Source organism: Saccopteryx bilineata, chromosome 12 (assembly GCF_036850765.1).
Source record: "Saccopteryx bilineata isolate mSacBil1 chromosome 12, mSacBil1_pri_phased_curated, whole genome shotgun sequence".
NCBI classification, from domain to species: Eukaryota; Metazoa; Chordata; class Mammalia; order Chiroptera; family Emballonuridae; genus Saccopteryx; species Saccopteryx bilineata.
Genome location: NC_089501.1, coordinates 5,054,413 through 5,126,501, shown reverse-complemented (window position 1 = coordinate 5,126,501; position 72,089 = coordinate 5,054,413). Strand labels below are relative to the sequence as shown.

Here is a 72,089-nt window from a genome sequence, read left to right as displayed (position 1 = left end):
CCCATTTTAGTATGTGGATTGTTTTGAACTGAAGGCAATTGTAACCCTGAGGGCTCGTGAGAAATTTTGGCCTCTTTCTTAAAGAATTTAAATTAAAGATCTTGTCCACAACAGGAGTTATCACCAGAGATAACTTTTTATGACTTATATGTAGGGCAGGGCAAACTCCTAATTACTGAACATCTGTGCTTCTTATTGTCCTGTGAATGACCCTTCTCCCCTCCGAGGCCCCAGGTGCCTTTCCTCATTCCTTAGCTCACAAAGTTATTAACTCATTTTTCCTTTTGCTTCTCAGAACCCCTCACATATGTAATTAAATTTGGTCATTTCTTCTTCTTAATCTGTCTCGTGTCTATCTGATTATTAGATCTGCTGAAAGAACCTAGAAGGGAAGATAGAGGACAGTTTCTTCCTCCCAAAACTTTATCTGCTCGGGCCCCTCACTGACTCAGACCCCTTTGCCCACTTACTAAACGTTCTCCAGTTCTAACTCTCTCCCATTGCCCCAACTATCACCTAAATAGTCTTTGTAACCACATTTCTGCCTCGGGACATGGTCCTTTGTCCATAAGTATGAGACTGCTGATTAATTTAATATCTATAAATTTTGGTTTCTTCACCTATAAATGTGATATTACCTAGCTCAGATATGGTTATGACAAATATTAAGTGGAATAATATACATGTATGTTCTTTTTAAAATGTAAATCACTTTGATTGATATGTTTGATATACATTGTTATAATAGCAAAGCTCTCAAATGGCAACTTTAAGAAATTAACATATATAAAATAAATGAAAATTCAAGACACAAATTTTGAGGGTGCATAAATGTTCTTCTAGTAATTCAGAAGGCTCCCCAGACCTTGCAGGATCCCTGGGTCATCACTGGGAGGGCCGGTCACTGCTTGGCTGGGCCACAGTGCACTTGGGCAATCTGTGCTACTTGGTTAATTGAAACTGAACAAAAACATCCTCTATCTCACAGCAGTAGAGAATACCACCTCCAGCAGGAGGCCCTTGAAGAGACAGAATAGCTTGGCTCTAGGTTGGAGACTTAGTCTTGACCAAGAGCCCAATTACACCTTCTGCCTCCAACTTCTCTGTATTCTTGCAATACAGTCTCTTTTTGGTTTAATTAGTGTGACAGGATAGAGCAGAGGACATTTGCCTTCAGGGGACATTTGGCAATGTCTGGAGACATTTTTGATTGTCACATATGGGAAGAAGAGGTAGTACTAGCATCAGGTAGGTAGTGGTCATGGGTGCTGCTAACAAGCACAGACCCTACAGGAAAGAGTCACCAGCCCCAAATTTTAATAGTGTCAAGATTGAGAAATTCTGGGATACTGTATTCTGTCATCCTAACCCCTCCGTTCTAACCCATGCTCTTTTTGGGGAAGATGAGTTCTTTAACATATTAATATATCCAAGTTATATTTTGAGCAGTGACCCACATCAGCAAAACAAAGGTGATTTTCCCTCCTTGGAGTCATCGTTGTCTTCCTTAGGGTGGGTGGGATCAGAAATCTCCAAGGATAGAGCTAGGACCATCAGGAGAAGGGCAGAATAGGAGGGAAGGGCAGACGAGGGAGACAGAAGTTTCTTCACAGCACACATCAAAGGCTGCCTTCACGAGGGGGAAAAGATTCCTTTCCCTGATTGGGTAGTTTTATAATCTATTCTCCAGGTAAGAGCATTTTCCTTCTGCCAATGGGCTGACCTTGTAGGGCATACAACATAAGTTTCACTGGTTCAAGTCAGTGACTTCTGTTACTGACCAACAAAAGAACCTGGCTAAGGTGTTGCCATACATGTTAGATTCATACACTGTGTTAGAATTTCGAGGAAACAGTGCTCAAAAAACTTGACTGACTTCCTCCTGGTCCCAGGGAAAGTGAGAGAAGGGGCCTGGACTTCTGATCCACGGTTCTATCCCCATGAGACCAATCCTCACACCCTTTTCTACCCAGAGGCAGCATAGTCAGACTGGAGTAGCTGCCTGGGCCAGCGATCCCATCTCCTTTAAACTCTGATCTGATTCTTCCATTTCTCAGTTACTTAATATTTTTAAACCCAATTATTCCCCTTGATTGAGATCTTATTTTCCCCTTTTATTAAACAAAATAAAGAAAAGAAAAAAGAAATGCCATTATGGCAGATAGACTATCAGGAAATGACTTTAGAAATATAATTGCACTTGGCCTGACCAGGCGGTGGCGCAGTGGATAAAGCATCGTACTGGGATGCGGAGGACCCAGGTTTGAGACCCCGAGGTCGCCAGCTTGAGCGCGAGCTCATCTGGTTTGAGCAAAGCTCACCAGCTTGGACCCAAGATCGCTGGCTCAAGCAAGAGGTCACTGGGTCTACTGAAGGCCCGCGGTCAAGGCACATATGAGAAAGCAATCAATGAACAACTAAGGTATCACAATAAAAAACTGGTGATTGATGCTTCTCATCTCTCTCCGTTCCTGTCTGTCTGTCCCTATCTATTCCTCTCTCTGACTCTCTCTCTGTCTCTGTAAAAAAAAAAAGAAAGAAAAAAAAAGAAAAAAAATATATAATTGCACTTGCATGGCCAGTGGTGGCAGAAATTATTTTTCACTGGTCATTCCTTCCACCATTACATTATTTGTACGTTGACCCTCTGGAGGCTCACCTGTCCTGCAGCAGGTTGATAAAGCGGTGGATGATTCACCTTGTCCTTGTATGATGCAAATTCAAAGTGAACAGACCTCAGAAACAAACGAAACTCTGCACACCATTTCCCATCAATGAAACCCATCTCTCACACCATTTCCTTATAGAGACTAGAAGAAAGGGGGAAAAAAAGAACAGCATTTACTAGTATTTTCCCTTAAAAGGAAGTAAGCAGTAAGACAACCAAAACACCAGAATAAGCACAAAAGCAAAAGGCACAAGAGTAAGCCAAGCAGGGTAGGAAGTGAGTCACAAAGGTCTTGTGTCTGCCCTGTGCTGTGACAGCTAAAAATAATAGAAGAGTAGGATATGTGCTTGGGCACTTCCTCAGCTCTCACTTCCTGCCTGGTGGCTTCTGTCCTCAGAGCCATGATCAAGTCACCAATATTGCCCTCAATACAAGGTTCTCCTGGAACTCTTCTTGGCTGGCCTCTGTCCCCTCTGTAAGGAACATCTTCGTCCTCCTGGATCCGGGATGTCTATGTCCCTGCCTCGTGAACACTCTCGCTCAGTCTTTGTTGGTTTCTCATTCTCTTTATTTTCAAATCCTGGTGTTTCCTGAGGGTTCCAAACCCACTCCACTTCTCATTTTCTGTATCCCTTCCTTGGTGCGTCCACCTTCCAACCCCACGTGCCACCAATCCTCTCTAGTATAGGAACCTGTGACCCCGTCTCTGTCCTGCCTCAGCTCTGAGCTCCCCACACACATTTCCACAACTTGCAGTGAGGCTCCACGCAGCCATCCCCTGGTACCTCGGCCTATGTGTCTAGAATGCCTGCTCCTCCTCTCTCCTCTCCATCTTGAGAAACTGGTGCTTTAAGGCTGAGTTCAAATAGCATCTATTGTATATTAGTTTGTTAGGTTGCTGTAGCAAAGAACCATAAACTGTGTGGCGCACACAACAGACATCTGTTTCACAGTCTGGAGGATGGAAGTCTGAGGTCAAGGTGTCAGCAGGGTTGGTTCCTTCTGAGGCAGTGAGGGGAAGGGGCTGTTCTAGGCCTTTCTCTTTGGCTTGTAGTTGGCCATCTTCTCCTTCTGTTTTCACATCATCTTCCCTTTGTGGGTATCTGTCTCCAAATTTCCTCTTCTTGTAAGGACACCAGTCATATTGGATTAGGGCCCACCTCAATAACTTCATTTTAACTTAATAACTTCTTCCTATTTTTTTTTTTTAGAAGGGAGGTAGGGGACAGGGACAGATAGATAGGAAGGGAGAGAGATGAGAAGCATCAATTCTTTGTTCATTGACTGTTTTCTTATATGTGCCTTGACTGGGGGCCTCCAGCTGAGTTAGTGACTGCTTGCTCAAGCCAGTGACCTTGGGCTCAAGCCAGCAACCATGGAATCATGTCTATGATCCCATGCTCAAGCCAGCAACACTGTGCTCAAGCTGGTGAGCCAATGTGCAAGCTGGATGAGTCTGCGCTCAAGCCAGAAACCTTGGGGTTTCAAACTTGGGTTCTTAGATCCCAGGCTGATTCCCTATCTATTGTGCCACTGCCTGGTCAGGCTAACTTGATTATTTCTGTAAAGACCTTACCTCCAAAAAAGTCACATGCTGAGGTACTGGGAGTTAGGATCTGAACACATGGAATTTGGTGGGGGAACATAATTCATCCCATAACAGTCCTTCTATGAATCTTTCCCTGATCCACTTAAAAAGAAGGAAATACTCCATTTTTTGTGCTTCTATAGTACATTGTTCACATGACTAAAATATCATATTGAACTATATTAGAAGTAACTTTTACATTGTGAGCTCCCTAAGATCAAGAATCAGAAATTATGGGGAGGTAGTATCATAGAGGTTAATAATATCTTGACTCATGATTTAAATTTGTATATTCTCCTGAATATACTTCTTAGTTATGTAATCATAGAAAAATTACTTAACTTTTCTGAGCCTCTATCTCCTCTGCCAGGTACCTCGTAAGGATATTCTGAGAATTAAATGAACTAATACACATAAAGTCCCCAGTAAAGACCCAAGCCACACAGACCCTCAAAAATAGTTGATGGTAGATGATTGGACCCTTTGTGTGTACAGGGCCTCTCATGGGGATCAGAACATAATAGAACTCACATATGTTTGCAACAAACCCTCTAGGTCCATATTTTTTCTGTTTATGAAACATGTCCACCTGGATATCTTACTATTACCTCACAGTCATACCCAAAACCTAACTCATTAATTTTTCCCTCCCCCTACCTGCTGAACCTTCCATACTTCTCTCAGGGTGAGTGCTGTCACGGCCTCAGCCTCCCCTTTGTCTAGGCCCTCTACCACTTCTGCTCTGCTCTTCAACTTCATTACATTCAAGAGAAAAGTCCAATATTCACTGAGTGTCTGGTGTAGCTCAGGACTGACCCCAGGTGATGGAATACCATGGGAAACAACATGCACAGGGATTGTGCATTCAGGGACCTTCCACTAGCAGGAAAAACAATAAACTAATATTAATTATCTTATTATAAGGCAATGTGCTGAACGGAGGGAAAGGCCAGGTGCTGGGATCTAGCCTAGCTAAGTGGCCAGAGAGGTACGCAGGAAGGCCTGGGTGAGAGAAAGGCCAGCTGATCATTTCAGCAATTTAGAAAGTTGACTCTGGCTGTTCTGGGGCCACAGCGGGGACGAGGCTTGTAGGCAGAAGACCCACTGTCTGTTATCCCCCATGTGGATCTTCAGTTCCTCTCCTGCCCAAGCTAGGGGTAGATTCTCCAGATGCATTTCTATCAGCTGGTGATGGACGGTCACAAGTTCCAGAAGTTTGGGAAACATCTCCAGGAGCAGCACGTGAGAACCTTGGCCTTGGCTCTGTCCTTCAGCTGCTGCAGACTTGAGTGCAAGCAGCTCTATCTCCCCACAGGAAAGGGAGTTCCCATTACTTTAGTTGAAAGCAAGCAAAGTACATTTTAAAATATAAAAAATATATATCACATATTAAGAAAAATACTATTAGAAGCACAATTCTGGATCCAGATGTTCTGGGCTCAAATCCTGGCTATAGTCTTGAGATCTGGGGCAATTTACTCAATTTTGCTGTCTCTTAGTTTCCTCCTCTGTAAAGTGGGGATAAAAACAGTACAAAATAGGTACTAATAGATAATAATTACCTACTAAGGTCATTAAAAAGGTTAACTGAACCCTGGCCGGTTGGCTCAGCAGTAGAGCGTCGGCCTGGTGTGTGAGGAACCCGGGTTCGATTCCCGGCCAGGGCACATAGGAGAAGCGCCCATTTGCTTCTCTACCCCCACCTCCTCCTTCCTCTCTGTCTTTCTCTTCCCCTCCCGCAGCCGGGGTTCCATTGGAGCAAAGATGGCCCGGGCGCTGGGGATGGCTCCTTGGCCTCTGCCCCAGGCGCTAAAGTGGCTCTGGTCGCGGCAGAGCGACACCCCGGAGGGGCAGAGCATCGCCCCCTGATGGGCAGAGCGTCGCCCCTGGTGGGCATGCCGGGTGGATCCCGATGGTCGGGCGCATGCGGGAGTCTGTCTGACTGTCTCTCCCCGTTTCCAGCTTCAGGAAAAAAAAAAAGAATAAAAGAAGGTTAACTGAGTTAATAGCTGCAAAAATGCCTGATACATAATATGTGTTATTATCATTATTATATAAGTTTTAAGCTAAAGTAAAAAATGAAAAGAGGACCTGAACAGACACTTCTCCCAAGAGGACATACAAATGGCCAACAGGTATATGAAAAGATGCTCATCTTCACTAGCTAGAGAAATGCAAATCAAAACTACAATGAGATATCACCTCACACCTGTTAGACTGGCTAATATCAACAGAGAGATAATAACAAGTGTTGGAGAGGCCGTGGAAAAAAAGGAACTCTCATTCACTGCTGGTGGGAATGCAAATTAGTACAACCATTATGAAAGAAAGTATGGTTGTTCTTCAAAAAAATTAAGAATAGAACTACCATATGACCCAGAAATACCTCTACTGGGTACCTATCCCAAAAACTTGAAAACATTGGTACCTAAAGACACATGCACTCCCATGTTTATCACAGTATTATTCACAGTGGTTAAGACATGGAAACAACCAAAGTGTCCCTCTATAGAGGACCAGATAAAGAAGATATGGTACATATATACAATGGAATACTACTTAACCATAAGAAACAATGACATAGTGACATTTATGACAACATGAATGGACCTTGAGAACATTATACTGAGTGAAATAAATAAATCAGAAAAAGCTAAGAACTGTATGATTTCACACATAGGTGGGATATAAAATTGAGACTTATGGACAGATAAAAGTGAAGTGGGCCCTGGCCGGTTGGCTCAGTGGTAGAGCATCGGCCTGGCGTGCGGAAGTCCTGGGTTCGATTCCCGGCCAGGGCACACAGGAGAAGCGCCCATCTGCTTCTCCACCCCTCCCCCTCTCCTTCCTCTCTGTCTCTCTCTTCCTCTTCCGCAGCGGAGGCTCCATTGGAGCAAAGTTGGCCCGGTCGTTGGGGATGGCTCTGTGGCCTCTGCCTCAGGCGCTAGAGTGGTTCTGGTCGCAATAGAGCGACGCCCCGGATGGGCAAGAGCATCGCCCCCTGGTGGGCGTGCTGAGTGGATCCCGGTCGGGCGCATGCGGCAGTCTGACTGCCTCCCAGTTTCCAGCTTCAGAAAAATACAAAAAAATAATAATAATAATAATAAAAAAAGTGAAGTGGTTATCAGGGGAAAGGGAATGTAGGGAGGGGGAAGGGGACTTGAGTGAATGAGGAGAGGAGAGGTGGTGGGGGGAAGGGTATAAAGAGGAACAAATATAAGGTAACAGAAAATTATTTGACTTTGGATGATGGGTATACAACATAATCAATGGTTCAAATGCTATAGAAATGTTCACCTGAAGACTATATATTCTTTTTATTATTATTATTATTATTATTAATTTTAATGGGGTCACATTGATAAATCAGGGTGAATATGTTCAGAGAAAACATCTCCAGGTTATTTTGACATTTGATTATGTTGCATTCCCATCACCCAAAGTCAAATTGTCTTCCGTCACCTTCTATCTGGTTTTCTTTGTGCCCTTCCGCACCCCTGCCCCGCCCTCTTCCACCCCCCATAACTACCACACTCTTGTCCATGTCTCTGAGTCTCATTTTCATGTCCCATCTATGTATGGAATCATATAGTTCTTAGTTTTTTCTGATTAACTTATTTCACTCCTTATAATGTTATCAAAGTCCATCATGTTATTGTAAATGATCCGATGTCATAATTTCTTATGGCTGAGTAGTATTACATTGTATATAAATATGTACCAAAGCTTTTTTTTTTGGATTTTTTTTCTGAAGCTGGAAACCGGGAGAGACAGTCAGACAGACTCCCTCATGCACCCGAACGGGATCCACCTGGCATGCCCACCAGGGGCGACGCTCTGCCCACCAGGGGGTGATGCTCTGCCCCTCCGGGGCGTCACTCTGCTGTGACCAGAGCGACTCTAGCACCTGGGGCAGAGGCCAAGGAGCCATCCCCAGTGCCCGGGCCATCTTTGCTCCAATGGAGCCTCGGCTGCGGGAGGGGAAGAGAGAGACAGAGAGGAAGGGGGGCTGGAGAAGCAAATGGGCGCTTCTCCTATGTGCCCTGGCCAGGAATCGAACCCGGGTCCCCCGCATGCCAGGCCGACGCTCTACTGCTGAGCCAACCGGCCAGGGCGTACCAAAGCTTTTTAATCCACTTGTCCACTGATGGACACTTGGGCTGTTTCCAGATCTTTGCTATTGTAAACAATACTGCCATAAACATGGGGGTGCATTTCTCCTTTTGGAACAGTGCTATGGTGTTCTTAGGGTATAATCCTAAAAGTGGGATAGCTTGGTCAAAAGGCAGTTCAAGTTTTAATTTTTTGAGGAATCTCCATACTGTTTTCTACAGTGGCTGCACCAGTCTGCATTCCCATCAGCAGTGCAGAAGGGTTCCCTTTTCTCCACATCCTCGCCAGCACTTATTCTGTGTTGTTTTGTTGATGAGCGCAATTCTGACTGGTGTGAGGTGATATCTCACTGTGGATTTAATTTGCATTTCTCTAATGATTAGTGATGTTGAGCATTTTTTCATATGCCTATTGGCCATCTGTATGTACTCTTTGGAGAAGAGTACATTCTTTTGCCCAATTTTTGATTGGATTGTTTGTCTTCCTGGTGTTGAGTTTTACAAGTTTTTTATAAATTTTGGTTATTAACCCCTTATCAGACGTATTGTCAAATATGTTCTCCCATTGTGTGGTTTGTCTTTTTATTCTCTTCATATTGTCTTTAGCTGTGCAATTAGTTTGATATAGTTCCATTTGTTTATCCTATATTTTATTTCACTTGCCTGTGGAGATAACTCAGCAAATATATTGCTGCGAGAGATGTCAGAGAGCTTACTGCCTATGTTTTCTTCTAAGATGCTTATGGTTTCACAGCTACATTTAAGTCTTTTATCCATTTTGAGTTTATTTTTGTAAATGGTGTAAGTTGGTGGTCTAGTTTAATTTTTTTGCAGGTAGATGTTCAATTTTCCCAACACCATTTGTTAAAGAGGCTGTTTTTACTCCATTGTTTGCTTTTACCTCCTTTGTCAAATATCAGTTATCTATAAAGGTGTGGGTTTATTTCTGGGTCCTCTGTTCTGTTCCATTGATCTATATGCCTGTTCTTATGCCAGTACCAAGCTGTTTTGAGTACAATGGCCTTGTAGTATAACTTGATATCAGGAAGTGTAATACCTCCCACTTTAATCTTCCTTTTCAAGATTTCTGAGGTATTAGTGTTCTTTTTTGGTTTTATATAAATTTTTGGAATATGTGTTATATATCTTTGAAGTATGTCATTGGTATATTTTAATTGATATTGCATTGAATTTATAAATTGCTTTGGGTAATATAGACATTTTAATGATGGTTATTCTTCCTAACCATGAGCACGGTATATGCTTCCACTTGTTTATATCTTCCTTGATTTCTTTCATCAATGTTTTATAATTTTCTGAGTACAAGTCTTTAATCTCCCTGGTTAAATTTACTTCTAGGTACTTTTTTTTTGTTGTTGCAATAGTGAAGGGGATTGTTTTCTTAATTTCTCTTTCAGAAAATTAATTGTTGGTGTATAAAAATGCCTCTGATTTCTGAGTATTAATTTTATATCCTGCCACCTTGCTGAATTCATTTATCAGGTCCAGTAGTTTTTTAACTGAGACTTGAGGGTTTTCTATATACAATATCATATCATCTGCAAATAATGATAGTTTTACTTCTTCTTTTCCAATTTGGATGCTTTTTATTTCTTCTTCTTGTCTGATTGCTGTGGCTAGGACTTCCAGAACCATGTTGAATAAGAGTGGTGAAAGGGGGCACCCTGCCTTGTTCCTGATCTTAAGGGATTGCTTTTAATTTTTGCCCATTGAGTATGATGTTGGCTGTGGGTTTGTCATAGATGGCCTTTATCATGTTGAGGTATGTTCCCTGTATTCCCACTTTGCTGAGAGTTTTGATCATGAATGGGTGATGGATTTTATCAAATGCTTTTTCTGCGTCTATTGAAATTATCATGTGGCTTTTCTCCTTCCTTTTGTTTATGTGATAAATCACATTGATTGATTTGTGAATATTGTACCAGCCTTGCCTCCGCAGAATAAATCCCACTTGATCATGGTGTATGATTTTTTTTCATATATTGCTGGATCCGGTTTGCTAATATTTTGTTGAGGATTTTAGAATCTATATTCATCAGGGATATTGGCCTATAATTTTCTTTTTTTGTGTTGTCTTTTTCTAATTTTGGAATCAGAATTATGCTCACCTCATAAAAGGAGCTTGGAAGTCCTCCTTTCTCTTGAATTTTTTGAAATAGCTTGAGAAGGATAGGAGTTAGTTCTACTTTGAATATTTGGTAGAATTCACTTGTGAAGCCATCAGGCCCAAGACTTTTCTTTGTTGGGAGTTTTTTTTATAACAGTTTCAATCTCATTTGTTGTGATCGGTCTGTTTAGGTTTTCTGATTCTTCTGGATTGACTTGGAAGATTGTATGTTTCAAGGAATTTGTCCATTTTATCTAGGTTGTCAAGTTTTTTGGCATACAGTTTCTTTATAGTATTTTCTTACAATATTTTGTATTTCTTTTGTGTCAGTTGTTATTTCACCACTCTCATTTCTAATTTTATTTATTTGAGTCCTCTCTCTTTTTTTCTTGGTGAGTCTAGTTAAAGGTTCATCGATCTTGTTTACCTTTTCAAAGAACCAGCTTCTGGTTTCATTGATTCTCTATATTTTTTCTTTAGCCTCTATGTCATTTATTGCCTCTCTGATCTTTATTATTTCCTTCCTTCTACTACCCCTGTGCTTTACTTGCTGTTCTTTTTCTAGTTCTTTTAGATGCAGGGTCAAGTTATTTATTTGAGCTTTTTCTAGCTTCTTAAGGTATGCCTGTAATGCTATAAACTTCCCTCTCAGTACTGCTTTTGCTGTGTCCCATAAATTTGGAGTTGATGTATGTTCATTATTATTTATTTCTAGAAATTTTTTAATTTCTTCTTTGATCTCATTATTAACCCATTTGTTATTTAATAACATGCTATTTAGTTTCCAAGTGTTTCAGTATTTTTCAGTTTTTCTGTTGTGGTTGATTTCTAGTTTCATGTCATTGTGATCAAAGAAAGTGCTCAATATGATTTCAGTCTTCTTATATTTGTTGAGACCGCTTTTGTGCCCTAACATGTGGTCTGTCCTAGAAAATGTACCATGAGCACTTGAAAAGAATGTATATTCTGCTGCTTTGGGGTGAAAGTTCTGAAGATATCTATTAAATCAAGTTGATCTAGTATGTCCTTTAAGTCTGCTGTTTCTTTGTTAATTTTCTTTCTTGAGGATCTATCTAGTGATGTTAGTGGGGTATTAAAATTCCCTACTATTATAGTACTGCTGTTGATCTCACCCTTTATATTCATCAAAGTCTGCTTTATATATTTAGGTGCTCCTATATTAGGTGCATAGATATTTATAATGGTTATATCTTCCTGTTGGATTGCTCCCTTTATCATTATGTAGTGTCCTTCTTTATCTCTTACTATAGCCTTTATTTTAAAGTCCATTTTGTCTGATATAAGTATTGCTACCCCAGCTTTTTATTCATTTCCATTTGCAAGAAATATTTTTTCCATCCTTTTACCTTTAGTCTATGTGCATCTTTTGTTTTAAGGTGTGTCTCTTGTAGACAGCATATGTATGGGTCCTTTTTTCTTATCCACGCAGCTACCCTTTGTCTTTTGATTGGATCTTTTAATCCCTTTACATTTAAGGTTATTATTGATATGTAGTTGTTTATTGCCACTTTATTCTTTAAAGCTGTATTCCTCTTTTGCTATATTCTTTTCCCAATTTGATCTGTTTACAACAGGCCCCTTAACATTTCCTGCAGCATTGGTTTGGTTGTAGTGAATTCTTTGAGTTGTTTTTTTTTTTTGGTCTGGGAAGCTTTTTATTTCTCCTTCAATTTTAAACAATCGCCTTGCTGGATAAAGTAGTCTTGGTTATAGGTGCTTGTTCTGCACTACTTTGAATATTTCTTGCCATTCCCTTCTGGCCTCAAGTGTTTCTGTTGAGAAGTTGGATGTCATCCTTATGGGGGCTCCTTTGAGGATGATAGCCTTTTTTTCTCTAGCAGCTTTTAATATTTTCTCTTTATCACTTAGCTTTGGTATTTTAATTATGATGTGTCTTGGTGTAGATTTCTTTGGGTTTCTCTTTAATGGAGTTCTCTGTGGTTCTTGAATGTGTGAGACTTTTTCCTGCCTCAATTTAGGGGAAGTTTTCAGCTATGATTTGATTGAACAAAGTCTCTATGCCTTGTTCTTTCTCTTCTTCAGGAACCCCTATGATGCGGATGTTATTTCTCTTCATGTTGTCACAGAGCTTTCTTAGAATTTCCTCAGACTTTTTGAGTCTTTTTTCTGCTCTGCTTCTGTGCCTTTATCTTGTCCTCTAACTTGCTGATTTGATCCTCAGCTTCATCTATCCTGCTTTTAATTCCTTCCATTGTGGTCTTCAATTCTGATATTGTATTTGTCATTTCTGACTGATTCTTTTTTATTATTTCAATGTCCTTTTTTATATTTGCCATCTCTTTATTTAGGTGTTCATAATGACCATCTATTGTTCTAAGGTGTTTGAACATCCTAACAATCATTATTTTAAACTCTGCACCCGGTAATTTGGCTATATCTGACTCATTCAGGTTTTTCTCTGGGGATTTCTCTTGTTTCATTTGGGTTTCATTTCTCTGACTGCCCATTTTGTCTGTGTATAAGAAGCGTTTGAGGCCCTGGCCAGTTGGCTCAGTGGTAGAGTGTTGGCCTGGCATGTGGAAGTCCCGAGTTCGATTCCCGGCCAGGGCACACGGGAGAGGCGCCCATCTACTTCTCCACTCCTCCCCCTCTCCTTTCTCTCTGTCTCTCTCTTCCCCTCCCACAGCCGAGGCTCCATTGGAGCAAAAAAGATGGCCCGGGCGCTGGGGATGGCTCCTTGGCCTCTGCCCCAAGCGCTAGAGTGGCTCTGGTCATGACAGAGCGATGCCCCTATGGGCAGAGCATCGCCCCCTGGTGGGCATGCCGGGTGGATCCTGGTCAGGCTCATGCGGGAGTCTGTCTGACTGCCTCCCCATTTCCAGCTTCAGAAAAATGCCAAAAAAAAAAAAAAAAATAGAAGGGTTTGGCCACTGGAGTCCAATGAGTGTGGCCTCTGTGTTCCCTAGACGTGGTCTGTCTGGAGGCCCGCCACCCCCTTTGCTGCTGCCTAGGGCATTCCGGTATAGGTGTTGCCAGCACAGGCCTGCTGCAGCTGTCACTGCGGTTTCCACCTTCCCTCCATGGAGGGGCTGTGTTCATGTGCCCGGCTCTACAAGCCTCAGCCCGTCTCTGCCTTTTCCCCGGGCCCACTGGTGGGGTTACGTGCCCTGCACGGGCCACAAGCCTTGGCACCAAGGGCGAGGGTGAGCACCTTTGCTCAGCTGCGGGTCTCCGCCTGTGGGTTTCCACCCCACCTCCGCAGTCAGAGCCGTCTCACACGTCCCACAGGCAAGGTTGCGGGTTTGAACTCAGCTGCAGATCTCTGCCTTTTCCTGGGCTTTCACCCCACCCCCGTGGGTGGAGCCAGCTTGCCTGTACGGCTCCACAGGTCAGGCTGCATGCCCCAGTGCCCTTGCTCAGCAGAGGATCTCCGCCCATTCCCAGGCTCTCACCCTTCCCCCGCAGGTGAGGTTGCAGGCAGGCCCGCAGCCAGCAACTGGGCTAGACCTCTTTTGCGCATCCCTTCTGCCCCCATGGGGCTAGACTGAGCTCACACGGGGCCTCATGCATGGCTGGCCTGGCTTCCGCCCCCTGCCAATGTAACTGCACTTCCTTGTCCCACTGCCTCCCACCCTCCAGCAAGCCCTGAGCAATGTGGGTGGGGGCGCTGCAGCTCAGACCCTAAGACTCACTACTGTAGTCCCCAAAGCTCCCTCCTTCTAAGCAACTCTGCTCTGAGTGCCGCGGGAGAGCTTGTTTGGCTGGTGTCCTGCTTCCCTTTGCTGGTATTGCTGTTTCCAGGGGAAATATTCATTTCAGATTTGGGGAGTGACTCAGCCCAGGGGTCAGGGTGGCTGTCTCTCAAAGTGTTTCTCTCTGTGCCTCATACATTACTGTCTCTTACTGATACTATGGTCCTCTCCTCTCTTCCCGTCCCCTGGATCCCCTGGTGGGTAGTTCTGAAAGAAGTTTTCTGCGTAGTCCCTTTAAGGAGAATCTTGGGTCTGAGAAAACTGTCTCTTTCTCACAAACAGTATCCTGACTTGTTTAGCAGATAAATACTGTCCATACTCCTCTTCTAGGCTCTGGGTCTGCAGGCTGTGGCTTTGTTCCTGGGGCCCAGGACCCTTCCCTCTCTGCTAAACTCGCTTCCCACCATGTGAGTCCCTCTGGGCTGCTGTTCACTCTGGGAAGCTGGGCAACCCTCTCCATGTTTCCGCTTTTCCTACCAGTCTCCATGTGGCCTCTTCAGTGTTCCTTGGTTGAAGAGTCCTCTTGGTTTAGTTCAAAGTTGGTTTTTCCAGATGATGGTTCTTAAAGTTAAGTTGTAATCCACTTTGGTTCTGGGAGTTGGAAGTTGGTACGTCCGCCCACTCCATCGCCATCTTGCCGCCTTCAGGTAACCTTTCTGAATGAAACCTATATATTCTAAGTGATCAATGTCACCCTGTTAAAGTTAATTTTCTAAATAAAATTTAAAAATAATAAAAAAAAGAATAGAAACAACAAAGATGATCTAAATAGATAGAAATAGAAGTCTCTGGTATTTTTCAAGTATTTTAGTGGCCAATAATCATAATAATTTCTTATAAGCTCTTCTAATTGCATTTTCAAAAATTCAAAGTATTTTTCCATACTCACATTTATTTTCACAAGAGCCTCACAAAGTAGGCATCACAGATACCATTGTTTCTATTTGATCTGTGAGAGGTCTGAAGTAACACTGAACCATTCTAAGTGTCACATAGTAGCCCCAAGAGTAAATGTAGGCTTCCTAATTCCTAGTTCAGTAGTGTTACAGGACACAACACTGCCTATACAATGCTCCTCTACTCAGTGCCAGCCCTTGGTGACTTGTGAAACAACCACATTGCTTGCTAGTGCCCTCTATGTAGTTGGCTCCTCTGCTCTGACATCTGTGCTACCCTCTACTATGTTCCTCCCAGCAAAGACCCAGTTGGGGGTTCCCCTAATCTGCCCTTCCTGGTTTGGCTCCCTAAGCACACACAAACTCCCTTATCTATCCATTTATCTACCGAAAGCTTTGTCTGTGCAAAGGATGCGATTTCTAGACTCTTGAAATCTTCCAAAGTGATAAAAAAAATTTTTATTAAATTAATTCCTGCATGTCTTTTGAGGGTAATACATGCCCTCTTTTCTGGTCTAATAAAAGTTTAATTAAAGTATTTATAATTTCTGAATCCAAATTTGAACACATTTCAAAAGTGATAATTATTAAAACTGTGTGGTATCAATGGGGGAGCCTCGATAAATATCTCAGATATTTACTATGATTTATAAGAGAATTTAAGATATATTTTAAAAATCTAGTACTATGAGAGATGTGAAGCATCTAGGGGAAGATTTGCTTTCTGGATTTAGGAAGATAGAAGAAATCACAGAGGAAAAATCAACAGAATTTACTATATGAAAAAAATTTTCTGTTAAAAATAAAAAGACATCAGATCATTTACAATAACATGGATGGACTTTGATAACATTATACGGAGTGAAATAAGTAAATCAGAAAAAAAACTAAGAACTATATGAATCCATACATAGAAGGGACATAAAAATGAGACTCAGAGACATGAACAAGAATGTGATGGCAACAGGGATGGGAGGTGGGGGTGGGGGGAGGGGGGATGGGGTGAAGAAGGAGAGAGGGGTTGGGGGAGGGGAGGGGCACAAAGAAAACCAGATAGAAGGTGACAGAAGACAATTTAACTTTGGGGGAGGGGTATACAGCACAATCAAATGTCAAAATAATCTAGAGATGTTTTCTCTCAACATATGTACCCTGATTTATCAATGTCACTGCATTAAATTTAATAAATAAATTAAAAAAAATAAAAAGACAAATTGGAGGACATATTTACAGAAAATATGATGGATTAAAAGATTGAAGTTTTTACTTAAGGAGAGTTCATTGAGTGGATAAAAATAACAGGATCCTAAGATACACAAACAAAAGAAAGAACAGAAAATTCACGAAAAATACAGCTGTACCAAGACATTTGGAAGAATATTTAATCTCAACAAATAGCAAGAAAATAAAAATGAATAATTCCACCTTTTCTATATTTGTATATATGGGCACAGTCTATGCTTACACCTAATACTGCACAGTGTAGCAGAACTAGTGGTCTTAGGCATTACTGGTGGTATCATAATTTGACACAATTCTTTTAAAAAAAATTTTATTGAATTTATTGGTTAATAAAATTATACAGGTTTTAGGTGTGCAGTTCTATAATGCATCATCTGTATATTATGAGTTCATCACCCCAATTGGTACAACTCTTGACAAGCAATCTGCCATGTTACCCAAAGACTTAGATTTTATTTCAGTAATTTCACTTCTAAGATTTTATCAAAAGAAATTGATTCAAAATACGGGAAAATCTATCAGCAAGGAGATGTACCTTATACCATTTTTAATAATAATGGAAAATTAAAAACTTACTTGAATGCTCATCAATAGAGAAATGGTTAAACAAGTTATGATTTATTGCTTAAGAAGATTATGCATTTAGCCCCGGCCGGTTGGCTCAGTGGTAGAGTGTCGGCCTGGCGTGCAGAAGTCCCGGGTTCGATTCCCAGCCAGGGCACACAGGAGAAGCACCCATCTGCTTCTCCACCCCTCCCCTTCTCCTTCCTCTCTGTCTCTCTCTTCCCCTCCCGCAGCCAAGGCTCCATGGAGCAAAGATGGCCTGGGCGCTGGGGATGGCTCCTTGGCCTCTGCACCAGGTGCTAGAGTGGCTCTAGTCGCAACAGAGTGACGCCCCGGAGGGGCAGAGCGTCGCCCCCTGGTGGGTGTGCCGGGTGGATCCTGGTCGGGCGCATGCGGGAGTCTGACTGTCTCTCCCCATTTCCAGCTTCGAAAAAATACAAAAAAAAAAAAGATTATGCATTTATAAAAGCGAGCATAGAGAGGCTGGTGAAAAAGGTGAAGGGATTAAGCAAAGAAAAAACTTACAGACACAGACAACAGTGTGGGGCTTGCAGGAGGGAAATGGAGTAGGGGATGTGAGGAGTGCAGAGGGGGATAGATGGTGATGGAGGGAGACTTGACTTGGGGTGGTGAACACACAGTGCAGTGTGAAGATGATGCACTGTAGAATTATGCGCCCGAAACCTGTATAATTTTATAACCAATGTCACCCCAATAAATTCAGTAGAAAAATTTTTAAAAAGTAAAAGTGAGTAAAGGATTAGTTAGTAATACAGAAAAATACATAAAATACTAAGAAGAACAGGAGATAGCATTGAATGAAGTGTATGATTATAACTGTGTAAAACATGCGCTGGAAGATGCTTTAATTCAGAAAAATGATTATGATGCATACAAATAGTCATATTTAGAAAAATTTTTTGCTTTCCCCTTTATTAAAATTCTGTATTACATTATTTTTGACCAGTTTAAAATGAACTTAAAATAAAATGAAATTTTAGTTTGGGCAGGAGAGGAAAGAGGGTTGAGCCAGATGCATGAGGCAGGTATTTTTGTCAGCTGGGGCTCTTGAGAATTTCTTCACATACAGAAAATACCCACACAGAGTTAGGTCAAATTGAAAACCCAGGCTGAACTGGATTAGCCTTAACCTAAAAATAAAATAATTAAAATCCAACTACAAACACCATGTTAATCATCAGGCCACAGTTTGAACCATAGATCATTACAGTTGGAAGGGCCTTTAGAGATCATCAAGTTCACCTACCACTACTCCCCTTCATATACACAGACATAATGTTACACAATAGGAAAGTGAGGCTCAGAGAGGCGAAGAGACGTGCTGAGAGTCACACAGCAAGTTCATGGCAGGGCTCAACATAAGTCTGAGTCCCTCACTTCACATTCAGTCCTCTCTCTCTTTTACCAGGTCTCAGCTCAGGACAAAAGGAGTAAATTTTAGAAAGAGTCTTAGTGGAAAGAAACAATATAATTTTTTATTAAAAATATATATTGTTAAAAGATAAATAATAAACCAAAAAACATTTTCCACATACCTATGTTCATCTCCCTTTTAATTTTCATTGTAACAGCATCCTGGTAAACTAGAAACTTTGAGCAAAAACAGGGAAAAAAAAAATCACATAAAAATGTTGGCAAAGCTTAGAGCTATGATCTGTCTCTGGCCAAACGGGAGGAAGAGAGCCAAACAGAAAAACAAAGCTAAGTAGTAACATCTGGGAGGGAACATTCTCCTTGCCAAGGGCCCACCAGCCCCCTTCGGAGAACCTACATCTCCCTGGAGCTGTGCGCTGTACCAGGACTCAGCTGCAGCCACGTCTCCCCAGCAAGGCGAGGCCGCGGGGTGATGCGGTCTGTGGGTGCAGCGGGCCTCCTGGAAGACAGGCTCAGGGTTCAGGGAAGGGTGGACTCCAGCACACACATGCTTTACAAAGCTTCAAAAAAGGGAGCAACTGATGACAATTTTACACAAGAACTTAATCTGTTTCCAAAGATATTTGAATTTTGTATTTTTAAAGACCAATAAAACAGCTCCTTTAAACCAGGGCATTATTAAAAAACCCAGGAACTGGAAGGGGCCTTATAGGCCATCATATTATACAACATGCTTTTTGCTTTTATATGAACCCTTTTAAAATCGGAAGATATAAGAGTTTATTCTAAAAGTGCAATAAGAGTAAGAGTCTTCAACTGTGTATAGCAAGCCTGTCAACATTCCAGTAATCAATATTTAGTTAAATATTTGAAAACAAAGTAACTTAAAAGTGACTAAATATTAAATAATTTCCAAGTAAGTTTCTATTTTCACCTGAGTCTCTATCCCCTTTCCCTAAAAATATTAATGGACAAAAACAATTTTTAAATTTTGTATACAACTTGGATCATTCATGTTTGCCATAAGGATGTCATTCTTAATAAATTAATGAGGTTAGAAATGATAAAAATGCTTGTCTATCGGTATTCCTTTGTAAATGGAGCATACTACACAAGTCAAGGGCCTTTCTATACCTACATGGAACCAAAGAATACAAGTACTTCTTAAATCTGTGCAAATGGGATTCCTTTTAGTCCTAGATATTAAAGAAATGCAATCCTCAGGCTGGAAGAAATCTTATCAAGCAAATAGCATTTGCTTTGAGACTCTATCGACAGGACTTAGAATCCACATCAGCCTAACATGTTCTGCCAAAAACCATTCTCTGAACAGTGGATTCTTGCCACAGCCAGTTGCACAGACACAGCTGGTGTCTCAAGCTTATTATAGTGAAGAAATCAGTCCTGAGAATTGCCTGTGGAGGAAATGTGGTCTAGCGCCTGGGACTCCAAGGGCTCTTTCTCAAGAGACAAGGTTAGAACCTCAGCTGTGAAAGCTCATGGCACTTGCTGGTTCCCAGAGGACCATAGCCATCGCGGTAGTTTCCCACTGAAAATCTGCCTGTGCTGTTCTGTATGCTTTCCAGGAGCATGGGGCCATGCCTTTGTCATCCACATTTGTGAGCAACCATGCACTCCTAGCACACTGCCTAGTACACGTCAGTGCTACAAGTATTTGCTAGGTGTCCAAAGGAGCTAGACAATTTTTTCACCCATTTGAAGGCAATAGGGAAATCACAATCTTGTGCCACACTGACCAATTCAGGGCTTGTCACCCACTTCTTGGTTTCTTCTCTACCCTCAAAGGCTGGAAGGGAATGGGGGGAAGGGAATCACACTACATATCAAGAGGGGTGACTTAAAGAATGTACCCTCTCTGAGTGGTCTCAGGAGATTTAACTTGCTCCTTCAAAGAGGTAGGGGAGCACAAGTGAGTCTGCAGAAACCTTCTTGGTGACACTTGTTAGAAAAAAGAAATTCCTTTTTGAGAAACTTTTAAGCACATCCAAGTTTCATATGTGTGAGCTTTGTGGAACCTCTGATTAAATTTTTGATGGCATTTCAAGAACAATTTTTTTTAAAGGTCTTCTCAAGGAAGTGAAGATTCTGCACCCAGTGACATGAAGTTTATACTCGAGCCTCCTAGTCTTTATTACTTAGAAAGCAAACAATGTTGGGGATACAAAGGATCCCTCTTCTGTGGCTTTTATTATCTACTTCTCTCAACTCCCCAAATACTTGAGAGATGCTTTGTAGACTAGTATTTAGACTTAACATCATACCCTTGGCTTATTTAGGAGATTAAATGTCAAATGTCTAAAGACAACACCAGCTTAGCTGCTATTGTTGATGGAAATAAGTTGTTTGCAAGTTATGTTAAGTGGAAGTCCAAGGTTATTGTTATCATCTGGATGGCCTTCTTGCCAAAGTCTCTGGACATACTCCCGCTGACGTTCTATCTAGAAAAGTAGCATAAAAGTTAAAATCAGCAGAGTTCAAGTTTCCCATGGATGTGAGTTATGAGCCGTGGCATGAGAAAAGCATAAGCCCTTTGCATCTCTTCATTATTTGACCAACTTTCCTGCAGACATCGTTTTAAAGATCCACTCATACAGGAATATGCTGGTCTTTCAGACTGAGCCAAATGTCGGCCAAGAAAAGCAAAGGCAACCAGCCCTGGCCGGTTGGCTCAGCGGTAGAGCGTCGGCCTAGTGTGCGGAGGACCCGGGTTTGATTCCCGGCCAGGGCACACAGGAGAAGCGCCCATTTGCTTCTCCACCCCTCCGCCGCACTTTCCTCTCTGTCTCTCTCTTCCCCTCCCGCAGCCAAGGCTCCATTGGAGCAAAGATGGCCCGGGCGCTGGGGATGGCTCTGTGGCCTCTGCCTCAGGCGCTAGAGTGGCTCTGGTCGCAATATGGCGACGCCCAGGATGGGCAGAGCATCGCCCCCTGGTGGGCAGAGCGTCGCCCCATGGTGGGCGTGCCGGGTGGATCCCGGTCGGGCGCATGCGGGAGTCTGTCTGACTGTCTCTCCCTGTTTCCAGCTTCAGAAAAATGAAAAAAAAAAAAAAAAAAAAAAAAAAAGCAAAGGCAACCAACTTCAGACAATCTTAAGAAGCATAAGAAAATCTTTTGTCAAATAATTGACTATAAGAAAGAATTCTAACTAGACCTAAGGTAAATGTACTGGAAAAATCTTTATATCCTGTTTACTTCCTGCCACTGGCTCTCCCCCAGAGGACATATGGTGATTGTTCCCTTTAGTATCCTAAAAATAGTCTCAACATTAAAAAAAATAATAAACATGATTGTACACATCAATGCCTTGCAAAGGGGTATGTTTAGTCCTTTCTTTACCAATAAATTCTATAATCTAATGAGAGCAGGTTTTCCATTCTTTGTGGACCATTTTTTTCTAAACTTAAGCTTAAAATTTTTTTTTATTGATTGTAGAGCGAGAGAGGAAGGGAGCAAGAGAAACTTCAATTTGCTGTTCCACTTATTTATGCATTCATTGGTTGATTCTTACATGTGCCTTGACCAGGCATTGAACCTACAATCTTGGCATATTGGGACAATGCTCTAATCAACTAAACTACTTGGCCAGAGCCCTTTGTGGACCATTACTGTAATTAGGTTTGGAAAACTGCCTTTAAGACTGTAATAATACTTGGAATTCAGCAATGCAAATAAGCTTACAAATAAACATGCTATGCATGCTGCCCTAGAAACCCAGGTTCTGGACCAGCAATGAAAGAAAAACACTATTTTCAGCTCTGGCCATGCTTTCTATCCTCTTCTCACATGTAATATATTTAAACCCAATTGTACCACCTGCTGGTTGAAGATGCCCCTCACTAGCTGCAGGTAAAGACTCCAGCAGGTACCTTCATCTCAGTGGACCTTAATGAAGTAAAAGTGGATGAGATCAAACCTTGGGCACCTGTCATGATGTCAGTGATCACTTGTGCTAAGGCAAACCTCTCCTCAGGGTCCAACACGTGCTGGTAGGCTTCAAAGGACCAGTCAAGAGGCTGCAAATAAAGTCAATAGTCAGGGAACAGTGGAGGCAGCCTGCAAGGCCAGTGGCCATTGCTGTGGTGGCCATGCAGGTTCCCATTGGATTCGGGCAGATGGTAAAGGAACTGTAGAGCCGAAGGATGATGGGCCATTTTGTTTATTAAAGTCTCATAATGGAGGATGAGCAAACAGGCAGGGAAGACCGCTTCCCTTTCCCTCAGGGCTCCCAAGCCCTGACCCCCTCCGAACTCACAGGACTCACAGCTCCCACTAGCAAAACAGGCCAGGCAGAAATACCCCATCTCAGGCAAACAATAGCAAACAATTGCCCCTCCCCATAGAGGCAGGTAATCCGCAATTTGCAATCTACTGCCCTCAGGGCAAGCACCCCCAGCCTTTCACAGACCCTCTGCACATGGCTCTGCCCCCTGCCAATGCAAAATACAAGTGAGCAAACCTAACTCACTTGTTTCACATTGGAAACACATTAGTTTCCCCAACACAGTCCTAGCGCCCAGCAAAGAGAGGTGAGGCACCACCCCCTCCATGCTTTGGAAAGACCCTGGGCACCAGCAGGAGGGAGGCAGTGCTGAGCCTCTGGGTACAGGCCTGGTGCAGGCAGCTGCAGCACCAGTGCAACTGGTTAGGACGGGCAAGGGAAAGAGAGCTTGTTTTGCCTCTCTTCCCTCTTCCCTTGCTCTCCCCAGGTAAAAAGGGAGCGTTGGTCAAATATGTTTGTAAATATGATATATGTTTGCTCGCTTATAGTTTGCATTGGGTGTGGGGGACAGGCTGTAAGCAGGCTGGATCATCATAGCCTAAGGCTTAGCTTTAAGACTAAGCTTTTCCCCACATCCTTGACTGTTGCATGATGTGGAGTGGTGCACTCTCATGAGGAATCCCATTATGCCACAGATAAGTGACTTTGTATCAGAGACTTCCTTGTTTGTATATTGGATTAAAGGTTTTGATTTCTATACGATAAAGTGGGGCAGAGACTGGGAGCTTGCTCTCTCTCAGTTCCTGCTATCACCATTGCAGGGGCCTCCCCAATCCTTGCCCTTCATGGGAAAATCAGGTTTTCTGCTTTTCCCTTGCCTTCTCTTGTGGTTTGCCTGTCTTGGTGAGAGACCAATAAACAGAATGGCCCATCATCCTCCGACTCCACCATTTCTTTACCATCTGCCGAATCCAATGGGAACCTGCATGTGAATGGCCACAATGGCGGCTCTTGGCCTTACAGGGGGCTATATAATAAATTATATCACATCTAATAATTACCAGTATAAGCTCCAATCACAGTGCATTCACTGTCACCTCATCAAATATATTTACCTTGCACACCTTTTTTTAGAGACCCATTCCCTACCCCCTCTTACTCCATCACCAAACAGGCCAGCAGCCTCCTCCCCTGTTCTACTTCCTCAGTCCCCTTTCTGACCTCTTCTCTTTAACGGTGTGCCCAGATATCACCTTTTTAAGAATGATGGGCGGGGTGTTAGACTAAAAGGCTGAGTTAAAATCCCTTCAAATACAAAGGCATTTACCCAGACAGGACTCCAGCAGGAAGGGCCTGGGTACAGAGCTCTCTAAGGCCTCCCGGGAGCTCCTTTTCCTGTGGGGTTCATGAGCCTTTTCAAAAATGGTTCTTACAGTGGGAATTCAGAAAGAGATGTTCTTTATTTTGCTTTCACATTTGTTTGTGAGCTTAAGGAATTTCTGTTCTGTGTATAAATTCTATTTGTGTGTAATTAGTCATGGTGCTAATCAGAAAAAGCTCTTCAGAGTTCATGGGTTGGAAAACCAAACAGAAACCTAAGGGCAAGGTAAGCAAGTAGTTCTGAACAATGTCAGTTTGGTTTAAGAATTTTCCACTCTTCGTTGGTCTTAGCCACACTTAATTTTGGAGACCTTGTCCCACATTATATCAAATATATTAAAATATGCTTACATTCCAACCAAATTTTTTTCTCTGTAAAAATGTTAAATGATATGTATTCTTATTATTTTTAAAATAATTTGGTTATGAGTGACTGTAAAGCCAGTAGCCGTGGCCACCATCACAGCTGCCTGGCCCATGCAGGTTCAAATTTGATTCAGACACGATAATGAAACAACGAAGCCAAGGACTGGTGAGCCATTACATTTAATCCTAACTCACAGCCAGCGGGCGAGAAATACACACAGTGGGAAAACACTTCCCTTTCTATTCAGGGCTGTTGGTCAAATAAGTTTGTAAATGTGACATATATGTTTGCTCACTTATAGTTTGCATTGGGTGTGGGGAACAGGCTGTAAGCAGGCAGGGTGGTTATAGCCTAAGGATTAGTTTTAAGACTAAGCCTTTCCCTCCCTTTTAATACTAAGATCTTTTCAAAGCTAAGCTTTTCCCCACTCCCTTGACTGTTGCATGATATGGGGTGGTGCACTCTCATGAGGAATCCCATTATGCTTCAGATAAGTGACTTTGTATCAGAGACTTTCTTGTTTGTATACTGGATTAAAGGTTTGGATTTCTACACTATAAAATGGGGAAGAGGAGCCCATGCTGGAGGAGAGCAGAGAAAGGCCACGTGGAGGAGAGGAGAAGTACCCAAGATGGAAGAGTGCTTGTTGGTCAAATAAGTTTGTAAATATGATATATATGTTTGCTCGCTTATAGTTTGCATTGGGTGTGGGGACAGGCTGTAAGCAGGCAGGGTGGTTATAGCCTAAGGCTTAGTTTTAAGACTAAGCTTTTCCCCCCACCCTTGACTGATTGCATGATGTGGGGTGGTGCACTCTCATGAGGAATCCCATTATGCCTCAGATAAGTGACTTTGTATCAGAGACTTCCTTATTTGTATATTGGATTAAAGGTTTTCATTTCTATACTATAAAGTGGGGCAGACTGGGAGCTTGCTCTCTCTTGGTTCCTGCTATCACCATTGCAGGGGCCTTCCTGATCCCTTGCCCTTCATGGAAAAAGCAGGTTTTCTGCTTTTCCCTTGTCTTCTCTTGTGGTTTGCCTGTCTCGGCGAGTGTAAGGCCAGGAGGAAGTGTAGCAGGAAGTCTCTGATACAAAGTCACTTATCCGAGGCATAATTGGATTCCTCATGAGAGTGCACCACCCAGATCATACAATCAGTCAAGGGTGTGGGGAAAAGCCCAGTCCTAAAACCAAACCTTAGGCTACAACGACCCAGCCTGCCTACAGCCTGTCCCCCACACCCAATATAAATCACAAGCGAGCAAACATATATATCATATTTACAAACTTATTTGACCAACAGCGAGACACCAATAAACAGAATGGCCCACCATCCTCTGACTCTGCTATTTCTTTACCGTCTGCCCGAATCCAATGGGAACCTGGATGTGAGTGGCCATGTTGGCGGCTCCTGGCCTTACAACTGGTGTAGTCAGCAGGATGGTGCTCCTGGCTACTGAGAGTATTACAACTACAACACCAGTTACAATCAAGACAACATACCCTATTGCAGGATGGGTGAGAGATTGGGCAACCAAACCACATGGTGGTATGGCCCAAATGTCCCCCCTGGCCAAGTGGGGTGCCTATCTGCAACAATGCTGTGCTCTTAGCACCAGCTCATTGAGGGCAGAACTGCAGGAAGTCTTGGGTCCAGTCACCTATGCGACCTTAGAGTCAGGTACAGCTGGGGCTCAGGAGGCAGAACCTGAATTCAGTCCCTACCAAGAGGGGTTGGTGCCCATCCCCGAAGATGTCTGGTATACTGATGGTTCCAGCAGGGGCCAACCTGCCAAATGGACAGGCCTTCCATCCGGCCACTGAGTCTATTTGGATGGACATGGGTACAGGCCAAAGCAGCCAATGGGCAGAATTAAGAGCTGTTTGGATAGTTGCCCATAATGAACCTTCACCTCTGGTGATCTGTACTGACAGCTGGGCCGTCTATCGTGGACTGACCCTTTGGATTGCTACTTGGCACATTAACCAGTGGATGGTAATGCACTGTCCACTATGGGGTCAGGCCATGTGGCAGGACTTATGGGAAATAGGACAACAGAAGCAGGTGACAGTACACTGTCACAGGGCATGCCCCTCTAGCCCATCCTGGGAATGATGAGGCAGATACGTTGGCAAGGGTGTGATGGTTGGAGACTGCACCTGCAGGTGATGTGGCACAGTGGCTCCACCGGCGCCTGCTCCATGCAGGACAGAAAACTATGTGGGCTACAGTTAAGGCGTGGAACTTGCCTGGGTCCTATGCAGAGGTACTTGCAGCCTGTGAGCAATGTGCAGTATGTTCCAAGGAGCACTCTTGGAGACCACTGGTGTCACCTGGACAGATCCAAAGGTGTCATGTTCCACTGACACGATGGCAGATAGACATCACTGGACCCTTACCAAAGTCAGAAGGGTACCAGTATGCAGTCACTTGTGTAGATACTGCCACCAGTCTGCTTGCTGCTTACCCTGCCCATAACACTGACCAGAGGGCAGTCATACTGGCTCTGGACCGCCTGAGTGCTGCATATGGGCAACTGCTGGTCCTTGGAAATGACAGTGGTACCCACTTCACTGTTTCAATGGTGAGACAATGGGCTCAAAAGCTGGGGGTGGACTGGAAGTATCATGTTCCCTACCACCCCCAGGCTGCTGGTATCATTGAGCGGTATAATGGACTCTTAAAGCAGGGACTGCGACAGGAGGGGGGCACCAGCTCCCTTACTGGATGAATATGCCGCTTATGGACAGTTCTCTGGACTTTTTTTTTTAAAGAATGCTTTTTTTTTAATTACAGAGACAGAGAGAGAGAGTCAGAGAGAGGGATAAATAGGGACAGACAGACAGGAACGGAGAGAGGTAAGAAGCATCAATCATTAGTTTTTTGTTGTGACACCTTAGTTGTTCATTGATTGCTTTCTCATATGTGTCTTGACCTTGGGCTTTCAGCAGACCGAGTAACCCCTTGCTCGAGCCAGCGACCTTGGGTCCAAGCTGGTGAGCTTTTGCTCAAACCAGATGAGCCTGCACTCAAGCTGGCAACCTCGGGGTCTCGAACCTGGGTCCTCGGCATCCCAGTTCGACGCTCTATCCACTGCGCAACCGCCTGGTCAGGCAGTACTCCGGATTTTGAATGAGAGACCTCAACGGAGGAGCCCAGCTCCAGTAGAGGCCCTCCTGCATCGGACAGGTGCCCATATTCAGTTGCAGATACGCACCAAGGACATTTTAATCAAGCCAGGTTTTGGACAGCAGGGCAACGTGCTCTTGCCTGCCCCAACAGCCCTTCTTAAAGGCCAACGGCTTCAATGGACTTGGCCCTGGACTGTACAGGCCTCCCATCTGAGATGGGTGGCCTTGTTGGCACCATGGGGAAAGGGGCTAGAGGTGGACCTCCAGTTAACTCCTTGGGTAACCAGCACCTGGCCACCTAAGGTAGAAGTGTATTATCCCTTGAGTGCTTAGGGGGACAGCATTATGAAGGGCACCTTTGTAATTTCTTTATGGCCAATTGTGAGTTCTCCTATTTTACTACATATAGAACCAGCAGATGCTGGTGTATTGGCCAATAAGGTTTGGTATGCCCGCTTGGGGCGGCCTCTGATACCAGCTACGGTGCTGTCTGCAGACAAAACTCTGGCCTGTATTCTGCCAAAGGGGAAAAATTTGCCTCTCTTGGTGCCGCTGACAGCTCTCTCATTTCGCCCATAGCTTTTTTTTTTTTTTTTTTTTTCTGAAGCTGGAAACGGGGAGAGACAGTCAGACAGACTCCCGCATGCGCCCGACCAGGATCCACCCGGCATGCCCACCAGGGGCGACGCTCTGCCCACCAGGGGGCGATGCTCTGCCCCTCTGGGGCGTTGCTCTGCCGCGACCAGAGCCACTCCAGCGCCTGGGGCAGAGGCCAAGGAGCCATCCCCAGCGCCCGGGCCATCTTTGCTCCAATGGAGCCTCAGCTGGGAGGGGAAGAGAGAGACAGAGAGGAAGGAGGGGGGGTGGAGAAGCAAATGGGTGCTTCTCCTATGTGCCCTGGCCGGGAATCGAACCCGGGTCCCCCCGCACACCAGGCCGATGCTCTACCGCTGAGCCAACTGGCCAGGGCTTGCCCATAGCTTTTGATTGGTTAATCCTATTGCTGTAGTTGGTACTGTTTCTGTTTATGTAATGTATCCCACTCCTTGCACAGTGACCATCATGGAAGATACCTGTGGTTTAGATTGTGAAGTGAGCAAAAGGGGTGGAATGTTGGTCAAATAAGTTTGTAAATATGATATATATGTTTGCTTGCTTATAGTTTGTATTGGGTGTGTGGGACAGACTATAAGCAGGCAAAGTGGTTATAGCCTAAAGCTTAGGTTTAAAACTAAGCTTTTCCTCACACCCTTGACTGATTGCATGATGTGGGGTGGTGCACTCTCATGAGGAATCCCATTATGCCTCAGATAAGTGACTTTGTATCAGAGACTTCCTTGTTTGTATATTGGATTAAAGGTTTTCATTTCTATACTATAAAGTGGGGCAGAGACCGGGAGCTTGCTCTCTCTTGGTTCCTGCTATCACCATTGCAGGGACCTCCCTGATCCCTTGCCCTTCATGGAAAAATCAGGTTTTCTGCTTTTCCCTTGTCTTCTCTTGTGGTTTGCCTGTCTTGGTGAGACACCAATAAACAGAATGGCCCACCATCCTCTGACTCTGCCATTTCTTTACTGTCTGCTTGAATGCAATGGGAAACTGCATGTGAATGGCCACGATAATGGCTCCTGGCCTTACACTGCTAAAGGAGAAGCCAGTTTATACAGAGTTTGTGCAGAGAGAAGGAAATGAGGAACAGAGGTGAATAAGGCTGGTGAGAATCAAATAACCTTTCATTCTAGGTGATAGATATATGAAATTCCAACTGCCCTTTTGTTGTTCCACCTGGCTGCCTGACCTCACTCTTACTTACTGGACAATCGCTTCTGAGGCAGAAGAATTCCAGAAAGCTGAAATTGTAAAACCGTAAAAGGGAACATACCAGAACTGTTGACTCAGTATCCCCTCAGGCTCTCCCAAACCGTATAAGATTTGTCCCTAGTCTGTAACTGGTGCCCTTCTCCCTGGAGAAGTGCCCAGCAAGGTTCCTTTCTTCCTTTCAATAAAGCCTGTTACTCTGGTCTTTTCGGATTCCCATGCATTCCAACATTTGGTGCCAAAACTCGGGACAGGGTACTAACTGCCTGGACAATCCCTCTTTGCTATCCAAACTTACAACCAGGAAAGCAATGGGCAGTGGCAGTTAATCCTGGGCTTACTCCCTGATTCTGTTTGGATGTGTAATTATAGGTTGATTGGCCGGCGATCTGTTTCTGTCCTGAACCCCTGCCAGACCAGAAAGGTAAGGAGTTTCTCCCTTTCCTCTCCTGGTTGGCTTTAATTCGACCCATTAGTCCCTACTCCGTCGTTGGACGGCTTTCTCCGGACAGCCTCACATTTTGAGGGGTTTGCCATTTTTCTGTCTCAGGAGGCAGCACATTCCAAAAGTCTAAGCACTTAGCCAAATCCCTTCACATTCTCTTTGAGCTCCTTCTTGGGCGGTGATGACCCCTAAGTAGGACGACTCCACATTCCCAGGAGAGCTTTCTCCTTTGTGATTGGAGGTGGAGACACCCTCTCTAGATCACTAATCTCCACATTGGGCTCTTCAGAGTCAAAGCCGTCTGACCAAAACCCATTGGGCTGTCTTCTAAAAATCTTACTAAATTAGGTCTCTCTGACCTCAAGCCAAAGAAATTCATTTTCCTTTGCAACACAGCCTGGTCTCAATATAGGCTCGACAATGACTCCCATTGGCCTGAAAACGGGACCTTTGATTTCAACATACTGAGAGATCTAGATAATCTTTGCCACCAGATGGGAAAGGCTTCTGAAATTCCTTATATGCAGGCTTCCTTTTACTTTCTCTCCTGTCCTTAATTTCTGTGCTGCTTGTTCTACACACAGGCTGTTTTTGGCCAAAGCAACCTCATTTAAAACCTCTGCTCCTAATCTTTTCTTCTCCGTGGACTCCCAACTCTCTTCCCTCCTGCCTGACCCCTGGGGGCACCCCTCTCTCAGGACCCTCCTCTGGTCCCTCTGCAAATCTCTTGCACTTGAATCTCTTCCCTCCAGAAAGCCCCCTCCATTTGCAAAATCCTGTTTCCCATTCACCTGCAAATACCAGTCTCTCTTTCTCCTCCCCTGCTGGCCAGGGGCCCCTCCCTTCTCCACTGTGTTCTTAAACTCCTCCTTCCTCCTTACAGATGGGAAGCATTTTCTCTTTTTCTTCTTTGACCCATCCACCCACCCCAATGGCTTCGACTGTCTCTTTTTCTTCTTTGACCACTCCACCATCTTGGCTACTTCTCCTTTGCAATGCTAATTTCAGGAACTGAGAGAGAGTGAGCTTCCAATCCGCCCCATTTTATAGTATAGAAATCAAAACCTTTAAGCCAATATACAATTCAGGAAGTCTCTGATACAAAGTCACTTATGTTAGGCATAAATAGGATTCCTCATAAGAGTGCACCTCCCCACATCATGCAACAGTCAAGGGTGTGAGGAAAAGCTTAGTTTTAAAAAGATCTTAGTATTAAAAGGGTGGAAAAGGCTTAGTCTTACAACTAAGCCTTAGGCCAGAAATGGCCAACATACGGCCCGTGGGCCAAATCTAACCCACGTAATGAGTTTATGTGGCCTGCAATTAAGTTTTTAATATTCTCCACTACTTTAAAATCTCAGCTACTCAGAAGCGGAAACGTCTTTGATTATTGGAAATTGAGATATTTAAGAAGATAGTGATACGCGGAAAAGAATTCTGCATGTGACTAATCTAGGGTTAAATTCCAATAATTGGTTGAATGGTTTTGCAATTGTAAAGCCAGTAGCCACAGCCACCAACACAGCCACCTGGCCCATGCAGGTTTGCATTTGATTCGGACAGATGGTAATGAAACAATGAAGCCAAGAACTGGTGGGCCATTAGCTTTAATCCTAGCTTGTACCTGGTGAGCAAGAAATACATACAGTGGGAAAACACTCCCTTTCCATTCAGGGCTCCCAAAGCCATTGACTTATTTGAGTTTTCCTGGGATCAAAGGTTTATACCTCACCAGCCTTATTCACCTCTGTTCCCCATCTCCTTCTCTGCACAAACTGGCTTCTCCTTCACCACTCTGCCATCTTGGCTGCTTCTCCTCTCCTCCACGTGGCCTTTCTCTGCTCTCCTTTCTCTAATGCTAATCTCAGGAACCAAGAGAGAGCAAGCTCCCAGTCTGCCCCATTTTATAGTGTAGAAATTCAAACCTTTAATCCAAAGTACAAACAAGGAATTCCCTGATACAAAGTCACTTATCTGAGGCATAATGGAATTCCTCTGAGAGTGCACCACTCGCTATCATGCAACAGTCAAAGGTATGGGGAAAAGCTTAGTTTTAAAACTAAGCCTTAGGCTATAACGACCAGGCCGGCTTACAGCCCCCACACCCAATACAAACTATAAGCGAGCAAACATATATATCATATTTACAAACTTATTTGACCAACAGTGATACTTCTTTATTTTTTAAAAACATTTCATTATAAAGATTTACAACTTTTGTACTCATCTGTACTCAATATGAACTGTTTGACATTTAGCGGCAATGTGAAACCCACATTCTTTTAGGCGAAGTTTGCCAGTGTGCACCCAAGGTCAAACAATTCATTATTTTTGTGGTCAAGTGTGCTGAATCAGTGGCATTGTAGCATAGACAATAGCTGCAGTTGATAACTGAAAACGTGTGCAGGCTGTTTGTAAAACAAAATAATTGTTTTATTTGTGATATAACCCCTTCAAGCTCGCTCTGTTAATCAAATATTGTTTCAATTGATTGAGATACAGTTTGGATATTTATACGGTATGTAATTATATTTTTATTAAAATATATTTTTATTAAAATAATATTGTATATTAAATTTTTTCGCTCACATTTATTCATAAACAAATTACATAATAAAATTTTGTTTACTTAAATCATTTTTGTATTTAACATTTTTTTAATTTTAATATTTTGTCTGGCCCATGAATAAGGTTTTCTTTCTAATCTGGCCCAGGGGCAAAAACTCTTGGCCATGCCTGCCTTAGGGTATAATGACTTTGTCTGCTTACAGCCTGTTTCCCACACCCAATGCAAACTATAAGCGAGTAAACATATATACATATATCATATTTACAAACTTATTTGACCAACAGTGATACATTTTATTACTAATTGGCTATGATTCCTGGGCAGTATATACCTAAAGATTCTTATGAAGTAAAACAATCTGATCCATAAATTATTTTTAAGTGTAATGAGAAGTTTGTAAGTGCTCAGTTAACAAGGTTTTTTACATTTTACAGACATGCAGTTAAGCATTTTACTTATATCTATTTTGTATTTTCTTTTCTTACTTTGAAGTAATCCATGTTTTTCCCCCTTCAGATCTCAGACATTTTCAATGGTCCCTGAAAAGCAATGAGATCACCTGGATAAATTGGCTCTGACAGGAAGCTTCTCAATTTTCATTTTCACTGGACTTATAGTTGCACGAATTCCTTTCCTTCACCAAACTAACTCGACATATCTTCCCTAAGAGTTTTAACTCAAGCTACTCTTTCCCAACAGTCTTTTTTGACTAGTTCTTCTCATGGAGGTGTCACCAAAGAAGACCCGAGTCCCTGGGCCTTCTCCCTCCTCGGTTCTTGTCAGTCTTGTGAGAAGGAATTCAGGTGAGAGGGTACAGCATTCAAGCAAAGCTATACACATGGCACTAGGCACAAGCAGGCAAACTCAGCTAGTCTGAGCACCCTGCCTGTTGGGGTCTTAGGAATTATATACACTTAGCTTCAAGGCTTTATTTCCCTGTTATCAGGGCTAACGGACACAGTTTTAAGGATCTCTTTTAATGTTTTTCTTGTAATTGTTGGGATACCTGGTTCTCTTGTTTTATCTGGTCTCAGGACTGCTGACTCTTACTCAGTGGGTGAGATAAATCCCCCACTGCCCCCTCCCCTTTTCCTGCCCTGATAACCGTCTATCCTGCCTAACAGAGGTGTCGTCACTCTTTTGAAAGGCCTCAGCTCCTATGGTAGCCATAACAGCCAAGACACATAGGCTTGCCCAGTGTATGCATTTAATGGACAGCCAGCAGTGAATTGTTGAGGTTGCAATTTCTACCAACTAGACAGCCTGGCATACTTTGAGATGCATTAGAGAAAGAGTATGTTTTGTTTCCTTGGGTATTGCTCTTCCTGGTGGATTGAGGCCAGAAAGTCAGCCCTCTACTTAAAAAACTAAGGAATTTCCCTAAAAGAGATCAAGAGCTCCTCTCATTGTGTGTGTCCATAGCTAAGAATGCAAAACCAAGAAAGACTAGAGAAAGTGTAAGCACTCTTCTTGAATATAGGACACAATAGCATTGAAAGCAGAGCGGGATTAAAGAACCACAGTGCAAGAAAAGCCAGAAGTGTCTCCATCTTGCCAATCATGGCTTCTAAGGCTCCCAAGGAAAGTGAGCACTTGAGTATTAATAGCAGGGTAGGAATCAATGCCTTATTAATAGACATCCAGTACCTGAGGGCTTCAATGCTGAGGCTCTAGGAGGGAGAGCCTGGGGCACTTAAGTTAGCATCTGGTTTTGTAGGACTTCCTTTGGGAAACGGTCTAAGTGACTTGGTGTTGTGTCAACCAATGGAGGCTAAAAGCTCAGGACACAGAATGTGCACCACAGGTTAAACACTGCCACATTTCAGTGTGAAATGAAGGAAAGTGGAGATCACCTCGCTTTGAAGGGTGATCTAAATTACCTCATTCTGTCCACAGAGCTCTACTCTAGAGTAACATTCAATTATTAAGTCACAGAAGACAAAACAGAATCAGAGACTAGTTGGAGTAAGAAGGGTGTCGCTCAGTATAGCCCAAAGGGAGATCAGGAAAGAAACAATTACTCCCCTAAATCATTCTGAACTAACCTGTACCACTTTTGCTGGGCCAGGGCAATCCCAGGAACTAGTTTGTTGCATTTGTATTGCCTTGACCTAATTTTGTACAAAACCCCCGATTGTTCGGTTACTTGGCAGGAGAAGTTCGTGGGGAGTGTTCTCACTGGTGGTTCCAATCTGGTGATACCAGGCTGCAGAGGCTGGTGCTAAATTGCCAAGCTCACTTTTGTTGTTGATGGGCTTGACAGAGTTAGCCAATAAAGATACAGATCATCTAGTTTAATTTTAATTTCTGATAAACAATGAATACTTTTTTAGTATAAATATGTTCCAAATATTGTCATATGTTACCTGGCAACCCTAGTCATTGAGAAGAAAAATGTGGCTCTTTTTAAAGTGATCAGACCTTTTCAAACTTTGGCTTCAACCTTGAGAAGCTCTCAGAGGGACCCTTGCATGATTTTATCATGAATTCTTTCCCCTTGGGGGCAGGCCCGTGATCTTTCCACCTCACAGGCTCTATTTATTATCTGTTTGCTAACTGGCCAATTTCCATTTAAACTCTGGGCTGGTATTTGTCTAAGAAGTCTTCCTAGCCTGTCAAATGTCACTGGTGTGTGTCAAGAGCCAACTGTCAGGCTAAATAATATGTGGTACACACTGCTGGTAGGCATAGAATATTGGAGAAAATAAAATAGCCAAAATAAATAATCTCAAAACTTTTGTATATTTTATCTCAAACTTTTACTTCTGGGGTTTAGAAAACCTTTAAAGATAGTATTTCAGGTCAACTGAAAGTGCAAAAGAGAAAATCAATGTTAGACGCTACCTGTCAACAGATTTTAATATTTATCTATCATCTATCTATCATCTATCTATCTATCTATCTATCTATCATCTATCTATCTATGCTCCAAACACTAATTCAGCTGAAAATGTGTCCTCTGGTGGCTGTGGAGAGAATTAGCAGTTGGTACAAGAATCACTTAGCACCTGGCACAGCTGATGCCTGCATTCTCTAAGAGTCCTTTAATGATTAAAGTTTAATCTACTTAAATTCACACCAGCTCTAATTTTATAAGTGCTTACACATACTATTCTAACTTTAAGGATTTAAGACAACCCAATGTGTTTAAGCAATTCTTTTTTTTTTTTTTTAAACAGGGACAGAGAAAGAGTCAGAGAGAGGGATAGATAGAGACAGACAGACAGGAATGGAGAGAGATGAGAAGCATCAATCATCAGTTTTTCATTGCAACACCTTAGTTCATTGATGATTGCTTTCTAATATGTGCCTTGACCGTGGGGCTACAGCAGAATGAGTAACCCCTTGCTCAAGCTAACGACCTTGGGTCCAAGTTGGTGAGCTTTTTGCTCAAACCAGATGACCCTGCGCTCAAGCTGGCAACCTCGGGGTCTCGAACCTGGGTCTTTGGCATCCCAGTCCAATGCTCTATCCACTGCGCCACTGCCTGGTCAGGTTGTTTAGGCAATTCTTAACACTGCAGTGCTTCTAATATATTTAATAATCAAAAACAGCTGAGGAAACTTGGCAGCAGAACCAGTGCTAGGGAAATCAGTTGCACTCTAGATAAAAATCTGGTTTATCCATTAAAAATGGGCTCTTTCAACAGAATTTCTGAATTAGAAGGCCACATTTTACAGTTTTGGCACAGATAGCTCAGTTTCTATGGGGATCTTATTCTCAGGGTAGCAAGGAAGGAGATATTTCCAATGACTCTTTTAAGTTCAAATAATTTCATATACCACAGAAGAAACTAGTGAATAGCCCTGGTAGCTTAGCACAGAATAAACCTTAGGCTGAAGTGTGAAGAAGGTGGTTTAGTCCACTCTGCCCTTTTATTCTTCTCTAGCATTGGGTCTACCTGGGGCTCCAGAGGAGGCCTAGAGGCAGTAAGAGTGAAGGTGAGGAGAGTACAGAAAAGGGGGGGTTCTTTAAAACTCCTGTCTGGACCAATAAACTTGTCACACTTGAGGATTCTGTCTTATTTACAATCAATGCAGCCTTTCCGGTCTCTACACTGTGACTCTACATCTCTCAGTCAGTTGACCCTGTGGTTGTTCAAACAGCAGAGAGAGGTTGCAGATGCAAACTCTGTAGAGCCCAGTTATTTTTGAAAAGAGGAACAGCTTTCAAAGCCCAGGGCTTGCACCTTTAAGCCCAGCCAGTTGTTTTTAAAAACTGGGTGACCTACATCTCCATGAGTAACAGATCAGAGAGTAGATGAAATGGTCAACCAGCTTTTCTACTAGAAAAACAAGTCAAAGGAAACATTTCCACTTCCCCATCTTCTGACCACATCATAGTGAACTGCAGCCTGGCTCCTAGTCTCTAACTTTTTGGAGAGCCCTGCAAAGCTGGCCATGACCACCTGAGGGCTGACCTCATTGTTTAGCTTTTAGGAGTCATCTTTCTGGACGTTTCCCTGCATCCTACACTAGTAACCATCCTCTTCTAATTAACACACTTTCTTCCCAGTGGTTTTCACAACATTATTCCTTCCTTTTTTGTCCAGTCTTTTGGCTACTCCTTTTTGTTTCTTTTGTGGATTCTTGTTTCATGACCCCACCCTTAAAGGTGTTACCCACAGCTCTATTTCAGACATCTCTGGCTTTTTCTAGTCATTTTGACTCATTACTGTGGTTCAACGTCCACATTCATACCTCAACTCATATTTGCTTCTGAGTTTAAAAACTGTAGCACCCATAAAACGTTCAAACCTGGGTTTTGGAAAACTCTCCTCGCATGTCTTGTATCCTAGACTCAATGTTATTTTCACCTCTAACGTATCCTCTGATGGCTGTTTCAGTTAATAGCCTCCTCACTGACCGGAGGAAGTCGTTTTAATTCCACCCTTATTCTCTTGCTCTAACATCCTGTCTTTAAATCTTGCCATTTCCACTTCTGCAAAGTGCTCTCAAGCCTGCTCCTCCTTCCTGTTCTCACTGTGACAGCCTTGGTGTGGGTCCCCGCCTAACTCTCTCCACACCTGTTGCAGTAACTGCACTGCTTTCCTCCAGGACCTTTCCATTCCAATCCACTCTCCGCACTGACACCGACACAGCTAGGATATGAAAACAAAGCTATGATTGTCTTTCTCCCTTACTGAAACTCATCAATGACTTTGCTTTGCTTATAAGATAAAATCTAAATGTAGCACGGCTTGGCAGGCCCTTCCCAGGCTGCACGCAAAGCACACGGTCCGCTTTTTCCCAGCATGCTTCTCCATCCGAGCCGCGGCCATCTGCCTGCCCTTCTCCGAGCTCACCATCCCCATTTCACACCACGCTGACACTGCGAATGCTGCTTCCTCTGCCTAAGAATCCTTCCTTCTCTGACAGCACGTTACTCGTCTTTTAGTAACAAGATTAAATCCCTTCTCCTGTGGGATGACTCAAGACTCCCGGACATTTCCTTTACTCTGACAGCCCCCCGCAGGGCAAACCCCTCCCTCCGCTGGGGTCGTCATCACTCCTTGCATGTGCCACTGGGTTATAATTGTTGTTTAGAGATCAGATCAATATTTATAGGTTAGAAATTCCTTAAAGATAGAGATAATCTCATATATGTCTATATGTTCCCAGTATCTGGAACAGTACCTGGTATAGAGTAAATACTTGATGTTTGATGAGTAAACTCCCAGCAGTGATTCAGAAGGGCCATAATCCATGCGAAGGGCACAAATGAAGAGTAGTTTTTCATTTATTACTGGGATAGGAAACATGCACAACAGGACGATGATTTAGTAACTCGCTGATTTATTGCCTTGAATTTACCCTTGAAACTTGTAGTGCTAGCGCTCCTTGCCCAGCTGCTCTCCCCCACCCACACGTGGCACAGGGCGCGAGGTCAGTCGGTTTGTCTCTGTCTAGTAGACTGGGGGTTGCTCTGACAGAAGAAGAGATGTGAATGGAGTCATCTTTCATTCTCACAAGGGAGCTGCCCTAAAGGAGTTGTATAAGAATGTTTAACGAAGTTTTGTTTTCCGGGTAAGAATACCTGGCGCTTGTTTTCCAGAAGTGCTGCTTCCCAAGGCCACATGTCACAGAGCACAACAAATCTGTCTGCTCTTGCCGGGCCTATCCCCAGTCCTGGCCAGCCTGGACTTGCTTCCCTCTTTGTGACCTGGAAGAGAAGTGCTGACAGTGACCAGGACCAGGCCTCTCTCCATGGAGATCTTCCTATTACTGTGATGGCGAACCTATGACACGTGTGTCACCACTGACATGGGCTGCATGCCGAGAAGGACATTTCATCCTCAGCTCCTACACGGCCAGGTGCAGGAGCCGAGGATAAAACATTTGCTGTAGTGTAGACATTCTGTGCCAGACGTCTGTAGGCCAAAACAACAGAATTCCGGCACAGAGCGTCTAGTTCCGGGACTTCCGGTTAGGCCGTTAGGGGATCTTTGACCTCACTTCCAGCAGGCGGAGCAGGGAGCAGGGGAATGCTGGGGGAGACGCATCTCTGGGGGCCCTGTGATCGCCATTACCAGCAACCACATAACCACAGCAACCATCATCCAATCTACTGTTCTGGGGTGTCGTGGATTTCTGAATGACCATCATTACTGAGATAAGTGAGGGGGAGGCTGGGAGAGGCGAGGGACTATGCTATGGGTGCTGTTTTCCGCCATTAGAAATAGCGGCACCCATCTTAATTTACATAAGATGCAACTTGCAGAATTTCAAGACAGCATCTGGGCTCAGGTGTTTGTCAACTTGAGGTCAAAGCTTAAGAATCTGGAAAGGTGATGCTTGGAGAATCAAGAAGAGTGCCACTATGATCAGGAAATTTGGAGTGCCTGGAACCGATTACCAGGCACTTTTAGCACCTTGAAAAATATAGCAATGGCTTTACTCACAATTTTTCCCTCTACGTACTTTTGTGAGACCTTATCCTCAGCATTAAATAATATCAAAACCAACAAAAGAAACAGATTGACAGATGAAGTTAGTAGCGCTTGCTTGGGCTTGAAGTGTACAAAATACCAACCTTCAATTGAAGATTTAGCCAATGAAATTCAGCAATAAAAAAGTCACTAATAGGCAGGTTAAAGAATTCCCCCTCCCTCTCACTTATCTTAGTTCACGGCACCCCACACAAATTAAATAGTATCAAGACCAACAAAAAAACCCGACTGATGATGAACAAAGAAGTCACTAAGCAGGTAAGTTAAATAATTAGGTTTTGGTTTATTAAATACGGTTATATATTACAAGTATACATTTTTGTTATTTAAACTATAAATATTGTGAAATTATGGTGTTTTTTTTTCTCGAAGTGACATACCACCTGAGCTATGCTTGGTTTTTTGGCAAATTTTGACACACCAAGCCCAAAAGATTGCCCATCACTGTCCTATTAGAAATGTACCCTCAATTGTCAGCTCCATCTCAGGAACGAAAACACCAAATCCACTCCTGGGATTCCTAAAATCAGGTTACAGAGCCAGCAGCAAAGACAAAGCCCTATATTCATACTAGTTGACTTTTAAGTCTACAGCGGTTTCTGTTTTTACTTTACAATTTTAGTTTTAAAGCTTAGTTTTAGAAATATAACCAAATTCAGTTTATATAAAATCTTTGTTAAAAATCCTCAAACTTATAATTTAAAGGCAAAATATACATTTTTTTCATTCTCTAAAACCAGGTCCCTGGTGGTCTACATACAAACCCAATTTGACTTGCTATTTCAATTGATGCTGGCCAGGTAAAAAAATTTCAGAGAAGTTTCTAAGATATTTTTGAATTATGTTAATCACTAACTTAAATAAATAAATATAATCAGTCATTATTCTGATGAATTATTTTTTTCTACTATATTAATGTTAGTTTTCACTGTCAGTGCTATTATTGTTTAAAATTTTTAAGTGCTATGTTTCAGAATGACATATTAAAAATATGCTTTTCAGGGGCTGGCGTTTGAATTTAATAATTATCAAATATGTGATGGCTACTGAATACAAGAGAAAGACTCTGACCGGAAAGTTTTCTAGCATCAGTTGGGAAATCATTTCACAGTGAATGACTATATGTGTACTAGCCCAGCTGGAAGATGTTTGCATGGCTAAATAACTACTATGTGTTTCAGTCAAATTAAATGCTTAGCAGCTGAAAATCGTTGCATTGTATTATAAATTATTGTCAATGAAAACGATGCAGTAGTTTGTAGGATAACCAGTAAATATATTTTACTGCTCACAAAAATTAGGGGATCAGGGAACGTGCAGATACTCTAGTACTTTCAGCGTTTTTGCATTTTCACCAATGAAATAAAAGTTGTTTTTGCATCTCACTTACATAACTGAACAACTTTCTTTGACTTGTCGTTTGCTTTTCTGATGTTCTTGTTTAATAATAATAAAAAAATCAAATGCTTCTTTTTTTATCGCTTCATATTCATTTTGAAATATTCCCTAATTTTTGCACTAATATAAAAGCTAAGAGTTGAAATGAAATGCCCTGGAATATTGGATGCTGTCGCCACTTCCCCTGAGTCAGATCCCAGATAAGATAAAGAGTTCAATCCATTGTTAAATTAATTTTGTCTAGGATCTGAAAGATGAATCGTCAAACATTCTTCAAGCAGTATTTTAGAACAATATGAATATGAATTGTCCTTAATCATAGTCTAATATATTACAAAACAACACAAACCCGTGCTAAACTTCCCTGTAGGTGTTGCAATATATCTAGAAACTCTAGCTTCTTTCCAGATGTAATGCTAGTGCTGTCATAGTATTTCAAAAGAAATAGTCTTACCTCACCTATTTCTAAAATTGGATGAATTTGAGTAGCACCAGAAGGAAGAGCGAGTACAGATTATGGGTTATACCATTACACTGAGTAATGGTATCTCCCTTTGGAGCCTGTCTGGCATCATCCTGGTTTTCTGTTAGGAAGCCAGGGATGCCTCTGCTTCTAACTGCCATTTCCCAAGGTCACTCATTTTTTTTTTTTTGTCACATAGAAAAAAAATCATTGATTACTTTGCTTGCCTCAGGGCCTGGCATGACATGCCTTACACCCAGTGAGTGATGCAGAAATGCCACTGGGCAACAAGTCCGGTCTAAACAACAGTAAGGATTATAACCACACCCTGGAGAGGAGTCAGTCTCTAACAAAGGGGCACTTAGGCAGGAAAACAGAACCATAACTTTTTGAATGTGGGGTGTGCTGGGGAAGTGTATGTGCTTACTGAATTTTCAAGAACTATTGGATATGCACTTATATTTTGAGATGGGAGGTGAAGCCCTCAGTGTTTTTTGTTTGATTTTTTTTTTTTTTAAATCTGACTTCTGACCTTTTTCTTTCTCAATGTGATGGCTGGTCATAAGCAGCAGCTCTGTCTCCAGTTCCTTCAGATTGCTCAAGGCTTTGTCATCCATGATGTGCACCCCTTGCTGGTCCTGGCTGTGCATGTAGCCAGCTTCGGTGCTGTAGCAGTCATCCTCATTCTCCACTTCTGAGAACTCCAGGAGTTGGGCGCCGAGGACTTGGGGGACCTAAGCCAAGCCTGGAGGTTACCGGAAAAGGGAGAGCTGTATTTGCCAGCCCAAGGGCAAGCAGTAGGCTTTTCCTCCCGCGTGCAGAGCTGTGGACATGCTGGACATATGAAGAGCTGTGTGCAGAGAAAAAGATATTAGGGAGGGAAGGGTGGCTTCTGGGGTAGGTAACTATATAGCTGCTGGAGTTACTTTTTTATTAACTCAGGATTACCTGAAAAAAAACAGGCAGTAGAGCCAAATGAGTGTTAAAGGTGGTCTCTAAAGACACAGTGCCTGCGTTCAGGTCCTGGCTCTGCCAGGATCTCACTTGGGCAAGTCACACAGCCACCCTTAGCCTCTGTTTTCTCATCTGTCACATGCAGACAGTAGAGACACCACAACCGTTGTAGAGAGTATGTGACACTCCATAGGAGGCATTTGAGATCTGTAAGTGTTAGCTGCCAAAGACATTTTTGTTTTAATCTTCTAAATACTTCTAAAATGCATTCATATACTGGGTTATTAGTATAGTAATATACTGGGTTGAATAGTGTCTCCTCAAAATGTATGTCTACTTGAAACCTGTAAATGTCACCTTTTTTTGGACATAGAGTCTTTGCAGATGTACACAAGTCAAGATGGGTTGTACTAGTTTAGGAGGCGTCCTGCCTGGCCAGGCAGTGGCACAGTGGATAGAGCATTGGCCTGGGATGCTGAGGACCCAGATTCAAAATTCTGAGGTCATCGCTTGAGCGCAGGCACATCCAGCTTGAGTGCAGGGTCACTAACTTGAAGTCCAAGGTTGCTGGCTTGAGTCCAAGGTCGTTGGCTTGGGCAAGGAGTCACTGGCTCTACTGGAGCCACCCCCTCCCCACCCAGTCAAGGCACATATGAGAAAGCAATCAATGAACAACTAAGGTGCCACAACTATGAGTTAATGCTTCTCATCTCTCTCCCTTCCTTTTATTTTATTTTATTTTTTATTATTCAGTGAAAGGAGGGGAGGCAGAGAAACAGACTCTTGCATGTGCCTGAACCACATCCACTTGGCAAGCCCACTAGGGGATGATGCTCTGCCCATCTGGGGCTTGCTTTATTGCTCAGCAACCAAGCTCTTCTTAGCACCTGAGGGGAGGCCATGGAGCTATCCTCAGCACCCCAGGCCAACCTGCTCCAATTGAGCCATCACTGCAAGAGGAGGAGAGAGAGAGAGAGAGAGAAGTGAGAGGGGGAGGGTAGAGAAGCAAGTGGTCACCTCTCCTTTGTGCCCTGACCAAGAATCAAACCTGGGACTTCCACACACCAGGTCAAAGCTCTGCTGCTGAGCCAAATGGCCAGGGCATCTCTCTCTCCCTTCTTGTCTGTCTGTCTGTCTCTCTCACTAAAAAAAAGGAGGGATGCACCCTAATCCAATGACTGTTGTTCTTCTAAAAAGACAAAAATGTGAAGACAGCTACCTAGAGGAGAGGGCCCCATGAAAACAGGGACAGAGGTTGCAGCAATGCTTCTAATAAGCCATAAAATGCCAAGGAACACCAAGGACTGCTGGCAACCACCAGAAACTTAAAAGAGGCTAGGAGAGATCTTCTAGAGACTTTATGGAGAGCATGACCTGCTGACACTTTGATTTTGAACTTGTAGCCTCCAGAACTATGAGAGAAAACATATCTCTCCCAGTTGTTGTGAGCCGCCCACTTTGTAGTACATTGTTGTGGGAATCTTAGGAAACTAATACTGTAAGTAATTTGAGTCTTCCAATCATGGTTTTATTTTTCTTAGATGACTGAGAACATGTTGCTTTCTGAGAATCATTCTAATAATACTTCTCATAACTTCAAACGTCTCCATTCTTCTCTCTTTTTATTTATTTTTTTTTAAATGAGAGGCAGGAAAGCAAAGAGTCAGCCTCCAGCATACACTTCAACCGGATCCACCTGACAAGCCCAGTAAGGGAGGCGATGCTCTGCCCATCTGGGGCTACTGCTCGGCAACTAAGCTATTTTAGCCCCTGAGGTGAGGCTATGGTGCCATCCTCAGCACCCAGAGCCAACATGCTCCAATGAGCCATGGCTGCAGGGAGTGGGGGTAGGGGGGGAGAGAGTGAGAGAGAGAAAGAAGGTGGAGAGGGAAGGGTGGAGAAGCAGATAGTCACTTTTCCTGAGTGTCCTGACTGGGAATTGAACCTGGAACTTCCACACGCCTGGCCAATGCTCTACCACTGAGCCCACTGGCCAGGGCTCCATTCTTCTCAAGCCTCTGAATTCACTTTCCACCCCCACCCCCATGCCCAGTCTCCCTCAGTCTCAGCAGAAGCCCCTCCACTTCTCCACTCACATTCATGAGCCCGTGCACTCACACCCTCCTCTCCTGCCCCTCCTGCACTGTAGAGGACAGTCCCCCACCCGGGCTCCAAGGCCATTCTCTCCCCGCGTTTTGGATCCTATCCCCTCTACCTCTGAAGCATCTCTTCTCCTTGGATAGCCGACTCCTCTCAACCAAGTATTTCCCATTGACACTGAAACATGCTCATGTCCCTCTCATTTTAAAACCTCACGCCCTGCCCCAGGTTCCACCTGTCTCTCTTCCTCCTCACAGTCCAACCTCCTAAGATGTTATCTGCACTCTCTGTCTCCCCCTCACCTCCTACCCCTCACCCATTCCCATTGGTGACTGTCTCCATCAAACCACCCAAACCGCTTCCTCTGTGACCAACAATGACCTTTTTTCCATACCCAGCAGGCTTTCTTTTAAATTTACTTCATCCTTCAGGAGTATCTGACACAATTCAGTACTCCCTGCTCTTGACTCTCTTCCCTGGCCTCCCAGGGCTCCACACTGTCCTTGATCTTGCCAGCTTTCCGGCTGTCCCTTCTCTGATGCTTGAGGTCTATTTTTCTCTATCAGGTCATTCGGTGGTGACCACACTCCAGCCCTCGTCCTGGGACCTCATCTTTTCTTCCTACACTCCTTCCTTAGGAGGCAGTACACTTTCACAGCTGAGATGACCTTCTTTAGGCCATTTGCTCCCCAATTTATATTTTAGTCAGACCTCTTAGAGCTCCAGACCCACACATTCAATTAGCTGTTCCACAGCTGTTCCTGGGAATCCTAAAAGCCCCTCAAATTTAACATGACCAAATTGTGTGATCTTCCCCTGCAAACCTAGGCCATCCCCCGCCTCCCCATTTCTGTAAGCAGAACCACCATCCATCTGCTTCCTCCAGCGTGAATTAGTCCTGATGTCTCTTTTGGCCTCACCCTACATGTCCAATTCAGTGCCAAGTTCTGTTGATTTTACTTCCTATCTCTCAAATCCATCTACTTCTCTCCACCCACCACCCTGGTCCAAGCTGTTATTATCTTTCACCAGGATTAGTCTAGAAGTTTCCCAACAGGTTTAGTTTCTAATTGTTCTATCCATATCACTTCTGGCTCTCACTCTCCTCCATTTACTCACTACTCATAAATAAAGTAAAATGCCATAATGGCAGGGCCTACACAGTCTGGCCTCTGCCCATTTCTCTCTAGTGGTTCTCGACCAAATGTGACCTTATTCCCTGGAGGACATTGGGCCATGTTTGGAGACATTTTTGGACATCATGCTTTGGGGCAAATGCTACTAGTATTTAGGGGTTAGAGGTCAGGAATTCTGCTAAATATCCTGGAATACACAGGACAACCTCCTGTAACAAAGAATTAACAAACCCAAAATGTCCATAGTGACAAGGCTGAGCAACCTTGGGCTAGTTTCATTTTGTTTTACTTTCCATGTGGATTGCTGTGTCCCAGCCACTTATGTCTCCTTTTAGTTTCTATTGAGTGCCATGCTCCCTCTGGCCACAGGTCCTTTGTACAAGCTATCCCCTCTCCATGAAAAGGTCTCCTTCCCCATTTGCCTAGTTAAAGCCCCTTCATCTTCCAACCTCAGCTCATCGTTACTTTCATGGAGAACTCCTTCTTGCCTCCCTACAGCACCAAGTTATCTCTCTTTTGAGGCATTTACTGAGGTTGCTATTTCCCATTTCATTGTGTGATTATTGACTAATATATGTCCCACCCATTGAGTTATAAGTACCACGAGGGTAAAGAACATGTCTACGTTTATTATCGTATCCTTAGTGTGTCGCATAGGGCTTAACACACAATAGGCGCTTAGAAAATATTTAAATAAAAGAATAGATGAATAGATAAATGTCTTTTTAAAATTTTATTTAGAAAATTAACTTTAGCAGAGTGACATTGATCAATAAGAGTACACAGGTTTCAGGTGAACATTTCTATAGCATTTGAACTGTTGATTATGTTGTGTACCCATCACCCAAAGTCAAATCATTCTCCGTCACCTTATATTTGTCCCTCTTTACACCCTCATCCCCCATTCTCCTCCCTTACATCAGTTCCCCTTCGTAACCACTTCACTTTTATCTACGTCCATGAGTCTCAGTTTTATATGTGTGAAATCATACAGTTCTTAGCTTTTTCTCATTTACTTATTTCACTCAGTGCAATGTTCTCAGGGTCCATCCATGTTGTCCTAAATGTCAATATGTCATCATTTCTTATGGCTGAGTAGTATTCCATTGTATATATGTACCATATCTTCTTTATCCAGTCCTCTATCGAGGGTCACTTTGGTTGTTTCCATGTCTTGGCCACTGTGAATAATGCTGCAATGAACATGGGGCTGCATGTGTCTTTATGTACCAATCTTTTCAAGGTTTGGGAATAGATACCCAGTAGAGAGATTGCTGGGTCATATGGTAATTCTATTCTTAATTTTTTTGAAGAACCACCATACTTTCTTCTATAATGGTTGTACTAATTTGCATTCCCACCAGCAGTGAATGAGGGTTCCTTTTTCTCCACAGCCCCTCCAACACTGTTACTAGATAAATGGGTTTTTATGTTTTTTTGCATACAGATTTCCTTTAGTTTATCATCTTATGATCCCAACCTGTACTTTTAACATAGACCATTCAGAACACTGTGTTGAGCTCTTAGAGATTCTCATCTCATGTTGTTACATGCATCCCTAACGAGGGTGGAAAGCAGTTCTTGGGAGGCAAAAAAATCTTACTCTTTTAATGTATAAAGTATAGACATACAAACTGTACAGATATATGGCATATCCCTAGTGGTAACATTTCTTTGGAGAGGGACTATTAGGAGAAAAAGTGTCTAAAAAGAATCTTTATGGGGGGAGCAATAATGAAAAAAGGTTAAGAAACATTGGCCTAATTTTTCATATTATATGTTTTTTATTTTATTTGTTTATTTTTATTATTCTTTTTTTTAATTCAGTGAGAGGAAGGGAGTCAGAGACAGACTCCTGCATGCGCCCCAACCGGAATCCACCTGGCAAGCCCCCTAGGGGGTGATGCTCTACCCATTGGGGGCATTGCTCTGTTGCTCAGCAACCTGAGCTCTTTTTAGCTCCTGAGGCTGAGGCCATGGCCCCATCCTCAGCGCCCAGTGCCAACTCACTCCAATTGAGCCATGACTGCAGGAGGGAGGGAGGGAGGGAGGGAGAGAGAGAGAGAGAGAGAGAGAGAGAAGCAAGACGGGTAGGGGTGGAGAAACAGATGTGGGCTTCTCCTGTGTGCCCTGACTAGGAATTGAACCCGGGACTTCCACATGCCGAACCGACTCTCTACCACTGAGCCAACCAGACAGGGCCTTATATGTATTTTTAAATGAAAAAATTCACATACCATATTTTACTATCTGAGCCTCTTTTAGGTACACAGTTCAGTGGCATTATGCACTTTCACAGTTACGCAACCATCCCCACCATCCACTTCCAGAACTCTTTCCATCTTGCAAAACTGAAGCTCTGTACCCATTAAACAATAACTCTTCATTCACCTTCCCCCAGCCCTTGGAACCACCATTCTACTTATTGTCTGCATTCATTTGACTGCTCCAGATAACACGTATAAGTGGAATAATACAGTATTTGTTCTTATAACTGGCTTATTTCACTGAGCATAATGTTCTCCAGGTTCATTCATGTTGTGGCATGTGTCAGATTTTCCTTGCTTTTTAAGGTTAAACTACATTCTAGTGTGCACATGCATGTGTGTGTGTGTGTGTATATAGTGTATCTATCTATCTATCTATCTATCTATCATATTTGTTCATCCCTCAGTGAACACTTGTGTTGCTTCTACCTTTTGGCCATTGTGAATAATTAATGCTGTTACAAACAAGTGTACAAATATTCCTTTGAGATTCTGCTTTCCATTCTTCTGGCTGTATACTAAGAAGTGGAATTGCTGGACCATGTGGTAATTCTATTTTTTAGTTTTTGAGGAACCACCATACGCTTTTATATAAATGCCTTCACCATTTTATATTCCCACCAATTGTACACAGGTGTTCTGATTTTTCCACATCCTCTTAACACTTACTTATATATATAATATATATATATAGTATATGTATATATATAAACACACGCACGCACACACACACATATATATATATTCTGATTTTAAGTTGTTATTTATGAGCCATTTAAACTATGGAACCAGTGGCTCCCAACATTTTATCCCCCATATATTTATTCTTATAATAGAAAATGTTTGCTTAGTTAAGTATTCAGTTGTTCAGTAGAATCCCTTGATTTATAAATTTTTATTTTTTTTTTATTTTTTACAGGGACAGAGAGAAAGTCAGAGAGAGGGATAGATAAGGACAGACAGACAGGAACGGAAAGAGATGAGAAGCATCAATCATCAGTTTTTCATTGCAACACCTTAGTTATTCATTGATTGCTTTCTCATATGTGCCTTGACCGTAGGGCTATAGCAGACTGAATAACCCCTTGCTTGAGCCAGTGACCTTGGGTCCAAGCTGGTGAGCTTTTTGCTCAAGCCAGATGAGCCTGTGCTCAAGCTGGCAACATCGGGGTCTCCAACCTGGGTCTTCTGCATCCCAGTTCGACGCTCTATCCACTGCGCCACCGCCTGGTCCAGCTTGATTTATAGATTTTAAGCAGTCATATCCTATCTCTCAGTAGACCTGTCAGTTGGTTTGTGTGTGTGGCATTGCCTATTGTATAACGACAGGAACTCCTCTGGAACCTTCACAAACAGGGCAGACCATCGTCAGTGCGGACAGTTAATCATCAACATCAGAAAGGTGGATGAGGGGGTACTCTATGGGTCTTTTCAGTTCCATACTACTGTACTTAGATTAAATGTGCACTGTTATAAGTATACCAGATGATGGCATACTTAATTTCCTTGTAGAGACTACTCTTTGCTGAAGTGCCCATTCAATTATTCTTAATTATTCAAGCAGAAATGCAGAATCTTCTAATAAGTAAAAGTATGAGCATTTCTAAATAATAGCTTAGGTTCATAATATTCCATTGAAAGGATATGTCATAACTAAGCTTTCCACTAGTAGGTTGTTGTTTTGGATTACTTTGCTTTGGGCTATTCTTTAAATGTAAAACTTTTATATTCAAAGCTTACTTTGGCTAGGAGTTCCAAATGTCAAAGTATTGTTTTTTATAAAATGATAGGCACCAGTGAAAAACAGAAATGATGCTGAGAAATGACATGCCACATACAAAAATTAAGTAGCTTGCTTAGACTTATAAACTACATGTTGGCTTCTATTGGCATTTAGTACCTATCTTCTGTCATGCAAAATGAGCTCCCCTTTGCAGAAAAGGGACAACTTAATGTATGCTTGATCCACTTTACCGGAAAAGACCTTTACCAAATTCTTATACAGGGGAATTTTATAAGATGTAAAGAAATGGCTACTGTAGTAAGTTCTGAACCTGATGGAAAGCAACAGCAGTGTTAAAATGCTGACTAATGCCATCATCTATCTAAACGGTCTCCTTTTCCAGTCTCCCCAGGCCCAGCTCATTGTTCAAGCCTTTTATAAACATGCATGTTCCTTCTCCTTCCCTCCCTCAGTTCCTGTCTCTGAACTGTATGCTTATGTCCAGTGGAGGGCAACTTTGAAGACCAGACAGCCAAAAAATCAGTTCGTACAGGTTATGACTCAGTTGTTAAGACACTCCTTTTTGATTTTAATTTCTTCCTTGGTTAACTGAAAAACCCTCCTTCTAAAGTTTTTGTGGTCTAGAGAACTGATTCTTCAATATTGTGCTAATAGGAGTGGCAGGAAGGGGAAGACAATAATTACCTATTTGGGGAAGAAGTAAGCTGATCTTTGGAATGATTCATATGTTTTTTAAGTCTGCAAAATAACTGATGCCAAGATAAGTGTTTGAGTACAGTTGCTATAGGGAAATGGTGGCCTGTCATTCATTCTTTTCCCTCTAGTGGTTGCTGTTATCACTTGTTAATATACATTTTAGGTTTTGACAATGTAAGCACTATTTCTCTCACTCGCCTACCTTTTTCTAAATCATCTTTGCATTAATTTTACCTAATAATAGCCCTGTCTAAGAATTTTATCAAAATTCGTTAGGTGAGTGATTCAATCCATTGGTTACAATCTTAAATATTTTTAGAATAAAAAATATATTTTATTATCTACCTCACTTGCAGAGTATAATAATATTATATTATCATAGCTAATTATTCTTCACTTGAATAACATGATATACTTGGCAAAACACTTTTGTGTACATTGTCTTTTCATGATCTTATAACCGGGTCTACTATGGACAGAGACTTTCTCTTTGTCCAACAAACATTTACTAAATATCTAGTATGTGAAAGATATATATCTTTGAGTAATGTTGTTTTCTTATATCATTGATGAGATGCCATAGGAACTTAACTTTTTATTTTTTTATTTTATTTTTTTAGTGAAAGTAAGGGAAATAGACAAGACCCCACATGCACCCCAACTGGGATCCACCTGGCAACTGCTGTCTGGGACTGAAGCTCTGCCCATCTGGTACCATGCTCACAATCAAGCTATTTTTAGTGCCTGAAGCAGAGGTTCCATGGAGCTATCCTCAGCGCCCGGGGCCAATGTGCTCAAACGAATTGAGCCATGGCTGTGGGATGGGAAGAGAGAGAGAGAGAGAAGAGGAAGGGGGAGGGGTAGAAAAGCAGGTGGTAACTTCTCCTGTGTGCCCTGACCAGGAATCAAACCCAGGACTTCCATACTCTGGGTTGACACTACCACTGAGCCAACTGGAACTTAACTCTTATTTTTATCAATCAGCCTGTGATAAATTAATTGCATTATACCTTGTTTTGCTTAAAGGTTTAGAACCTTTTGATGACATTAAGTGAGGACTTACTGTACTTCCTTTTGCCGCCTGAACCTCTAGTAAGCATCTCAAAATTTTCATGTCCTAAACTGGGATTCTTATCTTTACAACAAACCTGCTCCAACTACATCTCAGATGGTGGCAACTCCAAACTTCCAGATGCTCAGGCTAAAACTGGTGAATCAATTTCGACTTCTCTTTCTCTCACATTTCACATCCCTTATTCCTGCAAATCATACTGGTTTTACCTTCAAATATATCCAGGATCTCACTATTTCTCACCATGTTGTCTTCTCAGACACATTGTTTCTAGTTTGATCAATGTAATAATCTCCTAATTAGTCTCTGCTTCAGCCCTAAAGTACTCTCAGTCAACTCCCAAGATAGCAACATAAATGTTAAAGTGTAAGTCAATTAACATCACTTTTCTGTTCAAAACTCACAAAGGGCTTTCTTGGTCAAAGTTAAAGTCGATGGCCTCATAGAGGCCCACAAGGCTCTACAGAACTTGTTCCCCACACCTTCAATCTCTTTAACCTTCCTTCCCACCAATTTCCCCCTCATCCACTCTAGCCACTCTGAACTCCTTGCTGTTTCTGCAATGCTGCCAGACATGGTTCTACCTCAGGGCCTTTGTATTGGCTTCTCCTCCACCTCTGCCTGGCACCTTTTTCCCAGTTAGTCACATGGTTTGCTTCCTAATTTTATTCTGGTATTTACTCCAATAGTATCTTTTCAGGAAGGCCTTCCATGATCACTCTTATAACTGGAACATCTCATCCCAACCTCCACCACTCTCCAACCCCTTTTCTTCTCAGTATTTTTCTGTAGTGCTTATCACCATTTTCACTAGTCCACAAAGGGTAGGCTGTTCTGTGCTAAACGACCCCAGAGCTCAATGGCCTACATTTAAAGTGAACTCTCACTCATGCAGATCCCACTGTAGAACTAGTCGCTTTCTAGACAGGTATCATCCAGCAGTGACTCAGGGACCCAGGATGTTTCTATTCTGTGGCCTGACACATGCTTTCCACTGGCTGCAGTAGGGGAATAGAGAGGGGGAGGGGGTCATAAACCAGCTCCTAAGTGCTTTGGACTGGAAATAACACATGTCATTACTGTTCACAGCCCACTGGCCAAAACCTGTCACTAGGCCTCACCCAACTGTAAGGGGCTAGGAAGTTTGGGAGGCTTTGGTGCCAAGCCATCTGACTTTCTATATATGTTACTTACATATTTATTGAATTTTAGTTTCTTTCCACTAAATAGTCCCATAGTGGTAGGGATCTGTGACAGTTTTGTTTACTGCTGTATCGCTTGTGCATAGTATATTTATCGGTCACAACATTTGTGGAATAAATGAATGAGTGAATGAATGAATGACAGGCTCACAGCCTGTGGGAGTGGGTAAGCCAACAATCTAGCATGTCTATGTGCTGAGTGCTATAGACAAGTAGACAATGGAAGTAGACAAGTTATGGGCAGAAGCACTCAGCTCTGCAAAGAGATAAAAGGAAGGCTTCCTAGAGAGTTCATTTGAATGGACTCTTAAATATAGTAAGAACTTAATAATGAAAGAGGAGATAAGGGATGGAATTTCCAGTATGTACATGCCCATTGGCATGAAAAGTTCTGCCCATTCAGAAGAGGGTCAGGCCCAGCTCCATAAAGATGGAACTATGGGGACAGTGGAGGGAAATGAGGTCCAATTTATTGGCAGAGGTCAAATTGTGCTCAACCTTGGATATGTCACCAAGGAGTCTTCACCTTTACCTTGTGAGAAACAAGAAACTCATGAAGGACTTCAAGTAAGAGAATAAACGTGATTATATTTTGGCAAGATCTATAGCATTTACAAAGCAATGAAGAAAGCCATTCTCTTATTTAAAATGCTCTGTTCCCCATCAACCTTAGAAGTAGTCACTATCCTAAGGAGAGTCCAGTTCCTCGTGGTCTGGCTTGCTTTCTCCTGCAGCCCACCTCCCACCAATTGCTCACAACAACCTCTGCTACTAGCATGTCAAGTCCAGGCAGGTCCTGAACATGCCATAGGGCTTCAGGCCTTTGTGCCTGAAGAGACACTCTCAAGGCAAAACAGCTAGGAAAGCTCACTGCCTGTCATTCCCGGCTCTCTCTACTCTGCCACATGGCTAAAGCAGGCTCATAAAGTGGCAAAGTATCCACGATGGGAGGCAGGTGCTTTTCTTTTCTGGTATTGTCATTGAGTAAGCACTTGTTAATACTATCTCAAGACTATCCTCATGGGATCAAACACAGTGGGTCCAGGGAAGGAGTTTCTATCATAGGAACATTTCCAATGTCAGCTCCCTGGTCTAGTAGTCTGATGATTTTGCCTTGGTCCAGTAGCCTTGGTCCTGGACCTGGTGAGATCAACCCAACAAATAAGCATCTGTGCCTCCCATCCCCTATGTAGGGAAGAATCCCATAGTTAGTTCTAGACATTCTAGTCTAAATGTTGACAAGGTTTAATGGTTACAATTAAACCACTTGATCTTATTCAAGACCCTGTAAAGAAGGTCACTTCCTTGAGTTTTTCATGCTAAAGTAGTAGCTGCTGGCAGCTTCTAGAGATGCTGCTGCTTCTATCATTTATGAGAGCATAGGAAGGAAATACTGCATTGCCCTTGAGAAGCTCCTCCTGCAACACTGGGGCAGGATAGGGTTAGTCTCCTCTTTCCCTTTATTTCTATGGAATGAAGCCTGTGTATGGTGAAGGGAGTACAATACTTGCTAGGGACGGAGACCAAAATGAGAAGTCTCCTGGATCCTGAGTGAAGGTTGGACTCTAGATGACTGGATGGGAAAAATAAGAAAATGTTTTCCAATATCCAGAGCTGAGCTATTCAATACAATAGCTTCTAAACACAAGTAGCCACTGAGCACTTCAAATAAGCTTGTCTGGGTTGAGATGTACTGTACATACCAGATTTTGAAGACTTAGTATAAATGTAAAGTATATGTCATCAATGATTTCTTTATATTGATCATATGTTAAAAAGGCAATATTTGGAATACAGTAAGTTAGATAGATTATATTATTAAAAGTAATTTTATGTTTCTTTATTCTTTTTAAAGAGCCTACTAGAAAATTTTAAATTAGATATGTGGCTTATGTCATATTTCTATTGGAAGTGCCACTATAGACTCTGTATGTTAATGACAGGGGATCGTAAGATTTCACACCCTTACAGACATGACAAGAATAAGTCAGAGCATCTATGATAGTCCAAGAAAATGTAGGCATTTTCAACTTTATTCCCAAAGGAAGGGATTTATATAAACTTTGTAGACGATATCAAATATACTCAAGAGGTAATAAAAACGCCAAGGGCCTGACCTGTGTTGGCGCAGTGGATAGAGCATTGACCTGGAAATGCTGGGGTCGCCGGTTCGAAACCCTGGGCTTGCCTGGTCAGGGCACATGTGGGAGTTGATGCTTCCTGCTCCTCCCCCACTTCTGTCTGTCTGTCTGTCTGTCTCTCTCTCCTCTAAAATGAATAAATAAATAAAATTAAAAAAAAAATGCCAAGGAGCAAACAGGTTTCTGGAGGAATGAAAGATTTTTTATTGTTCAGATCTTTACATTTTTTTCCCCTTCCTTTTAAAATCTATTTTTTCATTTAGGGCTTGGAAAACAGAAAGAGGCAAAAAGAGACCCCAAGCAATGTCAAGGAGAGTCTTACAAAAGCCTCTGCAAGGATGTGTGGTTTCCAGGCAAGGATAACAGAAGTGCCCTTCTCTCTCTTCACTATGAAGTCGGCAGACTAGTAGCTAGGTCTACCTTCCTGCTGTGACCTCCATGGATGCTTTCAGAGTGCTCTCTGCCTGTGTCCTGCTCTTAAGTGGACCCAGCATTTTATTGTGGTTAAAAAGCCTTTTCTGGCCCTGGCCAGTTGGCTCAGCAATAGAGTGTCGAGCCGGCATGTGGAAGTTCGGTGTTCCATTCCTGGTCAGGGAACACAGGGGAGGGGATTATCTGCTTCTCCCACTCCTCCTTTCCCCTCCTGCAGCAATGGCCTGACTGATTCATGCACATTGGCCCCAGGTGCTGAGGATGGCTCCATCGAGCCTCCATCTCAGGCTCTAAAAATAGTCTGGTTGCAAGCATGGCACCAGATAAAGTATCAGCCCCAGATGGGGGTTGCTGGGTGGGTCCCAGTCTGGGCGCATGCAGAAATCTGTCTGTCTATCTCCCATCCTCTCACTAAAAAAAAAAAGTGCCATTTCCTTTTTCACTACATTTTTAAAGAAAAGCCATTTCCCTAAAAACGCCCACCGGTTACTCCATCATGTTTACTGATTCAAGGTGCCTGGAAGAAGGTGGCTTGGAAGACAGGATAATGGAGGAAGAAAAAAATGTAGCAGAACGCCTTACCTTGTGCTTGGCAGGTGTCACATGGACATCATGGTTAGTTCTGAGGCCTTGCAAGGTGCCCAAGCTTTCTTCTGACATATTTTCCCAGGAACTCTCTTCTCTGGTGGGCACCAGGCTCCCTGAAACCAAGGGAAGGCCTGAAGTGTTGATTGTCAGCACTCACTCCACAGATATGAAATAGCTCAGAATTCCCAAGCAGATGCACTCAAACAAAGAACAGGATGAGGACCTTTGCTAGCCACACCTGGAGTAAAACTTAATGGGATTCTGGAGGTTGGCAGGTCAATCCTACTGCTGAGAAAGGAACATACCACCCCCAGAATGACCTGACTTCACAGAAAAATTAGAAAAAAGAATAAGGTGTAAAAATGTGTTGCTATTGGCATAGCAGGAAAGCCCCCTTTCTAGACAACCAAACATTTCAGATGCCTGAAGCCAGTGTGCTAGGCGCCCACGTACCTGCAGCTGATTTGTAGGCGCTGCAGACACAGAAAGGGCAAGTAGGTCCCCCTTATTAAAACAGGGTCCCAGAGGCAGATTAAGGTCGGTTGAGGCCCCGGGCACAGAAGAAAATATTGGGCCTCTTACATTAGAAAAAAGTATAAAGTCAGGGTTTTGCAGTGCCCTTCAGAAGTCGGCCAAGGGTGCCTGCCCGCTGCACCCACCATTACATCCACCTTTGCAGGGTTCCTATCACTAGGTCCAGCTCTGTCCTCCGGGCCCAGCAGTTGTTGGGCCATTGCATAACTGTACCTATAGCAAGTAGGAAATACAGAATAAGTGCCCTTCTCAGAGAGGTTTGGAAAATTCATATACACCAAATTGAAGTCATTTTATTTAACTTAAGGGAGTTTCATAAAAGCCACTGTTTAAAAAAGGCACTGAAGATAAAATAATTATACGTATAAATACAAAAAGAAATTTCTCTAGCAATCATTCTCATTAAAAACCCAGTCCTAAAGTGGAACTGCTGGCTGGCCTGCTTTAACAATCTTGTTATTTCAGCTGAAAATATTTTTGAGTGAACATAAAGCCTCCATATTAATCAGTTGCTCAGTTTTCCCCTCAGCATTTAACCCATTTCCGTGAGTCAACAGTAAAATGATTTACTTTTATACTTTTTCCTGCCTGATGGGCTCCCCAGCATGTTGACTAAAACTTATTTGTGCTGGGTTCTTTTCATTTTGTTCCATCGAAAGGTCATCTTTTCTCATATTTTTTTTCTATCAAAAAAGTAGCATTAAGTTGAATTACAAAAACATTTGCAATATTATTAACAAATTTACAGTTGGGTCATCACAAAATTAAATCTCATGTCCCAAGGCATACTTATTATTTTAGTCTTTGTTTTACAAAACTATTCACAGCATTTATTTATTTATTTATTTATCCAAAGTTAGAAGTGGGAAGGCAGTCAGACAGACTCCCGCACAGCCCCACCGAGATCCACCTGGCATGCCCAGCAGGGAACAATGCTCAGCCCCTCTGGGGTGTCGCTTTACAGCAATGGAAGCCATTCTAGTGCCTGAGGCAGAGGCTATGGAGCAGTCCTCAGTGCCCTGGCCAACTCTGCTCCAATGGAGCCTTGGCTGCGGAGGGGAGGAGGGGGGAGAGAGACAGAGAGGAAGGAGAGGGGGAAGGGTGGAGAAGCAGATGGGTGCTTCTGTGTGCCCTGACTGGGAATCAAACCTGGGACTTCCACATGCAGGGCCGATGCTCTACTGCTGAGCCAACCAGCTAAGGCCTTCACAGCTTTTAAAAACCAGCCATCGCCACTCCTCACTCTCCCCTCCCCCTTTTACATGATTCATGTAAACCAGGGGTCTCAAACTCGTGGCCCGCAGGCCGCATGCGGCCCGCCGAACAATTTTGTGCGGCCCGCAGACTAATCCACGAAGTTCAAAATATTTTGGATAAAATTAAGTAAGCCTAGGGGCCTACCTGTATTTTTCATTTCTCTAGCATCCTAGCTAGATATTAGCTTCGTTAACAGCATTTGTGATGCGAACTACAGTTTCTGGTCGTTTTGTGACACTGAGTAAACTGCATGTACGATTGTGCTTGTTGTACTGATTTTTTTTTTGTTTTCAACTGCAGTGAGAAAAGTGTTGCGTAACAGTTGCCTTTTGTAGACCTAGTGCGGCCCGCCGAAGGGCTGTGATCTTGCTCTGTGGCCCACATGCTGAGTTGAGTTTGAGACCCCTGATGTAAACCTTCATGATTCTGAAGAGTTGATACACACTTCTCTGGTAGATGTTTGGAACCTTGACTCTCTAATGTAGTCTTGCTCCAGGCTGAGAGAGGTCAGTGGATTAAACTCCTCTTTCTACTTTTCAGCTATATGACTTAACCACTTGAAAATTTTGATCTTATTTTCACATTTGTACAATGGTACAATAATGGAAAATAAGTTGTTATAAGAATTAAACGACAGGGTAGATACAAGCTTAATGACTGGCGCCTCATAGCTGCTCAGTACATGCTAGTTCTCTCCTGACCACGGGTTCAGTAATCAGTATCACAGAATTGATGGTTTACACTTATGTCCTCAATCTTCTTTCCTGATGTAGAGAAGGATGAGGTTATTGCTACAGCCCCTAGGGAAAACTGGGAAGAAATGATACTGCTATAGGTCCTGCCCCTGGCTCTCGGGGCAGCCCCTTTCTGAGTTGCTTTGTCAGCCTATTCCTGGGAATATACCCCATTCCCACAAGTCATGCTCTTTCATAGTGACACAGATCCTCATGAGAAAAATAAGTGGCAATGGTTGAGGTTAGAACCGTCACTTTGGGTTATTTATATTCTAACTTTTGGTTCTTAAAATTCTAACAATGGCAGAAACTACTGGTTATTCCCTAATATCCATTTTACTCTTTTCCCATAGTAGTATAATATTTATCTTAGCACATGGCCATCCAGATAAGGATGACATTTCCAAGCCTCTCTTGCGGCTTGGTGTAGCTCTGAGACTAAGCTCTGAACAATGGAATGAATGTGAAAATGCCCCTGGGCCTGACCGGTGGTGGCATAGTGGATAAAGCGTTGACCTGGAACACTGAGTTCCCTGGTTCAAAACCCCAGGCTTGCCTGGTCAAGGCACATATGGGAGTTGATGCTTTCTGCTCCTCCCCCTTTCTCTCTCTTTGTCTCTCTCTCTCTCTCTGTCTCCTCTCTCTAAAATGAATAAATAAGATCTAAAAAAAAAAGTTCATAAAAAAATTTTTTTAAATAAAAAATATAAAGAAAAAAAAAGCCCCCTGGCAGCTTCTGGGCATTTCCCTAAAGTGGCAGCTTCCCCATCTGCAATTTTCATCCTGCTGTTTAGAACATGAATCTGAGAACTGGAGCTCCATCTCAGAGCAGGGTTGATCTCAAATATAAGAGGAACTCCAGGATAGGAGCATGGGTCCTGAGGGCCCATGGGTGCTCATCACACCAGCTTTGTATTTCCTACTCGTGGGTGTTAATCTGAAGGAGCAAGAGAAATTTCATCTCCTTTAATCCTCTGTTATTTTTTGTCTAACTATGACCAACAGCCAAACCTAATCTTAAATAATTCAGTTCCTTAAGACTCTAAAGATAGACTACCAGTCTTTATAACAGGCAATCAGGAAAAAAATTTTGGACAGGAATATTAGCAAGATTAGGTGAGAAAGAAAGTTGTCTAATTGGGTATCATCAAGTGGCTCCGGGTTAGTGTGCATCAGTGTATTTCTGTGTAAACATCCCACAACCCAAAGACTGGAAAAGACTTGGACAGTGATGTGGGGCACTCCAGTTCCTCAATACAGAATCATAAGATCATTATCCCAAAATAAAAAGAATCTTTAATTTTTTAAAAATTTGTAGGAGAGCACATATTCTCCTACAAATTGAGGAGTTGAACGCTATTTGACCCAGAATTTGGGGCTCTAGGGAAGTCCTTTGCCTCTCAGGCCTCTGGGGCTCTTGTGTTATTGTTTAGCATTGCCCAGTATGACTCCAGAGGGCCACCTCAGAGCCGTTGCCTTTTTCTGATGACCTTGTGACTTTTTCAGTGTTAAAAATTACCCAGAATTATATAGAAAGGAACAGAAAGTGACATCAATTACAGTGACATATACTTGAAGGAGACTGAACAAACCACAGAAGTACCACAAGACCAGCAGATTGCCGGGAAGAAAGGACAGGGGCACAGCAGGCTGGGGTGAGTAAAGCCCGGCATCTTTCAGGAAAAGGGAACCAACCACAGCCCACAGAGGGAAACTGCTCAGGAAACGCCCCAGTCCACGAATGTGTTCCCCTCACTGGGCCATGGTGTAGAATGTCAGCATAGCTGACCAGATGCCAGAAAGTCAGCACCATCTGTGTTCATTCTCTCTTCCTGGGTAGGTAAATCCTTTGACATTTACTCTACTTCATGGCTGGGTCTTTGTCAGCATGGCTGAGTTCACATGCATATTTTGATTGCCAAATCAAATAAGAATCAGATTGCCATTGATTGCAAATCTCATTTTCTTCTGGGAAAGTGACAGTGGCGATGGAGTGGGAAGAATGATTAGAAGAAAAGTAATTCTATTCTGTATTCCCCACACCCCAAATATCTCTGCAGCTTACTTGTGTATATCCACAGAATAAAAAGACTAGACAGATATATACCACATGTTAACAATACTGTTGCTACATTTGGTGGTAAAATAATGAATGGTCTTTATTTTCTTTCTTGAATTTTTCCATATTTCACAAATTTTCTGTGACAAATGCATATCATTATTGTCACACACAAAAAAAAATGTTTGTTTTGTAAATGTTTTATTAAGTTTGATGAGGGAAACCAGGAGGAGGGTGTTTTGTATTTCCTTGAACTTCTTGCCCATTGGAGCTAATGTACCTGACACAGTTCTGTGGGAGAAGACCACGTACTCATCGTATCTATCACATTACCTTTGGAAATGGAAGGAGCATAACATGGATGGGCAAATGGCTGTCCCTTTCCTTCTTTTCTGGTGTGGCCAGTGAGAAAAAGCAAAAAAGAGGCGAAGGATGTTGTATTTTCTGCCACTTCACAGATTCATAAAGTTAAAGCATAGTGACCTATTTAAGCCATATCTTTGGGAATACAATGCTCAATAGTAGTATTTAATGTCTGTACATTAAATAAACATTTTATTATATAGGTGTTTTCTTGGGGAGTGACATTGGACACAAGTAATTTGATATAACAGTTACAGGTTTGGAAGACCCACATAGGGCTAGCTGGTCCATTTTTTTCTTCTGGTTAAGATTATAATTAAATTATTTTAACTTTTTTTAAAATAAAAAATTCAAAAAATGTATTTTATTCAAACTAGAATTCTCTTTCTAGTTACACATTCTCACCAATTAACAATTAGAGAAAAATTTGATTGTTTTTTTCTGTATCACCCAAACCCAGATCTTTAAGTAAACCTGGAATTAGAACTGTAATTAAAAAGTGACCAGCCTTCAATGCAAATGGTAAGTAATGGCCAATTCAAACTGTGATAGAAATGTTACAGGCATTATTAATGTTTAGACAAACAGTCAGTGTTAAAATGGATATGGGAAAACAGGTTCTCTCATAAGTTCCTCGTTGGGAGAATATGGTATACCACATGGACAGGATCTGTGAAAAGTTTTGAATGTGCCTATTTTGTAAATCAAAAAATCCATTTCTAAATATCTGCTATAATGAAACACACAAATGCACAGGAGGCACATACAAGAACATTCAATAGGCAGGGTTTCTAATGGGGGAGGGAATAGCAACAGGTATCCATAGAGAGCTGGCTATGTGTACAAGAAAGTATAATGCAGCCTATAAAGAGAGCAGTAGAGACAGGTGTCTAAGGCATATCGCTGAGTGAAAAAAGCAAGTTGCAGAAAGATATTCACAGGGAATGAGAGATTGTTAATATAGAAAACTAAATTATATATATTTTATGGGGACACACGTATGAATGTAAATGCATTGGAAAGGCTTGAAGCAATGCCACTGTTGACCTCTGAGGAAGTGGAATGGGGGTCGTTATTAGAGTCCCTGTTAAAATTAAAGCATTAACTTTTCAGTGATATTTCCATTTTTATAAGGAGAAAAATTATTTGACATTCTGTTGTTTAAAATTAATTTAACATAAAGCTCCTTAAAGAGAAAAATAGTAACTCTACATTGGAGAACCCTGGCAACCACGTGACCAAGATTAACATCCCCTGTGATAAGTCAGGCGGACAGCATCTGCCCCTGATATGATGTGACGAAAAGGGCACTTCACCTCTGGGTGTTCTTCCCCCAAACATAGAGCCTCAGTGCAACCACGAGAAGAGCATCAGAAAAACTCAAATTAAGAAACATTCTACAGGTGATGTGGCCAGTACTCCTAAAGATTGCCAAGGTCATGATAAACAGGGGAAGACCGAGATAGTGGCCCGGACCTGCAGAGACTAGGGAGGCATGGCAATTAAATGCGGTGTGGTACCTAGATAGGATTCTGGAACACAAAAATGGCATTAATGGAAAAACCAGCGAATTCCAACTAAAATCTAGTTTAAAGAACAGTAATGTACCAATGTTGGTTCCTTAGGTGTGACAAATGTACCACAGTAAGATAAGCTGTTAATACTAGGAGAAAGTGGGTCAAGTAATACCTGGGAACTCTTTCTACTATCTTTGCAACTTTTCTGGAAATCTAAAATTATTCTGAAATGAAACATATGTTATTTTCTTTTTAAATTCGCTAAAGAAAGGCTACTGGTGAACAGTATTCACTGAGAATTGACCCGAGACTCTTCTGAAGTTGCACTGCAATTGTGTTTACATCCTCTCAAATAGGACATAGAACTGTCAAAATGGACACTCCGGTGAAGTTTGCTTTCCTTCATGAGGAAGTCCCTTAAGAAAGTTATTTTTCATGGGAGATTGGTTGTCACTTGTCAGCTTCAGAATCAGGATGCTCACCAGCATACAGATGCTAAAATCCATACTTAACTGCATATGCTTGTAACATAGTATCAGAGCTTTAAAACTCATCCCCACATTCTTGTGACTTTTCCCAGCTGCCACCTTTTGCTTAATTCTAACCTAATCTGACTACTATTCAATTTGCTACCACTGGTGCTTGATACTGTATAAAGTGAATCTTGACCAAAGCAGAAGAAATATTTGAAGAGATCACCAAATAATACCCACAGGAAAATGTGATGGCAAATGGAAAACTATTAGTGACTGCCTTAGAATTCCCTTTCATAAACTACGCTATGTTCTGTTCCTTGCTTGAAAAGCTCTTCTCCAGCCTGTTTGCATGACTGATTTTTCATTCATCAAATTGCTGCTCAGATGTCCCAGGCTCTGCAAGGACTTGGCTGATCTCTCTATCAGTGGGTGCTCTTCTCTTCTCCATTGTCCTCTACTCCTGTGGATTTCTTTATAGCACCCACAAGTTAGAGATGTAGGTTTATTTCTCTGTCTACTCATTTAATATTACCGTATTTCCCCATGTATAAGATGCTCCTATGTATCAGATGCACCTTAATTTGGGGCCCGAAATTTGAAAAAAAAAGGTATTACATAAAGTTATTGAACTCAAGTTTTATTCATCATAAAATTCATACAACTTCTTATCACTGTCAAAACTCCCATCCATTTAGCTTGTCCTCAACTCTGTCTGATGACAAATCACTGTCTTCATATATTGCCTCGGCCTCAGTTCCATTTATGGCAATTGAAATGCCACACTTAAATGATTTGACAATGATCTCAATCTCGCTATTATCACAGGGTCTTTTCACCCAGGTACAAACTTCTCCTATAGTTGGTTTCTTTACTCTTCCTGTTGGTGTCAAATTGCCCCCAGAAATCTTTATCCATTGGTTCCATTCATCTCTCATGGCGGCTTTGAAGGGTTTGTTAATGCTGACATCAAATGGTTGGAGCTGGGATGTCAAGCCTCCAGGTATGATGGCTAGTTTTGTTTTTTGCTCTGCAGCACTCTTCTTTGTGTTTTTTGTTTGTGTGTGTGACCTGAACTGATCAAGCACCAGTAGGGCAGGTTTGTGTAAGAGCCCACCTGGTCTCCTTCTCTAAACTTTCTCAAACCGGATCTTCATCTCATCCTGATCCATCCAACCCTTGTCATGAACGTGGACAATCACTCCTCAAGGAATGTCTTCTTTTGGCATTGTTTGCATTTGAAAATCAGTATAGGAGGCAGCTTGGTTCTGTCGGCACAGAACCATATACTGGTAATGGCTCTTTTCATGTCCTCTTGCCTTCACAGTTACAGTTTTCATCCCCTTCTTATCAACAGTTCTGTTACTTGGGACATCAAATTGAAGGGGGACTTCGTCCATATTTGCAATCTGTCCCAACTCAAATTGATGTGTCTTCTGACACTGAATGACAAAATGATGAAATTCAAGGACCTCTGCTCATAGCTTTCAGGCATCTTTTGGGCAGTCTGGTGCATATACGCATGCTTAGTCCATTCTGTTTCATAAACCTGAAGCACCAATTGTGTCCTCCTTTGAAATCAGTAACTTCTTTCTCACCATCAATTCTTCTTTCCTCATGCTGAACCATCTTTGTGGACACAGGAATTCCAATTGCCCTTTGACCTTCAATCTGTATCTTCAATTCCCTCTCTAAATCAGGCCATTTTGCTGACTTGCATCTCATGGCCTTCTGCCGTGGTATTTTCAGTAGGGTTTCTTCTTCCTTTAGCCAGTCTCGGATTGATTTCTCAGTTGAAGGAGGACCAAACTTAGGTTCAGCAGCATGATTTCCATTCACTTTTGCAAACTGGATCACTTTTAACTTGAATTCAGCACTGTGCAAAAATATTTTCTGAGCCATTTCTGGGCAGAATGTGGCAAAATGTAACCTACCGTAATATACCAGTAACAAGTGCGAAACAATGAGCGCAAAGACAACAAGCACAAGAGAGTGGGAAATGCAAGTAAAAAGACTACAGACACAGTAAGATGCACCCAGGTTTTTAGAGTCTAAATTTTTCGGAAAAGGATGTGTCTTATACACGAAGAAATACAGTATGTGTTTCATTTCTTGAGCACAGTATAATTCCTGGCATAAATGAATGAATGAATGAATCCCTGGCACAAATGAATAATGAATGAGAAACTGGGGACTGCATGACATTAGTATGTAGGGCAATTAGTGTGCGTGTGTGTTATGTCTGCCCTCATGCTCCCTCTCTAGAATCCACAGGTATTCTAAGTCTCTTAAGTCTATTTGCCATGAACCAACTTGAAAATACAGTGCTCACACTTTCCTCCCTTTGGTCAAGTGTAAGGACAACATTTACAGGTCAGTAAATAGCCAGAGGAAGTGGTTTTCTTTCTTTTCTTTCCTTTTTCTTTCTCCTTTATCTTTTTTAAAATTAACATCTGGGCAACTATATCTGAAACAGACTGGTGAAGGCACGGACTACATTTAACTGGTACCCTGACTGTCCACCTCTTGTGCAAACGGAGGGAAGTGTAGCAGAGAGTAAGTTCTCTCCACTGCGTGGCTGGGCTCCTCACACTGCTGCTCTAAGCTAGTTCTTTCTGCCTCTTAATACTTACCGGAGCCATCACCTCCTGCTCTCATTATGCACCTTCTGCTTTTTACTGTGGTAACCTCCTCTGTCCCCTGAGTACTCCTGGGCACTGGGGCCAGGAGATCAATGCTATGATTTGTGTCACTGCCGTGATCTGTGTGGCCATTTCATGTTTCATTAGCTTTTCTAGATCCTTATCTAAACAAATCGAGAAGTTATAGAAGTTGTGGTGTATGTGTTTGTGTGTGTGTACATGCACCTGTGTGTTTGCTTCCAGACAACTTGTAACGCATCAAACCCATTTCAAGTTTCTCTTTCCCCATAACGAGCCTGAGATGGTGGATCACAACAGTATTTCTCCTTCTAGTGTGAGGAAAGCACAGGCTTTGTAAGCACACATATCTGAGCTTGTAACCCTGCTGGAATCCAGGATTTCCACACAGAGCAGGACAAGCCAACCTAACAAGACCACTAATGATGCCTCTCCCAGGATTGCTGCAAAAATGCTTGGCATGTAGCAGGTGGCAAATAAATGCTACTTCTCCTCTTCTGAAGGTAAAATATTCAATAATAGTTCCAGAGCTGAACTTCTACTTCAGTGATATACATATTACTATATTTCAGTCATTTAAAAATCACCAGGGACCTCAGAGATAATTTATTCTAATCCCTATCAAAACTTCAATGGCATGCATTTGTTTGTTTTTTTCTTGTAGAATAGAAACATTTATCCTAATGCTCATATGGAATCTCTAGGACCCCAAACAGTCAAGATAATTTTGAGGAAAAAAAATTGGATGATTCACACTTCCTAATTTCAAAATATACTATGAAACTACAATAATCAAAATGATGTGGTACTGACTGACATAAGTTAGACATCTAGGCCAGTGGAACAGAATAGAGAGCCTGGAAAGAAACTCTCAAGGATATGGTCAAATGATCTAAAACAGGCAGCCAAGACCACTCAATAGAAAAGGGACAGTCTCTTCAACAAACAGTGCTGGGAAAACTGAATATTAACATGCAAAATAATGAAGTGGGACTCTTATGTTACATCATATACAAAAATTAACTCAAAATGGATAAAGATCTAACAAAAGACCTAAAACTTAAAACTCTTAGTGGAAAACACAGGAAAAGCTTTATGACATTAAACTTGGTAATAATTTCTTGGATATGACACCAACCTCCCCCCAAAAAGGCAAAAATAGACAAATGTCACTACATAAAAACTTAAAAACTTTCGTGCATCAAAGGATACAATGAACAAAGTAAAAAGGAAACCCATGAAATGGGAGAACATATTTTCAAGTTATATATCTGATGAATGTATTTGGGGTTGATATCTAGAACACATAAAGAACTCCTACAACTCAACAACAAAAAACAAATAATCCAATTTAAAAATGGGCAAAGGACTTCAATAGACATTTCTTCAAATGTGATAAGCAAAGTCCAACAAGCGTATGAAAATATGCTCAAAATTACTAATCACCAGAGAAATGCAAAGCAAAACCACAATGAGATATCACTTTATGTCCATTAGGATGGCTAATATTAAAAAAAGGAAAGAAAAAATAATGAGTGTTGGTAAGGATGTAGAAAAATTAAAATGTTATTGTACTGTTTGTGAGATTGTAAAATGCTGCACATTCTATGGAAAATAGTATGAAACTTCTTCAAAATATTAAGAACAGAATTACCTTATGAGCCAGCAATTCCACTTCTGGGTATAAAAAAATTGAAAGCAGGATCTCAAGAAATATTCACATACTCATGTTCATTGCAGCATTATTCACAATAGTCATGAGGTGAAATCAACCCAAGTGTCCACTAACAAATGCACAGATAACCAAATGTGGCGGATACATACAAAGAGATATTATTCAGCCTTTAAAAGAAAGGAAATTCTGACATATCAATGACATAGGCAAATCTTGAGGACATTATTGTGGGTAAAATAAACCAATCAATAAACAAAAGGAAATACTGCATGATTCCACAAATATGTATTGTTAGCAGCTAGAGTAATCAAGCTCATAGAGACAGAAAGTACAATGGGGGTTGCTAGGGTTTAGGTGTAAGGAGGAATGAGGAGTTTTTGTAAAATGGGTATATATTTTCAACTTTGCCAGCTGAGAAAAGTTCTAGAGATAAATGGTGGTGATGGTTGCACAACAATATAGATGCACTTAATACCACTGAACTGTATACTTAAAAATAGTTAAAATGGTAAATTTAATGTTATATGTATTTTACCACAATTTCATCCCATTTCTATGAACATATCCTAAGAATCCCAAAACACTAATTCAAAAGAACATATGTACCCCCATGTTCACTGCAGCATTGTTTACAATAGCCAAGATCTGGAAACAGCCCAAGTGTCCATCAGTGGATGAATGCACAAAAGCTGCAGTAGGACTGTAAAAAAGAAGGAAGTCTTAACTTTTGTGACAACATAGAAGAACATGGAGATTATTATGCTAAGTGAAGTAAGCCAGTCAGAGAAAGACAGACATCATATGATTTCACTTATATGTAGAATCTAATGAACACAATAAACTGAGGAACAAAATAGAAACAGAAGCAGGGTCACAGGGAACAGAGGGACAGCTGTCAGAGGGAGGGGAACAAGGGACTGGATCAAAGAAGGTGAAGGGAGTAGCCAGAAAACATATACATAACACATAGATACAGACAACTGAGTGGCAATAGCCAGAGGGAGACGGGGTGGAGGGGGCAGGATAGCAAAGGTGGGGAGGTGGGCAGAAAGAGACTTTGCTTTGGGGGGGGCATGATGCAGTGAAACTTTTTACACAGGGGGCCAGTTCACTGTCCCTCAGACCATTGGAGGGCTGCCAAATACAGTGGTCCTCTCACTGACCACCAATGAAAGAGGTGTTCCTTCCAGAAGTGCAGTGGGGGCTGGATAAATGGCCTCAGGGGGCCGCATTGCGGCCCGCGGGCCATAGTTTGGGGACGCCTGGTGTAGATGGTGTTATACTGAGTTGTATACTTCTTGAAACCTGTATGGTTTGGTGAACCATATAAACCTAATAAAATAAATTTTAAAAAAGAAAAGAGTCCCTGGACGGTTGGCTCAGTGGTAAAGCATCGGCCTGGCATGCAGGAGTCCCGGGATCGATTCCCGGCCAGGGCACACAGGAAAAGCGCCCATCTGCTTCTCCACCCCTCCCCCTCTCCTTCCTCTCTGTCTCTCTCTTTCCCTTCCGCAGCCAGGGCTCCATTGGAGCAGAGTTGGCCCGGGGGCTGAGGATGGCTCTGTGGCCTCTGCCTCAGGTGCTAGAATGGCTCTGATTGCGGCAGAGCGATGCCCCAGATGGGCAGAGCATCGCCCCCTGGTGGGCATGCCGGGTGGATCCCGGTCGGGCGCATGCGGGAGTCTGTCTGACTGCCTCCCCGTTTCCAACTTCGGAAAAATACCACAAAAAAAAAAAAAGAGAAAAATAATATAAAAAGAGGCCATGTACCCTTCACTTTGCTTTCTTCAATGTGAACACCTTGCAAAACTACAGTACAGTATCACAACCTGGATACTGACATTGATACAATCAAAATATAGAACAGATCCATCATCACAAGAATCCCTTCTTTTATCCTTTGAAGCCACACTCCTTTCCCTTCCCCACCATCTCTCCTTAACCCCTACAACTGTGAATCTGCTCTCCATTTCTATAGTTGCGTCATTCCAAGACTGTTGTATAAATAAACTCTTAGTCTCATATATAGAACTGACTCTTTTTTCTCATATAGTTTTTTAGAGATTCAGCCATGTTCTATATCACTAGCTTGTTCCTTTTTACAGATGACTGCTATTCCATGGTATGGATGTACCATAATTAGTTTATAATTAGAGGTATAGAGTTTCAGTTTTACAAAACAAAAGAATTCTGAACATCTGTTTCACAACAATGTGAATATGCTGAACTGCACATTTAGAACAGTTAAGATGATAAATTTTATGTTGAGTGTTTTTATGAGATAATTTAGTCTAACATTTTTGTTTTACAGATGAAGAAACTAAACTTTAAGTTATATGACACTAAATCAATACCACACAGAGACTCAACCCTAAAGCTGGACTAAAATCCAGCTATTTTGACAATTGTTACTGTCTACTGAAAGCTAATAGGAATATAAAAGTTTTGCAATTAGATTAGAAGTTTTAACAAAGCAGTTATAGTGAATTCATGGCTAACATGTTTTTCAAAGGGGAAGAGAATTAAATTTTCCGATAACAAATTAGGAAGACTTATCTATTAAGTAATATGGTTATTTTCTCACCTTCAAAAACTTTGCTTGGAGCTGCATTAATATATCTCTTCTCCATTCTTGAGGTTTGGTCAATAGCTTCTTTTGCCAAGAATCACATTTTGGCTTAATCTGGAGGATAAGTAAATTCACACAAAGTTACAACATAATAGAATGGTTCTCAATAAAAGTTGCAAGCAAAGAGATTCAGGGACTTCTGAAGAGGAATCTGGCCTCAGTGCTAGAAAGTGTAATAGAGGTGTGAATTGTTGGACAGGCTCAGCCTGGGTTCACAGATCTGTGGAGGGAGACGGCTTGTGCCTGATCTAGGAGACAAGGAGCTCCATCTGGGATGACACAGCACCGGCCATGAACAGAGGGGCCCCTAAATCCATCAGTGTTGGGCATTGCACCTGATTTATGGGCCAAGAGAAATTCACTCACCAACACTCCTTGCGACTCCACATGTAAAACTTCACCATTCTCATTAACAAGCTAGATTTCAAAAATTAGTTTTATGGCTAAATAGGCACATCAGTATATGGATAACTCTCTAAGTTTCTATCTAGCTCTAAGCTCCAACCCGTTATATCCAACTGTCACCTTGATACCTATACTGAGATGGCAAGTGTAACAATCTAAAACAGAAGGTCTGGCCTCCCTTACTTCACAAACCACCTATTTGTCCAAGTCCCAGACTCAGGAGTAATGATTGCTCTCCTTTCCTTCCATCTATTGTTATCACATAAGACTTTTCTTTCCTTCATTAATACATGCATACATAACATATGAATACATAATATGTGAATACATAATCCATGAATAATGAGGAGGATTTTGTATTTGCAAACTTGCCTACTCACTAAAATTTATTTGTAACGCCAAAATCAATCCCAGCAGAGCTTTCCTGGTCATTCACAGACATGCACAGAATGGTGAACATTGAGTCACCCAACTCCACATTTCTGGCTGAGTTCAAACAAGGCACCACTCTGCCTTTTTATTTCAGCTCTTCTACTATGTAAAAGCCAATGTCCTGTTTGTCATCTGTTTAGTGCCTTGTTTTCATACTTTTGTGTTTGTTGATGATTGCACTGTTTAAAATGGCCCTCAAGCACAGCATCGAAGTTCTGCCTAGTGTTCCTAAGTATAGGAAGGTAATATGTGTCTCATAGGAGAAATACGTGTTTTGGTAAGCTTGGTTCAGGCATGATTTCTAGCGTTGTTGGCCATGAGTTCAAGGTTAATGAATCAACAACACATATTGAATAGTCTTTAAACAGAAGCCCATATAAAACAAGGTCATGTATTGATCAGTTGATGAACCTAACCCAGTATTTCCCCTATGAGCAATGGGTCAGTGTTAATTCAGTATTTGTGGCAACTCTATAGAACATAATTACCCCAAATAGCAAGAATTGACTATTTTTACCATTATTGAAAATCATCTCGTTTAATGCTAATTTGTTACCGCTTGTGAATTGTGTTTCTGCAGCACCAAGGGCCAGGCCTGACACACAGTGTGCAGTTAGTAAATAATTTTGTACCAAAAAGCTGGATTTATACAAATCAATTATATCTTCGAGTGTTGTTCTTTGTCCTTGCCAAACAGGCAAGATCACTGACAACAAGAAGGGAGTTCTGATCCAATAGATAGGGGTACAGTACAGGGAACTTCCAGAGAAGGCAGATCAGCATGGCTAACTTCAACACAGATCCGAGGCAGGAAGGAGCTGGGAGGCCCTGGTGCACCAGGCCAGGTTCTCTGAGCTGCCTCTCTTGAGGATAGACAGCCACTTATCCTTTGTCCGTGGAGACCATCTGCAAGGGAATGAAGAGAGGGGACAAGAGGGACCTGATGGACCCGGTGCTGCTAGGTTGGCTGGCCTGCTTGGAAGAGACTGGGTGACACAGCTGACACCTCTTTCTCAAGGCCACTCCAGGTCCTGCCAAACCCACATTCTCCACTTTAGCTGTCCCATCAGTCTGGAAACGTTTGCATTCTCTGTTGCTCTATAAAGATGCTTTGAAGTTTTTGGGAAACCAAAACAGGATTAAGGAAAGAGTAGGAAAGAGAAAAAAAATGTGTAAGATTACAGACAATTTCAAAAACAGCTACTGGTCACCTATGAATTAATCTTGGAGTCAGACTAATTCATAAAAGCATGACTCTATGATAATAACAGAACCTTAAATGTATATACCTGTGAGGCACACATATTCACACTGTTCATTACTAGAATTGTGTGTTTTATTTGTTCTAAATATCTGCTCCAAAGATTGGAGTTCATGTAATATATTTCTTTCTATGTATTCTGAGCCAGACCTTGAAAGGGGTCTGAATTTGGAAATATATTTATTTTTTCTGGCTACCTGGTAAACTAGAAAATCCAATGGTTAGATAAATCCTGCTCCCAGAGCCTGACCAGAGTGTTGCTAGAGAAAAGCATCCAAAATACTAGGTAGGACCTGTTAAAACTCTTTAAGGTGCCTCAGTTAATCCCTTCACATCTCACTTTCAGACTGAGGCTACGAGAGCTCCTTGTGACATAACTTCCTATGACCAAAAGGCACAATACTTCTTCCTCCTTCCTTCCCCAGCGTGGGCCCAGGCCTACCAAGCCCATGGTAATTCACTACTCACTGGCCACACTGTATCATGATTTCCTTACTACACCATAAGCTCCTTGAAGGCACAGGCTATGAATCTCAAGAGCTTACCATGAGGTGATGGTTGTACAACAATGTAAATGTATTTAATGCTACTGAGCTGTACACTTAGAAATGGTAACACTCTTATGCTATGTCTATTTTATCACACACACAAACACACACACTGAAGCTG

General features: G+C 42.2%; 1 pseudogene; it reads right to left on the bottom strand.

Moving 5' to 3' along the window:
- Nucleotides 1-20,660: 20,660 nt before the first annotated feature.
- On the bottom strand, nucleotides 20,661-64,083 carry LOC136316433 (uncharacterized; annotated as a pseudogene).
- Between the last annotated feature and the right edge of the window lie 8,006 nt (nucleotides 64,084-72,089).